Source organism: Callorhinchus milii, unplaced genomic scaffold (assembly GCF_018977255.1).
Source record: "Callorhinchus milii isolate IMCB2004 unplaced genomic scaffold, IMCB_Cmil_1.0 Scaffold259, whole genome shotgun sequence".
Classification (NCBI taxonomy): domain Eukaryota; kingdom Metazoa; phylum Chordata; class Chondrichthyes; order Chimaeriformes; family Callorhinchidae; genus Callorhinchus; species Callorhinchus milii.
Window position 1 is genome coordinate 1 of NW_024705000.1, and position 68,311 is coordinate 68,311.

Below are 68,311 nucleotides of genomic sequence, written 5' to 3' on the forward strand. Positions count from 1 at the left end.
GGTATAACCATCGTTCCCTGTAGAAACAGAAACGTTAGCCCAGGAGGCGACTGGAAAAACTTTACCTTCCGACATGAGAGGCGCTATATCATTGTAATGTCATCCAAGAGCCACCTTTGGAATGGAGAACCCCATGATCTCTGTATCTCTGGACGTCTCGTGCGGCAATGAGTTTGGGACAATGTTTCCGAAGCGTTGGGTTTCGTGGATGACAGCGTTGGTGAACGCCATTGTCTCCTGGTCCTCCAGAGCCGGATTTCTCTCCGTCCCAATCACTCGGTCAATCTCTTCCTGGACCTTCTCTGCAGAGGAGAAGAAAATTGGCCAATGATTACACACTTGATCAATAGGGAAGTTGACAGTAGGGAGACACCCCATGTCCATCGCAATGGATTTATAAAGATTGTACAGCACAGGAACAGGCCATTTGGCCCAACTAGTCCGTGCAAAGACTGGTCGCCTTTCTCGTCAGATGTGGGTCTCAAAGCACTGCACGGGATTTACTGTTGAGTGTAGTGACTGTGTGCTTGTGTGTGTGTTTGGGGGATTCTGGAGTTCCATTCCACATCCACACGTGTTGTGTAATCGGGGGGCATGAGCCCCGACGTGTGTCCTTCGAGCAATGGGATCCCACCCGGTAACGCCACAGCCAGACGGGAATCCTTACCCTGGATATCGGGGAATAAGACCATGAAGAGCAGCCCCCAACGGAGGGTGGTGGAGGTGGTCTCGGTACCGGCTCCGAAGAGATCCAGGGATGTGCTGAACAGGCTGGTCTCAGTGAAGCTCGTATTGGGAGTCGCCTTCATCTGCAGGTGAACTCAAGACAGTCAGTGCCAGAAACAACTTTGTAAAGCAATCAGAATCACAATACAGTCAATTCCTGATAACTCGTCCCTCCCAGTGGAAAAGTGCTCAGTGTCGAGCTATCAGGAGAAGCGAGGTATAGATTTATACAAGTTCAGCCATTATTTTAATATATAAATAAATGCATCCGGCATTTTGGCATCACAATGACTTAAGTGGTAGTGATGACCAGTTATACCAGGGTCGGGTTATCAGGGGTTTACTGTAGAAATAATATTAATCCTTGTACCTGACACAAAAGTGCCTTTTGCTTCAGGAAGACGTCTCAAAGCGCTTCACAGGATTTTACTGTAAAGTGTAGTGACTGTGTGTTTCTGTCGGTGAAACAACTGGTTGGAGTATTAGATTGTTGGGAAGCAGAGTATAAAGGATTTACTGAACACACCAGTGTTGAGGATTGAGAATCATTACAACAACAAGAACATCAACAACAACAACATCTATCAAATTTTCCAGTCAGTGTTACCTTCTCACACTCCACTAAGAAGGCGTCAATGAAGTCTCTTGGTTCGTTGGGATCCCAAACTTCCTTGTGCTCAGCGACTATTTCCTGGAGAAACTCAACCAACTTCATACGGTTCTGAAAGATTCTGCGATGGGGCCCAGGGAGGCCGTCAATAAAGGGGAACATGTTCACCAACTGCAACAGATGGAAAGACAGGCAGATAGGCAGACAGACAGACAGACAGACAAACAGCGAGCCAGACATAAACAAACTGAGATGAATCGGGTGGTTGGTGAGTCAGGGAGGCAAAATAATAAGCCTTGCATTTGGTGTAGCACCTTATCACGTGGGAAGGACGTCTCAAAGCTCTTCGCAGGATATATTGTGAAGTGCAGGGACTGTGTATTTTGTGGGTGAAACGCAGCAGCACAACTGCACACAGCAATGTCCCACAACCACCCACGGAGTGACTGACTGATTTTATTTGGGGCATTATTGGCCAGGACACTGAGAAAGAGAGAAAAACTCCCTTCGCTTTTTCAATAGTGCCATCAGATCTTTAACATCCACCAGAACAGGTAGACAGAGCCGCGGTTTAATGTCTCTCATTGAAAGGATGACATTGCAGCATCATTCGTTCCGAAGAGGAGGCGAGGCAGAGAACAAGTGGTGACTGACTTTTTATTTCCGTGGCATTGACGGCCAGGAATACCAGGAGAGACAAACTTGTAGGGATTTAACTTCGTATACTATTGTTGTCCAATCGACTCTGCCTTACCTTAGCCCAAAATCCAGCCTCCAGCAACATGCTCTCATCAATTATCTCTAGTAAATGAAGGAGTTTTGTATCCTGGTAGTCAAAACGATCCCCAAAGATGAGGGAGCAGATGATATTGGAGGTAGCGTTGTTTATTCTGAAATGTGGGTCAAAAGGGTGACCTAATAGAGGGAAATGGACAGCAATCAGCTATCACACCATCACAATTATAATATAGGAACATGGGAACAGGAGGAGGCCAATCAGCCCCCTCCAGCCTGTTCTGCCATTCTATTAGATCATGGATTTAACTATGATTTGTACCTCAACTCCATATAATAATAATAATAATCCTTGCATTTGATATAGCGCTTTTCACGTCTTCTAGACGTTGCAAAGCGCTTCATAGAAGATACTGTAAAGTGAATTGATATAGGAACATGGGAATAGGAGGAGGTCATTCAGCCCCTCGAGCCTGTTCCGCCATTCTTTCAGATCATGGCTGATCTGTACCTCAACTCCATTTACCCATCTTTGCTCCACATAATCATAATAATAATTGTGTATGATATAGCGCCTTATCACTTATTCGAGACATCGCCCGAGCCGAACTCCGGAATTGGCTCCCGAGTTACATCCACCCGTAATTGGCAGCCAAGCCGCAGCCCCCGCCCTCCCCACCTTATGAATCGATTTTGCATCCCAATCCAGAGCCCTTTTGGGAAGGGCACCACGCCTTCTCTCACGACAGGGAACGAGGAGGTGAATTCCCTGGTAATTTACTCACCAATCTCGGCTTCCAATTCGTTGTTTAAAAAGCTCGCCTCCTCCACGATTCGCAACTCCAGAGATTTCTTCCCCAGCCCAAAGTTCTTCAGCGTGGAGAGAGCAAACCTCCTGTGATCTTGCCACCACTGGCCGTACTTTGCAAAGACAATGCCTGCAAACAGCGTTGGGGAGGAACAGATTGGTTTTAATAATAATAATAATCATGATAATTGTTGCATGTGATATAGCGTCTTATCACGTCATTGAGACGTCCCAATTGGACACAGCAGTGTTTAGTGTGGGGGGGTGGGGGTGCAAAGCCTCTTGCCATGTGATAGTTACCTTGCCCAAAGCCACTAAAGTATCTTTGGTAGATGGGAACGGTTGGTCGGTCGGACGTGTCTTTTGATTTCTTCACCAGACCGTCCTTGATGGCCTCGTAGCCGTTGAGCACCACCACATCTGTCCACCCAAACTGCAGGCTGAATGTGTTGCCGTATTTTCCACGGAGCTTTGAATGAACAACAACAACAAACCAGGTTTACACAGCGGCTTTCACAGAGGGACGTGATTAATAATACTATTAATATTACTGTTGAAAGCAAATAATTAAGCTGGAACTGTGAGCAACCTTATATCTCCCACATCTGTTACCAGAGTACACTGACCTCTGTTGTAATATTGTTCTGTCCAAAGGTTACAATGGATGACCAGTTATTGACATGGGCGCTTCTCTCACACACTCTCCACAGTAAATAACACAGAATTAAAAGGACGGAGAATCAGATTGAACGGAATGAAAAGAACAGCCAGAAATCCTAAAAATGTGGAGTCAATGATTAGATCAATGATGAGAGCACTTGCCTCGCAAACAAGAGACCTGGGTTTGATTCCTGGCTGGGCAACACCTTGGGTTTCGCCCACAAAATATACAGTCAGTTCACTTACAGTATATTCTGTAAAACCCTTTGAGACGTCGAGAAGACGTGAAAAGCAGTGTATCAAATGCAAGGATTATAAATTAACCCAACACAGAGACAAAGAGACACTTAACCACAGAAAGGCCCAGCTCTTTACCTTTTCAAACGATGTGTAGGGGTTGTTGTTGCTGACATGAAAAACACTCCCGATGAAGGGCAGCGTCCAGGGGCCCGGGGGATAGTTGATGCACTTTTGTCTCCTCTTCATGAAGTCAAAGACCAGAGCAAAGACTGTGCAGAACACGGCCAGTAAAGTGACTCTGTCAAACCCTGGGCTCAGGAACTGAAGGACAGTCAGGAACTCCATGTTTCCCAGTGAGACTGGCTGTCTGACCAGTCTGACAAGTCTGACTAACAACGCCCCCACCAGCCCAGCTCCACCGACGGCAGAGAACAAAACTCATGGCAGGCGGGACTTCCTAAGATTAGGCATCTTGTTCGATGCTCAACTGTCCTTTCCCCCGCATATCCGTGCCATGACACACTCTGCCTTCCTCCACCTCCGCAACATTGCCCGACACCGTCACAGCCTCACCCCCCAGGACGCTGAAACCCTCATACACGCCTTCAATTCCAACAATCTCTCTCTGGGGTTACCATGTGTAGGTGGGATGCATGGAATTCTCGGCTTGGTTTGGAGACTCTTAACAACAACAAGATTACATTTGTATAGCGCCTTTCACGTTAGGAGGACGTCCCAAGGCACTGGACAGTGTACAGCATTTTAGACCCGAGGTGGGGTCAGGGGAGGGAGAAGGGAGGGGAGGGGGAGAGGGGGTGGCCGATGGCATGGTTGAAGTGGAGGGTCTTGAGGCGAGACTTGATGGAGGATAAGGAGGGGGTGAGGCAGAGTGATGCGGGGATGGAGTAACCATGGTGTGTGTCTCCAAACGCCGTTCGCCACTGAGTGGCACTGAATTAAAAACAAGGAGCGATGTTTACTACAGTTTAAACAAAATAGTTTATACTTTTATTTCCAGATGTGTGAAATTCGTTTTTTTCAGCCCATTTTATTACACGGACTTTGCTCTGTTTGCAGCGATTTATAGCAAAGGTCGATTCATAAATGATTCTGCAACGTCACCTGAAATGACTCTTTCATCCTCCACAGTGACCAGGATTGGGTATTGTCAGCGTTACAGACGGGGTTTAACCATAAAGCAGATGAAATCACTCATTCACCACCAAATACACAGTTCAGGACGCTTTACTGTAAAATCCCGTGAAGTGCTTTGAGACGTCCTCCCGACGTCAAACATAAGTGTTGTCATTATTTACCTGACGACGTTAATCACTACGTCAGCCAGTCCTTCCGAATTCAACACACAACTACGTTAATCACAGGTCAGTGACAGGCTCTATCCTGTGTGACAGTCCAGGCTGTTAATAATGCAGAACACAGCGATGAACAGCGAGTTTATCTGAGTCGAACACAGAGCTGGAATGGCATTGGGCTGCGGGTGATCCCACATTTGGTGCGGGTGTAGCTGGGTTTGGGCTCGTTCTCCGGCAGGAAGAATGTGAATCGCTGGAGCAAGGAAGTGAAGAACAGGAAGAGTTCCATCTTCGCCAACTGCTCCCCCAGGCACACGCGAGGCCCTGCGGGGGGGAATAACACAGACAACAAATTATTATATATTATATATATTAAATGATATTATAAATTATAATAATCCTTGCATTCGATATAGTGCTTGATCATGTCTTCGAGACGTCTCAAAGCACTTCACAGAATATATTGTAAAGTGTAGTGACTGAGTATTTTATGAGTGTAAACACTCCTGTGAATTGCACACAGCAGTGTCCCCCGAACAGTCATGGTGTAGTTTGAGTGAACCACAACCTTCTGACTCAAGAGGTGAGATCGCTACCAACTGAGCCGGGCTGGCATCTGAGCCGCCCAACACCTTGGGACATCCTCCCGATGTGAGAGGCGCATGTTGTTGTTATTATCAAAGCAACATAAAGCCGCCATGTTGTAGCGCTCACTCTCGTGCGCTGTGTTACCTGCAGAGAAGGGGATGAAGGCTTCCGGCTTCACAAACCGCCCACTGTCGTTAAGGAAATGACCCGGATTAAACTCGTGCGGCTTCGCCCAAAATTTGGGATCGTAGAGGGCGGAGGAGAGGTTTGGTATAACCATCGTTCCCTGTGGAAACAGAAACGTTAGCCCAGGAGGCGACTGGAAAAACTTTACCTTCCGACATGAGAGGCGCTATATCATTGTAATGTCATCCAAGAGCCACCTTTGGAATGGAGAACCCCATGATCTCTGTATCTCTGGACGTCTCGTGCGGCACTGAGTTTGGGACAATGCTTCCGAAGCGTTGGGTTTCGTGGATGACAGCGTTGGTGAACGCCATTGTCTCCTGGTCCCCCAGAGCCGGCTTCCTCTCCGTCCCGATCACTCGGTCAATCTCTTCCTGGACCTTCTCTGCAGAGGGGAAGAAAATTGGCCACTGATTACACATTTCACCAAAACAGTCCGTTTATATTCCCCACAGTCTCCACCCGCTCCTCACCCTCTTCCACACCCTTCTACTCTCTTCTTCCTCATGTGTATCTGTACTATTTGCTTCACATTCTCACTACCCTGAAGAAGTTCCTCCTAAATTCTCTTTTAGATCCCCAATGTGGTTGTCTTATATTCAGGTCCCTCTTGGTTACAGAACGCTCCAGAAAACGGGAACGGCCCACTTGATAATTCCAACCCGAGCAAAGTCTTTTACCTTTTTAAACTCCTGATTCTAATCCTTGTTTTGCCCACAAAATACACAGTCACTCCACTTTCCAGTGTATCCTGTGAAGCGCTTTGAGATGCCTGGACGACGTGATAAGACGCTGTATCAAATGCAAGGATTATTATTATTATACCCCCCGGGAACACCACAGCCACAGAAGGGAACCTTACTCTGGATATCAGGGAATAAGACCATGAAGAGCAGCCCCCAGTGGAGGGTGGTGGAGGTGGTCTCGGTACCAGCCACAAACAGATCCAGGGACGTGTAGACCAGACTCTTCTCAGTGAAGCTCGTATTGGGAGAAGCCTTCATCTGCAGGTGAACTCAAGACAATCAGTGTGAGAAACACATTGGGAAGTGGTAGATTGTTGGGAAGCAGAGTATAAAGGATTCACTTAGCGCACCAGTGTTGGCGATTCAGAATCATTACAACCACAACACCTATCAAATCTTCCGGTCAGTGTTACCTTCTCACACTCCACTAAGAAGGCATCAATGAAGTCTCTTGGTTCGTTGGGATCCCAAACTTCCTTGTGCTCAGCAATTATTTCCTGGAGAAACTCAACCACCTGCTTTTGGTTCTCAAAGATTCTGCGATGGGGCCCAGGGAGGCCGTGAATAAAGGGGAACATGTTCACCAACTGCAACAGACGGACAGACAGATAGACAGACAGGTGAAACCAACTGAGATGAATGGGGTGGTTGGTGAGTCAATGAGTGCTGGAAGCACTGGTCAAGGCTAATTGCATTTGGTATAGAGTCTTATCACTTTGGAAAGATGTCTCAAAGCTCTGCACAGGATACACTGTAAATTGCAGTGACTATATATTTTGTGGGTGAAACACGGCAGCACAATTGCGCACAGTAATGTCCCACAACCAGCCATGGAGTGGGTGACTAATTTTATTTGGGGGATTGTTGGCCAGGACACTGAGAGAGAGAAACTCCCTTCCATTTTTGAATTGTGCCGTGGGATCTTCAACATCCACCTGAACAGCAGACGGGACCTCGGCTTAACATCTCAGATAAATGACGACACCTCTGACAATGCAGCTCTCCCACAGCGCTGTATGGAGTGGCAGCTTAGACCATGTGATTCCAAATCCCGACGTGGGGCTTGAACCCACAACCTTCTGAGTCAGAGGTGAGAGTGCTACCACTGAGCCAGCCTGACACATGGATACCAATCCAATATTGACACAATATTTAACAGTTTAACTTTGTTCACTACAACAACTTATATTTACAGAGCACCATTCACGTGGGGTAGCGTCTCGGAGCGCTGTACAGTGGTATAGTTTCACTCCGAGCCCAGGGCGGTGGTGGTGGGTGGGGGGGAGTGATCACGGGCGCAGTTGGTAAGAAAGTCTTTAGGTTTGTTCTGAAGAGGAGGCGAGGCGGAGGACTCACTTGACTCTGCCTTACCTTAGCCCAAAATCCAGCTTCCAGAACCATAGACTCCTCAATTATCTCTAGTAGTTGAAGGAATTTTTTATCCTGGTAGTCGAAACGATCCCCAAACATGAGGGAGCAGATGACATTGGAGGCAGCGTTGTTTATTCTCAAATGTGGATCAAAAGGGTGACCTAATAGAGGGAAACGGACAGCAGTGAAAAGTGCAATACAAATGTAATCTTGTTGCTGTTGTTGTTCACACAATATACTGTAAAGTAAACTGACTGTATACATTGTCTGCAAAACTTGGCAGCCAATTGCGCTCAGCAGTGTCCCGTAAACAGTCATGGATTGAGCAACTAAAAGTCCAAAGTTACAGGGTAACAAGGAGGTGAATTCCCTGGTAATTTACTCACCAATCTCGGCTTCCAATTCGTTGTTTAAAAAGCTCGCCTCCTCCACGATTCGCAACTCCAGAGATTTCTTCCCCAGCCCAAAGTTCTTCAGCGTGGAGAGAGCAAACCTCCTGTGATCTCGCCACCACTGGCCGTACTTTGCTAAGACAATGCCTGTAAACAGCGTTGGGGAGGAACAGATTGGTTTTAATAATAATAATAATGATAATTGTTGCATATGATATAGTGTCTTATCACGTCATTGAGACGTCCCAGTTGGGCACAGCAGTGTTTAGTGTGGGGGGGTGGGGGTGGCAAAGCCTCTTGCCATGTGATAGTTACCTTGCCCAAAGGCACACAGGTATTTTTGGAAGACAGGAATGTTCGGTCGGTCGGACGTGTCTTCCGATTTCTTCACCAGACCGTCCTTGATGGTCTCATAGCCGTTGAGCACCACCACATCTGTCCACCCAAACTGCAGGCTGAATGTGTTGCCGTATTTTCCACGGAGCTTTGAATGAACAACAACAACAAACCAGATTTCCCCAGCGGCTTTCACAGAGGGACGTGATTAATAATACTATTAATATTGCTTTTGAAAGCAAATAATTAAGCTGGAAGAGTGAATAACCTTATTTCTCCCAGATTTGTTACCAGAGTACACTGACCTCTGTTGTAATATTGTTCTGTCCAAAGGTTACAATGGATGACCAGTTATTGACATGGGCGCTTCTCTCACACACTCTCCATAGTAAATAACACAGAGTTAAAAGGACGGAGAATGAGTCTGAACGTAATGAAAGGAACAGCCAGAAAGCTTATAAATTTGGAGTCAATGATTAGATCAATGATGAGAGCACTTGCCTCGCAAACAAGAGACCTGGGTTTGATTCCTGGCTGGGCAACACCTTGGGTAAATTTCCTTACTCCACAGGTCTAATAATAATCCCCTCAAGGAAATGAATAAATAAAGTAACAAATTGGTCACTCAATCCACAACTGTTTGTGGGACGCTGCTGTGCGCAATTGGCTGCCGGGTTTCGCCCACAAAATATACAGTCAATTCACTTACAGTGTATTCTGTAAAGCCCTTTGAGACGTCGAGAAGACGTGAAAAGCAGTGTATCAAATGCAAGGATTATAAATTAACCCAACACAGAGACAAAGAGACACTTAACCACAGAAAGGCCCAGCTCTTTACCTTTTCAAACGATGTGTAGGGGTTGTCGTTGCTGACATGAAAAACACTCCCGATGAAGGGCAGCGTCCAGGGGCCCGGGGGATAGTTGATGCACTTTTGTCTCCTCTTCATGAAGTCAAAGACCAGAGCAAAGACTGTGCAGAACACGGCCAGTAAAGTGACTCTGTCAAAGCCTGGGATCAGGAACTGAAGGACAGTCAGGAACTCCATGTTTCCCAGCGAGACTGGCTGTCTGACCATCTGACCAGTCTGACAAGTCTGACCAACAACGCCCCCACCAGCCCAGCTCCACCGACGGCAGAGAACAAAACTCGTGGTAGGCGGGTCTTCCTAAGATTAGCTCAGGATTCATGTCCTCACACACTACCTGTCAGACACCAAGTCCTGGATGAGCGCCAACTTTCTACTGTTGAATGTCAGTAAAGCTGAGGCTCTCCTGATTTGCTTGTCCCAGTGTCTCCGCACCTCATGCACTGGCAGTATCAGCATCCAAGCATACACGCACCAACTCGCCAACCAGTCACGAACCTAGGCATCTTGTTCGACGCTCAACTGTCCTTTCTCCCGCATATCCACGACCCTCTCTGCCTTCCTCCACCTCTGCAACATTGCCCGACACCGCCACAGCCTCACCCTCCAGGACGCTGAAACCCTCATACATGCCTTCATTACAACCAAACTCGACGATGCCAATGCCCTGCTCGTCGGTCTTCCCAACTCTTCCCTCCACAAGCTGTAGATCATCCCGAACTCTGCAGGTCGTGTCCTCTCCCACACCAGGCTCCGTGACCCAATTCACCCCCAGCCTCACCCGGCTCCACTGGCTTCCCATCCCTAAGAGAATTGAGTTCAAAATTCTCGTCCCCACCTTCAAGGCCCTCCATGTCCTTGCCCCTTCCTACCTCTCTGACCTGCTAATCCCTTATGAACCTGTCTGATCCCTCAGCTCAGCAGGCTCTGGCCTGCTCCGTGTCTCTGTCTGGCCCCACCCCACCATCGGCGGTCAGGCCTTCAGCCTCCCTGCCCCCACCCTCTGGAATTCCATTCCACATTCCCTTCACCTCGCTCCCTCCCTTGCTTCCTTCCTTCAAGCCACACCTCAAGACTCTCCTCTTGGACTGTCCCTTTTGGCCATCCTACTACCCTCCCTGCCCTCCCTCATTCCAACCACCCCTTCCCTTCCTCTCATGTCCTCACTTCCTCACTGTTCAGCGCCTTGGGACGTCCTCCCGTCATGTAAGGCGCTTATACAAATGTATTGTATCATTGTGGTGGCTGACAATTCCCTGCGATTAAAACTGAAATCGTTTCCTTTGACCGCAGCTTGCGGGAAGGGTGGGGTGGGGTTGAGGTGGGGAGGACAACACAAGCAAATTGGCCGCCGCCGCGTTTTTCTACAAAACGCACAGTAAAAATCCTGTGATGCGCTTTGAGATGTCCTGCCGCGCCTTGGCTCCTTGTCAGACTCTGCCACCGTGAAGCGCTCTGGGACGCTATTCCTCTTAAAGGGCGCTATCTAAATGCAAGTTGTTGTCATCCCGGGGGTCTGATTGGACGCCTAGTTCTCTCTGGCATGAGGAAAACATGGTGGGTCTCTCCGGGGAGAGGAGAGAGAGAATCTGCATTGAATTCCAACAATCTCTCTCTGGGGTTACCATGTGTAGGTGGGATGCATGGAATTCTCGGCTTGGTTTGGAGACTCTTAACAACAACAAGACAACATTTGTATAGCGCCTTTCACGTTAGGAGGACATCCCAAGGCACTGGACAGTGTACAGCATTTCAGACCTGAGGTGGGGTCAGGGGAGGGAGAAGGGAGGGGAGGGGGAGAGGGGGTGGCCGATGGCATAGTCGAAGAGGAGGGTCTTGAGGCGAAACTTGATGGAGGATAAGGAGGGGGTGAGGCAGAGTGATGCGGGGATGGAGTAACCATGATGTGTGTCTCCAAACGCCGTTCGCCACTGAGTGGCACTGAATTAAAAACAAGGAGCGATGTTTACTACAGTTTAAACAAAATAGTTAATACTTTTATTTCCAGATGTGTGAAATTCGTTATTTCAGCCCATTTTATTACACGGACTTTGCTCTGTTTGCAGCGATTTATAGCAAAGGTCGATTCATAAATGATTCTGCAACGTCACCTGAAATGACTCTTTCATCCTCCACAGTGACCAGGATTGGGTATTGTCAGCGTTACAGACGGGGTTTAACCATAAAGCAGATGAAATCACTCATTCACCACCAAATACACAGTTCAGGACGCTTTACTGTAAAATCCCGTGAAGTGCTTTGAGACGTCCTCCCGACGTCAAACATAAGTGTTGTCATTATTTACCCGACGATGTTAATCACTACGTCAGCCAGTCCTTCCGAATTCAACACACAACTACGTTAATCACAGGTCAGTGACGGGCTCTATCCTGTGTGACAGTCCGGGCTGTTAATAATGCAGAACACAGCGATGAACAGGAGCTCCGAGTTTATCTGAGTCGAACACAGAGCTGGAATGGCATTGGGCTGCGGGTGATCCCACATTTGGTGCGGGTGTAGCTGGGTTTGGGCTCGTTCTCCGGCAGGAAGAATATGAATCGCTGGAGCAAGGAAGTGAAGAACAGGAAGAGTTCCATCTTCGCCATCTGCTCCCCCAGGCACACACGAGGCCCTGTGGGGCGGGGGATTAACAGACAATCAATAAGTAACCTTTACCATTGCACGGCACCTTTCACATTAGGAAGATGTCTCAAAGCGCTTGTCAGAATATATTGTATGGTGTAGTGACTGTGTTATTTTATGAGTGAAACGTGGCAGTGAATTGTACACAGCAGTGTCCCCCAAACAGTCGTGGTGTAGTTGGAGTGAACCCACAACCTTCTGACACAGAGTCGAGAGCGCTACCGACTGAGCCGGGCTGACACCTTATTATCAAAGCAACATAAAGCCGCCATGTTGTAGCGCTCGCTCTCGTGCGCTGTGTTACCTGCAGAGAAGGGGATGAAGGCTTCCGGCTTCACAAGCCGCCCACTGTCGTCAAGGAAATGACCCGGATTAAACTCGTGCGGCTTCGCCCAAAATTTGGGATCGTAGAGGGCGGAGGAGAGGTTTGGTATAACCATCGTTCCCTGTGGAAACAGAAACGTTAGCCCAGGAGGCGACTGGAAAAACTTTACCTTCCGACATGAGAGGCGCTATATCATTGTAATGTCACCCAGAGCCACCTTTGGAATGGAGAACCCCATGATCTCTGTATCTCTGGACGTCTCGTGCGGCACTGAGTTTGGGACAATGCTTCCGAAGCGTTGGGTTTCGTGGATGACAGCGTTGGTGAACGCCATTGTCCCCTGGTCCCCCAGAGCCGGCTTCCTCTCCGTCCCGATCACTCGGTCAATCTCTTCCTGGACCTTCTCTGCAGAGGGGAAGAAAATTGGCCACTGATTACACATTTCACCAAAACAGTCCGTTTATATTCCCCACAGTCTCCACCCGCTCCTCACCCTCTTCCACACCCTTCTACTCTCTTCTTCCTCATGTGTATCTGTACTATTTGCTTCACATTCTCACTATCCTGAAGAAGTTCCTCCTAAATTCTCTTTTAGATCCCCAATGTGGTTGTCTTATATTCAGGTCCCTCTTGGTTACAGAACGCTCCAGAAAACGGGAACGGCCCACTTGATAATTCCAACCCGAGCAAAGTCATTTACCTTTTTAAACTACTGATTCTAATCCTTGTTTTGCCCACAAAATGCACAGTCACTCCACTTTCCAGTGTATCCTGTGAAGCTCTTTGAGATGCCTGGACGACGTGATAAGACGCTGTATCAAATGCAAGGATTATTATTATTATACCCCCCGGGAACACCACAGCCACAGAAGGGAACCTTACTCTGGATATCAGGGAATAAGACCATGAAGAGCAGCCCCCAGTGGAGGGTGGTGGAGGTGGTCTCGGTACCAGCCACAAACAGATCCAGGGACGTGTAGACCAGACTCTTCTCAGTGAAGCTCGTATTGGGAGAAGCCTTCATCTGCAGGTGAACTCAAGACAATCAGTGTGAGAAACACATTGGGAAGTGGTAGATTGTTGGGAAGCAGAGTATAAAGGATTCACTTAGCGCACCAGTGTTGGCGATTCAGAATCATTACAACCACAACACCTATCAAATCTTCCGGTCAGTGTTACCTTCTCACACTCCACTAAGAAGGCGTCAATGAAGTCTCTTGGTTCGTTGGGATCCCAAACTTCCTTGTGCTCAGCAATTATTTCCTGGAGAAACTCAGCCACCTTCTTTTGGATCTCAGGGATTCTGCGATGAGGCCCAGGGAGGCCGTGAATAAAGGGGAACATGTTCACCAACTGCAACAGACGGACAGACGGACAGACAGATAGACAGACAGGTGAAACCAACTGAGATGAATGGGGTGGTTGGTGAGTCAATGAGTGCTGGAAGCACTGATCAAGGCTAATTGCATTTGGTATAGAGTCTTATCACTTTGGAAAGATGTCTCAAAGCTCTGCACAGGATACACTGTAAATTGCAGTGACTATATATTTTGTGGGTGAAACACGGCAGCACAATTGCGCACAGTAATGTCCCACAACCAGCCATGGAGTGGGTGACTAATTTTATTTGGGGGATTGTTGGCCAGGACACTGAGAGAGAGAAACTCCCTTCCATTTTTGAATCGTGCCGAGGGATCTTCAACATCCACCTGAACAGCAGACGGGACCTCGGCTTAACATCTCAGATAAAGGACGACACCTCTGACAATGCAGCTCTCCCGCAGCGCTGTATGGAGTGGCAGCTTAGACCATGTGATTCCAAATCCCGACGTGGGGCTTGAACCCACAACCTTCTGAGTCAGAGGTGAGAGTGCTACCACTGAGCCAGCCTGACACATGGATACCAATCCAATATTGACACAATATTTAACAGTTTAACTTTGTTCACTACAACAACTTATATTTACAGAGCACCATTCACGTGGGGTAGCGTCTCGGAGCGCTGTACAGTGGTATAGTTTTACTCCGAGCCCAGGGCGGTGGTGGTGGGTGGGGGGGAGTGATCACGGGCGCAGTTGGTAAGAAAGTCTTTAGGTTTGTTCTGAAGAGGAGGCGAGGCGGAGGACTCACTTGACTCTGCCTTACCTTAGCCCAAAATCCAGCTTCCAGAACCATAGACTCCTCAATTATCTCTAGTAGTTGAAGGAATTTTTTATCCTGGTAATCAAAACGATCCCCAAACATGAGGGAGCAGATGACATTGGAGGCAGCGTTGTTTATTCTCAAATGTGGATCAAAAGGGTGACCTAATAGAGGGAAACGGACAGCAGTGAAAAGTGCAATACAAATGTAATCTTGTTGCTGTTGTTGTTCACACAATATACTGTAAAGTAAACTGACTGTATACATTGTCTGCAAAACTTGGCAGTCAATTGCGCTCAGCAGTGTCCCGTAAACAGTCATGGATTGAGCAACTAAAAGTCCAAAGTTACAGGGTAACGAGGAGGTGAATTCCCTGGTAATTTACTCACCAATCTCGGCTTCCAATTCGTTGTTTAAAAAGCTCGCCTCCTCCACGATTCGCAACTCCAGAGATTTCTTCCCCAGCCCAAAGTTCTTCAGCGTGGAGAGAGCAAACCTCCTGTGATCTCGCCACCACTGGCCGTACTTTGCTAAGACAATGCCTGTAAACAGCGTTGGGGAGGAACAGATTGGTTTTAATAATAATAATAATGATAATTGTTGCATATGATATAGTGTCTTATCACGTCATTGAGACGTCCCAGTTGGGCACAGCAGTGTTTAGTGTGGGGGGGTGGGGGTGGCAAAGCCTCTTGCCATGTGATAGTTACCTTGCCCAAAGGCACACAGGTATTTTTGGAAGACAGGAATGTTCGGTCGGTCGGACGTGTCTTCCGATTTCTTCACCAGACCGTCCTTGATGGTCTCATAGCCGTTGAGCACCACCACATCTGTCCACCCAAACTGCAGGCTGAATGTGTTGCCGTATTTTCCACGGAGCTTTGAATGAACAACAACAAAAACCAGATTTCCCCAGCGGCTTTCACAGAGGGACGTGATTAATAATACTATTAATATTGCTTTTGAAAGCAAATAATTAAGCTGGAAGAGTGAATAACCTTATTTCTCCCAGATTTGTTACCAGAGTACACTGACCTCTGTTGTAATATTGTTCTGTCCAAAGGTTACAATGGATGACCAGTTATTGACATGGGCGCTTCTCTCACACACTCTCCATAGTAAATAACACAGAGTTAAAAGGACGGAGAATGAGTCTGAACGTAATGAAAGGAACAGCCAGAAAGCTTATAAATTTGGAGTCAATGATTAGATCAATGATGAGAGCACTTGCCTCGCAAACAAGAGACCTGGGTTTGATTCCTGGCTGGGCAACACCTTGGGTAAATTTCCTTACTCCACAGGTCTAATAATAATCCCTCAAGGAAATGAATAAATAAAGTAACAAATTGGTCACTCAATCCACAACTGTTTGTGGGACGCTGCTGTGCGCAATTGGCTGCCGGGTTTCGCCCACAAAATATACAGTCAATTCACTTACAGTGTATTCTGTAAAGCCCTTTGAGACGTCGAGAAGACGTGAAAAGCAGTGTATCAAATGCAAGGATTATAAATTAACCCAACACAGAGACAAAGAGACACTTAACCACAGAAAGGCCCAGCTCTTTACCTTTTCAAACGATGTGTAGGGGTTGTCGTTGCTGACATGAAAAACACTCCCGATGAAGGGCAGCGTCCAGGGGCCCGGGGGATAGTTGATGCACTTTTGTCTCCTCTTCATGAAGTCAAAGACCAGAGCAAAGACTGTGCAGAACACGGCCAGTAAAGTGACTCTGTCAAAGCCTGGGATCAGGAACTGAAGGACAGTCAGGAACTCCATGTTTCCCAGCGAGACTGGCTGTCTGACCATCTGACCAGTCTGACAAGTCTGACCAACAACGCCCCCACCAGCCCAGCTCCACCGACGGCAGAGAACAAAACTCGTGGTAGGCGGGTCTTCCTAAGATTAGCTCAGGATTCATGTCCTCACACACTACCTGTCAGACACCAAGTCCTGGATGAGCGCCAACTTTCTACTGTTGAATGTCAGTAAAGCTGAGGCTCTCCTGATTTGCTTGTCCCAGTGTCTCCGCACCTCATGCACTGGCAGTATCAGCATCCAAGCATACACGCACCAACTCGCCAACCAGTCACGAACCTAGGCATCTTGTTCGACGCTCAACTGTCCTTTCTCCCGCATATCCACGACCCTCTCTGCCTTCCTCCACCTCTGCAACATTGCCCGACACCGCCACAGCCTCACCCTCCAGGACGCTGAAACCCTCATACATGCCTTCATTACAACCAAACTCGACGATGCCAATGCCCTGCTCGTCGGTCTTCCCAACTCTTCCCTCCACAAGCTGTAGATCATCCCGAACTCTGCAGGTCGTGTCCTCTCCCACACCAGGCTCCGTGACCCAATCACCCCCAGCCTCACCCGGCTCCACTGGCTTCCCATCCCTAAGAGAATTGAGTTCAAAATTCTCGTCCCCACCTTCAAGGCCCTCCATGTCCTTGCCCCTTCCTACCTCTCTGACCTGCTAATCCCTTATGAACCTGTCTGATCCCTCAGCTCAGCAGGCTCTGGCCTGCTCCGTGTCTCTGTCTGGCCCCACCCCACCATCGGCGGTCAGGCCTTCAGCCTCCCTGCCCCCACCCTCTGGAATTCCATTCCACATTCCCTTCACCTCGCTCCCTCCCTTGCTTCCTTCCTTCAAGCCACACCTCAAGACTCTCCTCTTGGACTGTCCCTTTGGCCATCCTACTACCCTCCCTGCCCTCCCTCATTCCAACCACCCCTTCCCTTCCTCTCATGTCCTAATCCCTCACTGTTCAGCGCCTTGGGACGTCCTCCCGTCATGTAAGGCGCTTATACAAATGTATTGTATCATTGTGGTGGCTGACAATTCCCTGCGATTAAAACTGAAATCGTTTCCTTTGACCGCAGCTTGCGGGAAGGGTGGGGTGGGGTTGAGGTGGGGAGGACAACACAAGCAAATTGGCCGCCGCCGCGTTTTTCTACAAAACGCACAGTAAAAATCCTGTGATGCGCTTTGAGATGTCCTGCCGCGCCTTGGCTCCTTGTCAGACTCTGCCACCGTGAAGCGCTCTGGGACGCTATTCCTCTTAAAGGGCGCTATCTAAATGCAAGTTGTTGTCATCCCGGGGGTCTGATTGGACGCCTAGTTCTCTCTGGCATGAGGAAAACATGGTGGGTCTCTCCGGGGAGAGAGAGAGAGAATCTGCATTGAATTCCAACAATCTCTCTCTGGGGTTACCATGTGTAGGTGGGATGCATGGAATTCTCGGCTTGGTTTGGAGACTCTTAACAACAACAAGACTACATTTGTATAGCGCCTTTCACGTTAGGAGGACATCCCAAGGCACTGGACAGTGTACAGCATTTCAGACCTGAGGTGGGGTCAGGGGAGGGAGAAGGGAGGGGAGGGGGAGAGGGGGTGGCCGATGGCATAGTCGAAGAGGAGGGTCTTGAGGCGAAACTTGATGGAGGATAAGGAGGGGGTGAGGCAGAGTGATGCGGGGATGGAGTAACCATGATGTGTGTCTCCAAACGCCGTTCGCCACTGAGTGGCACTGAATTAAAAACAAGGAGCGATGTTTACTACAGTTTAAACAAAATAGTTAATACTTTTATTTCCAGATGTGTGAAATTCGTTATTTCAGCCCATTTTATTACACGGACTTTGCTCTGTTTGCAGCGATTTATAGCAAAGGTCGATTCATAAATGATTCTGCAACGTCACCTGAAATGACTCTTTCATCCTCCACAGTGACCAGGATTGGGTATTGTCAGCGTTACAGACGGGGTTTAACCATAAAGCAGATGAAATCACTCATTCACCACCAAATACACAGTTCAGGACGCTTTACTGTAAAATCCCGTGAAGTGCTTTGAGACGTCCTCCCGACGTCAAACATAAGTGTTGTCATTATTTACCCGACGATGTTAATCACTACGTCAGCCAGTCCTTCCGAATTCAACACACAACTACGTTAATCACAGGTCAGTGACAGGCTCTATCCTGTGTGACAGTCCGGGCTGTTAATAATGCAGAACACAGCGATGAACAGGAGCTCCGAGTTTATCTGAGTCGAACACAGAGCTGGAATGGCATTGGGCTGCGGGTGATCCCACATTTGGTGCGGGTGTAGCTGGGTTTGGGCTCGTTCTCCGGCAGGAAGAATATGAATCGCTGGAGCAAGGAAGTGAAGAACAGGAAGAGTTCCATCTTCGCCATCTGCTCCCCCAGGCACACACGAGGCCCTGTGGGGCGGGGGATTAACAGACAATCAATAAGTAACCTTTACCATTGCACGGCACCTTTCACATTAGGAAGATGTCTCAAAGTACTTCACAGAATATATTGTATGGTGTAGTGACGGAGTATATTATGAGTGAAACGTGGCAATGAATTGCACACAGCAGTGTCCCCTAAACAATCGTGGTGGTTGGAATGAACCCACAACCTTCTGACTCAGAGTCGAGAGCGCTACCGACTGAGCCTTATTATCAAAGCAACATAAAGCCGCCATGTTGTAGCGCTCGCTCTCACGCGCTGTGTTACCTGCAGAGAAGGGGATGAAGGCTTCCGGCTTCACAAGCCGCCCACTGTCGTCAAGGAAATGACCCGGATTAAACTCGTGCGGCTTCGCCCAAAATTTGGGATCGTAGAGGGCGGAGGAGAGGTTTGGTATAACCATCGTTCCCTGTAGAAACAGAAACGTTAGCCCAGGAGGCGACTGGAAAAACTTTACCTTCCGACATGAGAGGCGCTATATCATTGTAATGTCATCCAGAGCCACCTTTGGAATGGAGAACCCCATGATCTCTGTATCTCTGGACGTCTCGTGCGGCACTGAGTTTGGGACAATGCTTCCGAAGCGTTGGGTTTCGTGGATGACAGCGTTGGTGAACGCCATTGTCTCCTGGTCCCCCAGAGCCGGCTTCCTCTCCGTCCCGATCACTCGGTCAATCTCTTCCTGGACCTTCTCTGCAGAGGGGAAGAAAATTGGCCACTGATTACACATTTCACCAAAACAGTCCGTTTATATTCCCCACAGTCTCCACCCGCTCCTCACCCTCTTCCACACCCTTCTACTCTCTTCTTCCTCATGTGTATCTGTACTATTTGCTTCACATTCTCACTACCCTGAAGAAGTTCCTCCTAAATTCTCTTTTAGATCCCCAATGTGGTTGTCTTATATTCAGGTCCCTCTTGGTTACAGAACGCTCCAGAAAACGGGAACGGCCCACTTGATAATTCCAACCCGAGCAAAGTCATTTACCTTTTTAAACTACTGATTCTAATCCTTGTTTTGCCCACAAAATGCACAGTCACTCCACTTTCCAGTGTATCCTGTGAAGCGCTTTGAGATGCCTGGACGACGTGATAAGACGCTGTATCAAATGCAAGGATTATTATTATTATACCCCCCGGAACACCACAGCCACAGAAGGGAACCTTACTCTGGATATCAGGGAATAAGACCATGAAGAGCAGCCCCCAGTGGAGGGTGGTGGAGGTGGTCTCGGTACCAGCCACAAACAGATCCAGGGACGTGTAGACCAGACTCTTCTCAGTGAAGCTCGTATTGGGAGAAGCCTTCATCTGCAGGTGAACTCAAGACAATCAGTGTGAGAAACACATTGGGAAGTGGTAGATTGTTGGGAAGCAGAGTATAAAGGATTCACTTAGCGCACCAGTGTTGGCGATTCAGAATCATTACAACCACAACACCTATCAAATCTTCCGGTCAGTGTTACCTTCTCACACTCCACTAAGAAGGCGTCAATGAAGTCTCTTGGTTCGTTGGGATCCCAAACTTCCTTGTGCTCAGCAATTATTTCCTGGAGAAACTCAGCCACCTTCTTTTGGATCTCAGGGATTCTGCGATGAGGCCCAGGGAGGCCGTAAATAAAGGGGAACATGTTCACCAACTGCAACAGACGGACAGACGGACAGACAGATAGACAGACAGGTGAAACCAACTGAGATGAATGGGGTGGTTGGTGAGTCAATGAGTGCTGGAAGCACTGGTCAAGGCTAATTGCATTTGGTATAGAGTCTTATCACTTTGGAAAGATGTCTCAAAGCTCTGCACAGGATACACTGTAAATTGCAGTGACTATATATTTTGTGGGTGAAACACGGCAGCACAATTGCGCACAGTAATGTCCCACAACCAGCCATGGAGTGGGTGACTAATTTTATTTGGGGGATTGTTGGCCAGGACACTGAGAGAGAGAAACTCCCTTCCATTTTTGAATCGTGCCGTGGGATCTTCAACATCCACCTGAACAGCAGACGGGACCTCGGCTTAACATCTCAGATAAAGGACGACACCTCTGACAATGCAGCTCTCCCGCAGCGCTGTATGGAGTGGCAGCTTAGACCATGTGATTCCAAATCCCGACGTGGGGCTTGAACCCACAACCTTCTGAGTCAGAGGTGAGAGTGCTACCACTGAGCCAGCCTGACACATGGATACCAATCCAATATTGACACAATATTTTAACAGCTTAACTTTTGGTTCACTACAACAACTTATATTTACAGAGCACCATTCACGTGGGGTAGCGTCTCGGAGCGCTGTACAGTGGTATAGTTTTACTCCGAGCCCAGGGCGGTGGTGGTGGGTGGGGGGGGAGTGATCATGGGCGCAGTTGGTAAGAAAGTCTTTAGGTTTGTTCTGAAGAGGAGGCGAGGCGGAGGACTCACTTGACTCTGCCTTACCTTAGCCCAAAATCCATCGCTCAGAACCATAGACTCCTCAATTATCTCTAGTAGTTGAAGGAATTTTTTATCCTGGTAGTCGAAACGATCCCCAAACATGAGGGAGCAGATGACATTGGAGGCAGCGTTGTTTATTCTCAAATGTGGATCAAAAGGGTGACCTAATAGAGGGAAACGGACAGCAGTGAAAAGTGCAATACAAATGTAATCTTGTTGCTGTTGTTGTTCACACAATATACTGTAAAGTAAACTGACTGTATACTTTGTCTGCAAAACTTGGCAGTCAATTGCGCTCAGCAGTGTCCCGTAAACAGTCATGGATTGAGCAACTAAAAGTCCAAAGTTACAGGGTAACGAGGAGGTGAATTCCCTGGTAATTTACTCACCAATCTCGGCTTCCAATTCGTTGTTTAAAAAGCTCGCCTCCTCCACGATTCGCAACTCCAGAGATTTCTTCCCCAGCCCAAAGTTCTTCAGCGTGGAGAGAGCAAACCTCCTGTGATCTCGCCACCACTGGCCGTACTTTGCTAAGACAATGCCTGTAAACAGCGTTGGGGAGGAACAGATTGGTTTTAATAATAATAATAATCATGATAATTGTTGCATGTGATATAGCGTCTTATCACGTCATTGAGACGTCCCAGTTGGGCACAGCAGTGTTTAGTGTGGGGGGGTGGGGGTGGCAAAGCCTCTTGCCATGTGATAGTTACCTTGCCCAAAGGCACACAGGTATTTTTGGTGGATGGGAATGTACGGTCGGTCGGACGTGTCTTCCGATTTCTTCACCAGACCATCCTTGATGGTCTCGTAGCCGTTGAGCACCACCACATCTGTCCACCCAAACTGCAGGCTGAATGTGTTGCCGTATTTTCCACGGAGCTTTGAATGAACAACAAACCAGGTTTACACAGCGGCTTTCACAGAGGGACGTGATGAATAATACTATTAATATTACTGTTGAAAGCAAATAATTAAGCTTGAACTGTGAGCAACCTTATATCTCCCACATCTGTTACCAGAGTACACTGACCTCTGTTGTAATATTGTTCTGTCCAAAGGTTACAATGGATGACCAGTTATTGACATGGGCGCTTCTCTCACACACTCTCCACAGTAAATAACACAGAATTAAAAGGACGGAGAATCAGATTGAACGGAATGAAAAGAACAGCCAGAAATCCTAAAAATGTGGAGTCAATGATTAGATCAATGATGAGAGCACTTGCCTCGCAAACAAGAGACCTGGGTTTGATTCCTGGCTGGGCAACACCTTGGGTAAATTTCCTTACTCCACAGGTCTGATAATAATCCCTCAAGGAAATGAATAAATAAAGTAACAAATTGGTCACTCAATCCTCAACTGTTTGTGGGACGCTGCTGTGCGCAATTGGCTGCCGGGTTTCGCCCACAAAATATACAGTCAATTCACTTACAGTATATTCTGTAAAACCCTTTGAGACGTCGAGAAGACGTGAAAAGCAGTGTATCAAATGCAAGGATTAAAAATTAACCCAACACAGAGACAAAGAGACACTTAACCACAGAAAGGCCCAGCTCTTTACCTTTTCAAACGATGTGTAGGGGTTGTTGTTGCTGACATGAAAAACACTCCCGATGAAGGGCAGCGTCCAGGGGCCCGGGGGATAGTTGATGCACTTTTGTCTCCTCTTCAAGAAGTCAAAGACCAGAGCAAAGACTGTGCAGAACACGGCCAGTAAAGTGACTCTGTCAAAGCCTGGGATCAGGAACTGAAGGACAGTCAGGAACTCCATGTTTCCCAGTGAGACTGGCTGTCTGACCAGTCTGACAAGTCTGACTAACAACGCCCCCACCAGCCCAGCTCCACCGACGGCAGAGAACAAAACTCATGGCAGGCGGGACTTCCTAAGATTAGGCATCTTGTTCGATGCTCAACTGTCCTTTCCCCCGCATATCCGTGCCACAACCCTCTCTGCCTTCCTCCACCTCCGCAACATTGCCCGACACCGCCACAGCCTCACCCACCAGGACGCTGAAAACCTCATACACGCCTTCAATTCCAACAATCTCTCTCTGGGGTTACCATGTGTAGGTGGGATGCATGGAATTCTCGGCTTGGTTTGGAGACTCTTAACAACAACAAGACTACATTTGTATAGCGCCTTTCACGTTAGGAGGACGTCCCAAGGCACTGGACAGTGTACAGCATTTCAGACCTGAGGTGGGGTCAGGGGAGGGAGAAGGGAGGGGAGGGGGAGAGGGGGTGGCCGATGGCATAGTCGAAGAGGAGGGTCTTGAGGCGAGACTTGATGGAGGATAAGGAGGGGGTGAGGCAGAGTGATGCGGGGATGGAGTAACCATGGTGTGTGTCTCCAAACGCCGTTCGCCACTGAGTGGCACTGAATTAAAAACAAGGAGCGATGTTTACTACAGTTTAAACAAAATAGTTTATACTTTTATTTCCAGATGTGTGAAATTCGTTTTTTTCAGCCCATTTTATTACACGGACTTTGCTCTGTTTGCAGCGATTTATAGCAAAGGTCGATTCATAAATGATTCTGCAACTCCCGACGTCAAACATAAGTGTTGTCATTATTTACCTGACGATGTTAATCACTACGTCAGCCAGTCCTTCCGAATTCAACACACAACTACGTTAATCACAGGTCAGTGACAGGCTCTATCCTGTGTGACAGTCCAGGCTGTTAATAATGCAGAACACAGCGATGAACAGGAGCTCCGAGTTTATCTGAGTCGAACACAGAGCTGGAATGGCATTGGGCTGCGGGTGATCCCATATTTGGTGCGGGTGTAGCTGGGTTTGGGCTCGTTCTCCGGCAGGAAGAATGTGAATCGTTGGAGCAAGGAAGTGAAGAACAGGAAGAGTTCCATCTTCGCCAACTGCTCCCCCAGGCACACGCGAGGCCCTGCGGGGGGGAATAACACAGACAACAAATTATAACATATTATATATATTAAATTATATTATAAATTATAATAATCCTTGCATTCGATATAGTGCTTGATCATGTCTTCGAGATGTCTCACAGCACTTCACAGAATATATTGTAAAGTGTAGTGACTGAGTATTTTATGAGTGTAAACACTCCTGTGAATTGCACACAGCAGTGTCCCCCGAACAGTCATGGTGTAGTTTGAGTGAACCACAACCTTCTGACTCAAGAGGTGAGATCGCTACCAACTGAGCCGGGCTGGCATCTGAGCCGCCCAACACCTTGGGACATCCTCCCGATGTGAGAGGTGCATGTTGTTGTTATTATCAAAGCAACATAAAGCCGCCATGTTGTAGCTCCCGCTCTCGCTCTCGTGCGCTGTGTTACCTGCAGAGAAGGGGATGAAGGCTTCCGGCTTCACAAACCGCCCACTGTCGTTAAGGAAATGACCCGGATTAAACTCGTGCGGCTTCGCCCAAAATTTGGGATCGTAGAGGGCGGAGGAGAGGTTTGGTATAACCATCGTTCCCTGTGGAAACAGAAACGTTAGCCCAGGAGGTGACTGGAAAAACTTTACCTTCCGACATGAGAGGCGCTATATCATTGTAATGTCACCCAGAGCCACCTTTGGAATGGAGAACCCCATGATCTCTGTATCTCTGGACGTCTCATGTGGCAATGAGTTTGGGACAATGCTTCCGAAGCGTTGGGTTTCGTGGATGACAGCGTTGGTGAATGCCATCGTCTTCTGGTTCCCCAGAGCCGGCTTCCTCTCCGTCCCGATCACTTGGTCAATCTCTTCCTGGACCTTCTCTGCAGTGGGGAAGAAAATTGGCCACTGATTACACACTTTGTAGTTGACAGTAGGGAAACACCCCATGTCCATCGCATGGATTTAGAAAGACTGGAAACAGCACGGGAACAGAAAATAGAAAGAAATCCTTGCATTTCATACAGCGCTGGATCAGGTCATTGACATGTCTCAAAGTGCTTCACAGGATATACTGTAAAGTGGAGTGACTGGTGTATTATGTGGACGAAACGCGTCAGCCGATCGCCTTTCTCGACTCCCATACGTAGGGGACCCCCCCCACCTAGTAACGCCACAGCCAGATGGGAATCCTTACCCTGGATATCGGGGAATAAGACCATGAAGAGCAGCCCCCAACGGAGGGTGGTGGAGGTGGTCTCGGTACCGGCTCCGAAGAGATCCAGGGTTGTGCTGTACAGGCTGGTCTCAGTGAAGCTCGTATTGGGAGTCGCCTTCATCTGCAGGTGAACTCAAGACAGTCAGTGCCAGAAACAACATTGTAAAGCAATCAGAATCACAATACAGTCAATTCCTGATAACTCACACAATATACAATCAGTTCACTTTACAGTATATTAAAGTCTGGTACACTGTATGTTTTCGTAGGCGAAACAACTGGTGTGGGTGTATGTTTGGACTACAACGACAACAGCAACAACAAAATTACATTTGTAAATCGCCTTTCACGTCAGGAGGACATCCCAATTATATTTCACGTTGGGAGGACAGGCTAATACTCTCAAGTATTAGATTGTTGGGAAGCAGAGTGTAAAGGATTTACTTAACACAAAAGTGTTAGGGATTGAGAATCATTAGAACAACAACATCATCATCATCTAACAAATCTTCCGGTCAGTGTTACCTTCTCACACTCCACTAAGAAGGCGTCAATGAAGTCTCTTGGCTCGTTGGGATCCCAAACTTCCTTGTGCTCAGCGACTATTTCCTGGATAAACTCAACCATCTTCTTTTGGTTCTCAAAGATTCTGCGATGGGGCCCAGGGAGGCCGTCAATAAAGGGGAACATGTTCACCAACTGCAACAGACGGACAGACAGTCAGTCAATCAGTCAGACAGACAGACAAACAGATAGACGACAGACAGACAAACAGACCAACTGGTGAAACCAACTCTATATTAGGTGGTTGGTGAGTCAGTGAGTGCCTGGAGGGCAGCGGTTTAAGAGTTTTAACCGTAGAGAGGTTAGCATATTAGAGATTTAACCTCTTATACTATTGTTGTCCAATCGACTCTGCCTTACCTTAGCCCAAAATCCAGCCTCCAGCACCACGCTCTCATCAATTAACTCTAGTAGATGAAGGAATTTTTTATCCTGGTAGTCGAAACGATCCCCAAAAATGAGGGAGCAGATGATATTGGAAGCAGCGTTGTTTATTCTGAAATGTGGGTCAAAAGGGTGACCTAATATAGGGAAATGGACAGCAATCAGCTATCACACCATCACAATTATAATATAGGAACATGGGAACAGGAGGAGGCCATTCAGCCCCCTCCAACCTGTTCTGCCATTCTATTAGATCATGGCTGATTTGTACCTCAACTCCATATAATAATAATAATAATCCTTGCATTTGATGCAGCGCCTTATCAAGTCTTTGAGACGTCTCAAAGCGCTTCACAGGATATACTGTAAAGAGAACTGACTGGGTATTTTGTGGGCGAGATGTGGCAGTTAATTGCGCACAGCAGTGGGATTATGACCCCCGGAAAGCGATCCACCAATCAACTAACAACCGGGTTCCTACTTACTGCAAGGTGAACAGTAGGTGTGTGGACTAAGGAAACTTGCCTCTCCCAGAAATCGAACCCGGGTCCTCTCGCTTGCGAGGCGAGCGTACTAACCACTATGCTATGGGACACTAATGTGTAGGATGAAGAGGACCCTTTCAGCCCATCTGATCTCCCCCATTCCCCCACCCCCATCACAGCGTCCTGGCCCCAGCTTCCTGGCATCCCCTCTCCCAGCTGTTAATTATCCTCCGAGATAAACACACACACCACGGCTGTACTTTCCATTTGTAAACTCTGACCCATTGCCTCTTGTTTTGCTGACTCAACGACGCCTAAAGTTACGAACCGTTCCAAGTTATGAACACTTTGACCCCTTTTTGTATAGTTTGGACGGTATATCGATCACATGTTGCTGATTGTCTGCTTTAAGGGTCTGAATCACTCTGTGTAACTCCACATCTAAGAGGGAAAGAGAGTCGCGTTCTCAGACTAAGTCTCTGTGATGTCTAACATTTGCCTGAAAACAGCGGCGGACTGGCGATACGGTAAGTGGGGAAATCTCCCAAACCCCATAATTCGCCCCCCCCCCAACCCCATATTTCGCTCCCGAGCGATTGGCTACCAAGCACCACCCACCCCCATGCCCCCCGCCCCCGACACCACCATGAAGCGGAGCCCCTATTTTACATCCCAATCCCGAATCCTTTCAGTCGGTCGCTGTCAGAAAGTTACAGGGTAACGAGGAGGTGAATTCCCTGGTAATTTCTCACCAATCTCGGCTTCGAATTCATCGTTTAAAAAGCTCGCCTCCTCCACGATTCGGGCCTCCAGAGAGTTCTTCCCCAACCCAAAGTTCTTCAGCGTGGAGAGAGCAAACCTCCTTTGATCCCGCCACCACTTGCCGAACCTTGCAAAGAGAATGCCTGCAAACAGCGTTGGGAGGGGGACAGGTTGGCAAACTTCTGACTCAAAGAAAAGAGGGTTCTAACGGCTTCCATCGCAAGACACGGTTTATATCTATCTAAATGCTGTGCAACTGCAAACTGCTGTTGCTGCACACGGGAAGAAGGTCGGAGTTGGGAGAAATCCCTGTGTGGTTAAAAGGGACGTTGATTAAATCACGCACATAATAATAATAATCCTTGCATTTGATACATCGCCTTATCGTGTCAAAGTGCTTCAGAGAATTATATTGTGAAGTGGACTGACTGGGTATATTTTGTGGGCAAAATACAGCAGCCAATTGCGCACAGTGGTGTCCTACTAACAGTCGTGGATTGAGTGACCAAATTATTCATATTATTTATTTTTCAAGGGATTATTATCCCCTGGAAAGTGATCCACCAATCGACCGAGGCGAGCGCGAAAACCACTGCACGACAGGACTCCTGTAGGGTGAAGAGGGGGTGTTGTCGTTCGGAGAAGTGAGCGGGGAAGCATGCGATAGTTACCTTCCCCAAACAGCTTCCCATATTTTTCATAGATGGGAAGGATCGGTCGATCGGACGTATCTTCCGATTTCTTCACCAGACCCTCCTTGATGGTCTCGTAGCCGTTCAGCACCACCACATCCGTCCACCCGAACTGCAGACTGAATATGTTGCCGTATTGACTGCAGAGCTTTGGATGAACAACAACAACGAATTACATTTACAACGCATTAGGGGTAGGAGGGCGGCCGAAGGCACGTTCACAGAGGAAGGACGTGAGATGGACCTTGAAGGAGGTGAGAGAGGGGGTGAGGTGGAAGGATTTGGGGATGTAGTTCCAGTGGATGGGGGAGGAACAGCTGAAGACCCGACTGACAATGGTGGGCCGGGCAGGACGGGGGACATGGGAGTAGGTCAGTACCCGCCGAGCGGAGAGGTTGATCTGGTGGTAAGAGGTTGCAGAGGTAGGGTTGTACACCAGATCATTGATGAGATCTCCTGCCAGTTTGGCTTGGGTGTTTAGCACTCTCTCTCTCTCTTTCTTTAGTGTTTAATTTTTTAGGCGGTTGGAGGTTCAAGTCACTACACTTTCCAGTAAAATCCTGCAAAGAGCTTTGAGATGTCCACCTGACGGAAAACACGATGTTCTAAATGTAAGGATTGTTATTATTATTATTAAAAGCAAATAGCCTGAAAGTTAAGCTGGAAGAGTGAATGAGCCTCTAAATTCCCACATTTATTTTCACCAGAATACACGGACCTCCACTGTAATATCATTCTGTCCAAAAGTTACAATGAAAGATCAGTTCTAGACGTGGGTGTGTCCCCATGTCACTAAAAAGACAGAGAGTGAAATTGAATGCAATGAAAGAAAGCAGCAGGAACCACAGAAATCAACCCAACTCTGGACAATAATAGAGACAAAGAGACCCTTTAACCATAGAGCTCTCAGTGACGCCCAGCTCTTTACCTTTTCAAACGATGTGGAAGGATTGTCGTTGCTGACGTGAAAAACACTCCCGATGAAAGGCAGCGTCCAGGGTCCCGGGGGATAGTTGATGCACTTTTGTCTCCTCTTCATGAAGTCAAAGACCAGAGCAAAGACTGTGCAGAACACGGCCAGTAAAGTGACTCTGTCAAAGCCTGGGATCAGGAACTGAGGGACAGTCAGGAACGCCATGTTTCCCAGCGAGACTGGCTGTGTCTGTCTGACTGCCAGAGTGCAGAGAACAAAACTCAAGGCAGGCGGGACTTCCTAAGATTAGATCAGGACTGGAGCAGTGTCTGGAAACTAGTTTGTAATGTTTATCTTTGCTGTACACACTTTAGTCATGTACAAATAAATGTGGTTACGTAACCCACAACTGTTTGTGGGATCCTGCCCCGTGACCACAAAATACACAGTCAATCCACTTTACAGCATATTCTGTGTTGCACTTTGAGACGTCACAATGAGTTGATAAGGTGCTGTGTCAAATGCAAGGATCGTTATTATTATAACTGCAATCCTCTTCCCAACAACAATTTGCATTTGCACGGTCTTAAACCACATCCAGCAATGTCAGCCTGAGGCTGAGCTGTTGGCACTCTCACCCCTGAGTCATAAGGTTGGGGTTCAAGCCCCTATATTGGGGGTCTGTGAGCTCACGGTCCGATGCTGTCTGCTGAGCTGGTGGTGGGGGGGGGGGGGGGCAGTGTTTGTGTGTATGTGGGGGGGGGGAGGAAGGAAATATTTGCACCACGTCCCCAATTTTAATAAGGTTAAATTCCAATCGTGCTTAATCAGCTGCTTGTTATTTCAATCATATTTTACTGCTGTACGTCATAGGAGTGCAGAGGTATTGCACTGCTCCACCATCACCAGCAGATGGTAACCAAACACTTCCTATCGCTCACAGGACACTGCAGGACCCGATGCAGCGAGCGAGCGCCTCATCAGGTCATCAACACGTCTCAAAGCGCTTCACAGGGCGTAGTGTGAAGTGTAAACGCTGTGAGTTTTGTGGGCGAAACGCGGCAGCGAATTGCACTCGACGGGGTCCGACAATGCAGCACAAACCTCACCCCCCCACCGCCACCCAATCCCCAGCACTTGCATGGGAGCGTCATCTCAAGACTATGTGATTCCAAGTCCCGAGGTGTGTGTGTGTGTGTTTTGAGGGTGTGGGTGGGGGGGGGGGGATCAGGCTTAATCCCATACGTTATTCGGTCCACACTGCCGCAAACAAACCAGATGTTGGCGTCCACTCAAGTCAAAGGGGAACCCAAAACATCTGCAAGAGTAAAGGGAAAGGAAGAAAAGAATGCACTTACAAACAGGAAAGGAGACTAAGCCACTCTTTAATTTTGCTTACAACTAACAAGTGTACAAAAAAAGTCTCTTATGGTTTCACAGAAAATGAGAGGGGGTGGGGGGGTGGGGGGGAGGAGAGGGGAGGAGGGGAGGGGGTCGTCTTTTCCCCCCAACACCCCCTATCCCCCATTCCTCTGCCCGTCTCTGCACAAAATTGCAACATCATATCAGGAAAGCCTGGGTCATGTTTTATTCTTCTCCCCCCCCGCCTCCCCCCCAACCACCAACACCCCCCCACCCCCCACCACTCTTTCCCCACCTCCCCACCGCTATTTCTTCAATACTCCTCCTGTTCATGTTCGTCCGGTCGCTGCTCGCTCGTGCTGTCGGGTTGAGCGAAGGTGTCGCCCACGCTGTACAGCACCTTCTCCACCTGCTGGATGACCGTGTGGCTGTCCGCCTGGTTCTCCTGGCAGATCACCTCGATGCCCCTCAACTTCCCAAAGTAAAAGTCTCTCTCCTTCTCCAGCTCCTCCAGCGCCACTTTCAGCGTCTTCACCTCTTCGGCCAGCTCGGCGGCTTGTGTGTCCCCGTTGCCCGCCATGCCTGGCCGCTCCCGGTTCCCGCCTCCCCCCCGCGTGACCCCCATCTTAGCGGGCGTCGGAGCCATAGCTTTGGAGACCACAACGCCCTTCGACCTGGACAGGTGGGTCCCGGACGAAGTGGACTTGAGCAGGGTCTTCCTGTCCGGTACGGCTAGACCGCCAACTCCCCGGCTCCCGTCGGTGCTGAGGGTCTTCTTGGGCTTGTTGAAGACGGTTGTGTCCTGGTGATTGAGGTGGTGCAGACCGGTGGGCGTTGGAGGAGGCCCCGTGTCCTGGCCTTGACGAGCCAGCAGCGGCTCATACTCCCTCCCGTTGTAGTTGGCGTCAAAGAACCTCTTGAACCACTGCACAAACTCAAAGTTGTCCTGGAACTTGCCCTTGACCAGCTTGTCCACCGGGATGATCTTCTCCACCCCCGTCTTCTTGAAGGCCAACTGCAGCAGCTTGAAGTTGTGGATGAACTCGTGCTCCAGCTTGGCTTGGAACTTGACCTTCTTGAGACCAATGCAACCAGGGAACATCATATCCATCAGCTGACAGTAGGCAGCGCCCGAGCAAAGCTGCTCCGTCCTGGTGTAAGCCACCCGCAGGGCGTCATTGACCCAAGCCAACATCTCGTGGCGGCTCAGGTTGTCATTGGTCGCCGAGGGGCAGTGAACGTTAACCGCCATCACCTTGGGCCTTGTCTTTGGTTTCCTCTAAGCCCCAGGCTGGTTGGTCCCTACTCCGCTTATTTATGTACAGATTATAAATATATATATTTATACAGTAAATACTAAAAAAAAATTCCCCTCTTGTTATTAAACTTGTCGGCCGCCTGTCTTTCCTTCCCCTGTCCCTCTCCCCCTCTCCCCCACCCCTTTCACCCCGGGCTGTTTAAACTGTAATAGCCATGATGTAGCCGTGAGGTCACAATAAGCCCCCCAGAGAGATGTGCTCACTCACTCGCGCCCTAACCGGTTGTTTTTTATACATACGTATAATATATATATATATATATAGGTATTGGTTCAAATCGAAACAACCTTAAACTGGGTTCCAACACACACGGAATCCGTACCGTGCTTGTTTTAAGGAATTTTCTTCCAAGGAGAAATCTGTTCAGGGGGACGCAGAGCCTGTCACGGGGATGGGCTTCCGCATCTGTCAGACACCCGGCTGATCGGGGGGATGGGTTTCCGTGCGTGTCAGACACCCAACTGATCACAGTGATGGGTTTCCGTGCGTGTCAGACACCCGGCTGATCAAGGTGATGGGTTTCCGTGTGTGCCAGACACCCGGCTGATCAAGGTGATGGGTTTCCGTGTGTGCCAGACACCCGGCTGATCAAGGTGATGGGTTTCCGTGCGTGCCAGACACCCGGCTGATCAAGGTGATGGGTTTCCGTGCGTGTCAGACACCCGGCTGATCAAGGTGATGGGTTTCCGTGCGTGTCAGACACCCGGCTGATCAAGGTGATGGGTTTCCGTGTGTGCCAGACACCCGGCTGATCAAGGTGATGGGTTTCCGTGTGTGTCAGACACCCCGCAAAAACAGTATGAAAGCGGGGTTTGGCAGGTGTTGGGGTTTGTAACTTTGCCAGATAAACGCCTGCGGGTCAACGAAACCTCAGCCAATCGAGTAAATCGACACTAAGATTTCACATAATGGCATTCCACACAGTCGGGGCGTTGCAATAACTGGAACCTTTCCAGTACACAGGTCAGAGGCCTGCTCTCTCTCTCTCTCTCCACATTTATGCGTATTAGCGAGGATAACTGAGCCGAGGGCACATCATTGGACTGCACACAGTGGGCTCGAGCAGAGATTCCAGAATTAATGAAGGAACGCAAGACTTTCACTGAAACCTTGGGCAATTGGACAGGCTCGAGCTGCGGTTTCGTGTCTCACCGTATGTGTCAGCCTGTGGCTCAGTCGGTAGTGCTCTCTCTCACCTCGGAGTCAGAAGGTTGTGGGTTCAATCTCCACACACATACACAAATCTTGTCTCCATGCATCTTCAGCCTTTAAATACCTATATGTACAGCCTGTTTTATATATGTGTGTATATATACATGCAATAATATTACTATTATTATACTGACCCTTGGTTTCTCTTTGTGTGTGTTGAGATTGTCACTCACCCAGCAACACAAAGACTCTATTTGCCCTTGAGAATTCCCCCAATTCCTCTGCTCAGCGGCTCAAGTTAACATTGACACCCGAGAAGAAAAATGCTTCTGAACGGGGAATGGCGCACTCACTCACTCACGATAGTACTCTGTGCTGTGTTACTGACCTGTGCAGTTTAGTTACTCGCTCGTTGTTCAGAAGTGACTTCTCCGGGAGGTTAGTTGAAAGGAATTGGAGAGGGGTGGGGGGGTGATCCCACAGTCAAAGAGGAAAGTCTTTAGGGGCAATTGAAATACTAATATTACTACTAATAATCCTTGCAGTTGTTATAGGTTTCTGCGTCTGGAGGACGCCTCAAATCACTTCCCAGGATTTACCATCACATGGAGTGACTTTATCTGGGGGGGCAAACGCAGTTGCCCAATGACACACAGCAACATCCTGCAAACAGCCTCGAAACAAGTGACCAATTTCATTTGGGGTGTTCGGGGGGCGGGGGCGACTGTTGGGACAGGATGTTGAGAGAGCAAAACTCTCCTCTTTTCGAATAGCGCCACGGGATCTTGTAACGTTCACCTGAACAGGCACAGACCGGACCTCGAGTGGGAAAGAACGAGTGGGTGGGTGGGGTGGGGGGAGCAAGGCGGGGGGAATGAGGCAGTGAGCTTCCATCGGTACAGGGCGTAGTGACCTAAGGCTCAGCTCCCGATGTGGAATGGTCAGCCGGGACTTACTTCCCTCTTGCAATAGTGCTTCGAGAGCAGAAAAAGATGCAGTAAGGGTTAAAGCTTTCCCTTTGAAAACAACGAGGGTTGGGCTGAGCAGATACTGTAGCAAACAGGTTGCTTTCTTAGCCAGAATTAGCTGTGTTGCACTCTCCCTTGGGCTCTGTACAACTGACTTACTAACTGGCAGATTTCCTCTGTTATCGTGGAGCCCAGCTGCCGAGTGATAAACAGCACGCCTCACATTATACGGTCCTCACAACACTCTAGCGCACACGCATTTGCGTTAACCACAAAAAACTCGCACACTGCACTGCAACGACGACAGCAATTTGCAGTTATCCTTCGGATGAGACGTTAAACCGAGCTCTCCGTCTGCCTGTTCACGTGGCCGGTCAAAGTTAAAAGATCCTGAGGCGCTAATCGAAAAGAGAAGAGTTTCTCTCCGGTATCCTGGCCAACAATCTCCCAAATCAAATCGTTCATTTACTCCGTGGCTGTTTGTGGGATGTTGAGGTGCGCAAACTGGCTGCTGTGTTTCACCCACAAAATACACAAGTCAATCCACTTTACACTATATCTTGTGAAGCGCTCTGAGACGTCCTTCCGACAAATGCAAGGATGATTATTATGTGGGGTAAATATGGTCAGGTTGGGGGGGGGGGGGGGGGAGGGGGAGAGGAAGGAGCGACATCTCTCGGGTAGGAAACAGAGAGAATTTCAGGGCAATGTGCCGGGAGCTCTAAAGTCCAGATAAACGAGGGTAAATTGGGTGCTCAGCTTTTAACGTCTGAATACGAACAATAAGGAGCTTTGACAATAGCTGAGAGAGTCAGAGAAGGTTACAGTGCGGAGAGAGAACGCCAAACTAACCACTTCCACAGCTGTTAATATATCAGCGTTGCTCACCCCCCGGCCGACAAGCTCCCCCACCCCAACACAGTTGTTATTACAAGAACGGCTGAGATTTATCGCACGGACGTTAAAGGAAAACAATAGGAGAGAGTTTTTAAAACAGAAAGCGACATAAATCATCCCCGCACTTCAGGTAATGGGAGTCACGAAGTAAGGGTGGTCCAGGGGGAAATATTAAAGTCCAAAGATTTTTTGCGCTGTTCATCTCTTCAAAATCTGCTATTGAATAACCTGAGGTTTGATCCCTCCATCTCCCTCTCTCTGGTTTATGCTCCTCTAAGGCAGGCTATTGGTATGAGTGCCAGATCTTTAACATCCAGCTGAAAAGGCAGACGAGGACCTCGGTTAAACATCTCACCTAAAAGGTCGGCACCTCCAACAATGCAGCCCCGTCTCCCCCAGCCCCAAACTTTGAGCTTAGGATAAGTAACATATAACCTTCAGGAGAAGGAGTGAGGGGCGAGGGGGAAGTGAGAGAGGAGAAAGCGAAAAAAGTGTGCAACAGAGGGAAAGACAAAGCTTCCGAACTTTTCCACTTCCTTGAATTTGCACACCTGTCTCCGCAAAAGCAGAAGTGAAATGCAAGAATGATTTAGGGGTCGGTGTGTCTGTATCAAAAACCTGTTGCCCCGTCAGCATGGACCGTGCTTACCTTCTTCTTAATTCCTGCCTCGTAACATGTGTACTTATGGTTTTGGCGAATATATTTAGCCCTTCACTTACCCAGGTGCATTGATCCACCCTGGTTGCTGCCGCCACTTAATAGTAATAATACTAATCCTCGCATTTGATGTAGCACCTCATCACGTCTCAGAACGCTTCACAGGATATACTGTCAAGTGAATTGATTGTGTATTTTGTGGATGAAATATGGAACCGAGACAGCGCATCCTAGAGCATAAACCACCTGTAATTCAACGCAGATTTGCACTTAACTAGCGATCCTGGCCAAGGGATGGGAAGTATAGGTAGGTGGCTGGTGCAGCGGGGGGCTGACACTGATTAAGAGTACCCAGACCAGACGAAGAGATTCACATTTGACAGGTGGAGTTTTGTCTGACCAACGCTCTCCAAAATGAGATGAAGTGCAAAGCGAACCCTGATGGGCATTGCTCCTGGGCAACCATTCTCTGTATTAAACTAACACCTGAAAGCGAGCGAGAGAGAGAGAGCGCGAAAAAGAAAGAGAGAACGAGTGTCAAGCTAACCATCATGGATAATTAACTGGGCGAAAAATCAAGAGGGTCCGGGCTCGACTGTGTGCCAGTTAAAGTGTCTGGTGTTTGTAGTTACCAGGTAACCGGATTCTCCTGACGGTGGGTGACTCAAGTCAAGTCCTCTGAGTCAATGCCACCAAACCAAAGTCAAAACACAAACAAGGGGTGTCCTGACCACAAGTCATAGCGTTGCCCAACAGAAGAGCTGCTCCTAAGCCTTACCCCAGTAGGTGTGCAGGACATTATATCACGCTCGCATTACACAGGGTGAATCACAAGTCCTTACTCACAAGAGGTTTTAATAATTATGCTTTTTTAAAAAAAAGACAGCATTGGTAGAGAGCGAGCGGCTATGACAGCAGACGTCTTTCATCATCGCGTTTGTGAAAGGTTTGGTCACCGAGTCCCTCCCAACCCCAGTACTGTTGGACGTGTCACCACTAGCAGTATACACGATGAATCAAAAGTCCTTACTCAAGAGGTCTATGTGAGACATTCAAACTGCATGCCAAGTACACGTTTACACACACCAAAGGGAGCCACCCTTAGTTCCCTCCTTTGCTCCGTTTGGGCAAAACTGTTAACAACCGCGGTACAGAATCACGAGAGTTACTCTCAACCTCGACTTTTCATACAATACAGAGTAGCTGCTGCCGCTTTCATATCTGACTTTGTGATTTCTAAACACAGGGGGTAGATTTTTTATGGGGTGGGGGGAGGGGGAAAGGTAGGCTTATGTCATGATCCTGTACAAGTCAAGTACTGAAGGGTATTGTGCACTAGGCAGTGCGTTTACACAACTTGCATTTACACAGCACCCTCAGCATAGGATGTCGGAGAGCACTTCGTAGTGATGGGGATCAGACCCCGAGTGAGGGAGAAGTGGAGGGGGGGGGGGGGGGGGGGTGGAGATGTGACTGTATAGGCGTGGTGGAAGGGGTAAGTAGGATTTAAAGACGGAGAGAGCGTGGGACGGGTGAGATAGAGACGTAGTGGTTGATCAGCAGTGGGAAGAAGAGGTCATACAGAACATCCAAAACAAAGGCTGTGGATGCTGTATCCATTCAAATTTTGAAGACTGAGTTGGTTAAATATTTATCAGATCGGGGTATCAAGAGATATAAGGCAAGGGCGGGGAATTGGAGTTGAGGTTCAGATCAGCCATGATCTTATAGAATGGTGGAACAGGTTGAATAGCCTACTCCTGTTCCTATGTTAAGCAGTAAGGAGAACACCATTCTGCACCTTTGCAATCTTGGTGAATGATAGTCAGCAATGGTTTGACTGCTCTGTTTCCCAACGCCATGGCATTTCCGTTCAACACTATCCGCCCAGCCCACGCTCATTACCAACATTTCCACAGATTTCATGTTGGAAAACAATTAGTCACTCGACAAAAATGTGATGCACAGCGAGTGAGATTTCTATGTTGAACTCTTTTGAACCAAACAACTCTGCAAAATATATTCGTTACGGTGCTAACTCCCCACCCCACAGTAAGGTTGCACGTGTAAACAGAGCTAGAATGTCAAACATTCCACTAGAAACATTAGACCACAACATGCCAAAACAAGTCTATCAATCGGCAGCAATGTCAAAAAATTGTTTCCCTCCACTGCAAAACCTTCCTCCTTGACCACACTTTCGACCATCTTTGCCCACAAATTGTAGCCAATTCACTTTTCAGTATATTCTGTGAAGCGCTTTGAGACGTCTCAACGACGTGATAAGGCGCTGTATCAAATGAAGACTTATTATTACCTTTCCCCTCTCCCCAGCTCAGGTGCAAATCCTAAGATTTTCCAGCACCCGGTGACGTCCTCCTGAATGAAAAATGATGTATAAATGTAATTTTTTATTGTATTATTTTACAGATCTGCTTATTCTCCCCACCCTTTCCCACATACACAAAAATATCACAAGGAAATCCACTCCGTGAAGTGGTACACAAACAGACCCAGTAAAACAGGAGGATCGTGAAACTCATTTCCATTTCAAACCTGAGGAAATCAAAAGGCGGAAGAGTGATTATTGCTGTTCATCCACCCAGACAATAGAAATAATAAACATACCTTAAGCAATAAGCCATTTTCCAATGTTAAACTTCTTCAAAGGCTTCCCATTCCTATTGACACCAACTGTTCACAAAGTCCTGGCGACAGATTATTATCTGCCATGAAAATGATGATGTGCGCACACTCACACACACACAAATACACACACACAATTATCATTCTACCACAAATACAATCAACCCCCTTTACAGTATATACTGTGAAGCGCTTTGAGATGTTGCAAAGACGCGATAAGGCTCTATATCAAATGCAAGGATTATTATTTTTAGTAGTTGTATTATGTTTTGGTTGTTGGTCAGTGCACTTTGTAAAATAAAACAAATGGGGGCGGGGGGAAGGTAATCGGACTTTGTGAACACCCTGTACAAACCACTACAGATCAACGTGGACTTTCTGCACTTTTGTGCTTGTTCGAGCCAAAGCCGCCAGGCTTTGTATACCCATTACCCATTGGAGAGTTCTGCCCGCCTCTCAAAGGCATCGCCAGGCTTGTGTGCAAGGCATCCAGTGGTGAAGAGGGGCATCAGTGGTGCAGAGCTGGTCCCTCCGCAGCTTGCTGTCTGGTGTAACCAGCAGGGATGCCATAGTAGGAATGTTGGTGTCTATGAGGATGAATCTGGGGCTGCTCGCATCGCTCAGCGTGTTGGTGATCACCACACTGTCCGTAGGAGTATCCAAGACCTTGGCCTGGTCTCTGTTGATGCTGTGTTCCATACCAATGTCCCAGCTCATTCACAGCCCCTGGGATAGTGGCTGGGCAGTAATAGGTTTGTGTAGGATAGGATCCTGGTGAAGGTTTGATCCTAAAAACACAGAGGGGAGGAAAAAATGATCCCAATGTTGAATTGTGCCCCCTCCACCCCAACGTGCCGGACAACACCCTGAGGTTCGAGAGCGTTTAGATGTTGATTAAAAGCAAAACAGAACAAATCACAGCCTCCGATCGATCCCCAGCAACAACAACAAAAAAAACTGCGATGAGAATTTCCCACTTACAGCACGAAATTCCCGATCGGACACAGATCTCTTGCATTCCAACCACGCCGAACAGACCATCTGCTCTGGGTTTCAAGTATGGGTGGATGCGCTCGGATTCTTGGCAAACCTGCCCTCAGTAATACAGCAATACAACGTGTAAAGAAAGCTGCAATGCGCCGTTAAGAAGTGGGATAGATACACTGGACTTTTTTTTAGAAAAAAATTGATGTTCCCCACAGCTACCACTCTCTGGTACTCAAGAGTCTCTGCGACTCGCCCCTTTCCCACACCCGTCAAGGTCGGTCTCAACTCATAAACCTCTCTCTTTGACCGTGTCTTTGGTCATCTTTCCCCCCACACTCCCCTTGACTCTCGCCCCACCCAGGGCGGGTGCCAAGCCAGCGCTGTCAAGATCCTCTGGATGATGTCCTCTAGACATGAAAGGCACTGTGTAAATGTAAATGCATTGTACCAAGAGAGATCACTGACTATTTGTATAACAGTGCACAGAGCCCAAATGAATCGCCTCACACACATATACCCCAGCTTAGATGTTTCATCTTCAGAAAACAGATAGTTTTAAAGTGTTCCCATGCTCATTTCTCTTCTTTCTCCTCTTCCCACCCCCAATCCCCATCCACAGAAATGCACAAACTTTGACCATCAGAGTATTGCTGTGTTACTGATCGAACTGGAGAGTAGAGCACAGGGAACATGCATGAGGTTTTGCAGGTTATTCTCGTTTACACCGGGGTGGGGGAAGAGATACCTTGGCATGTCTTCAAAGCTGTAATCTCAGGGGGCAGATTCTGAAAGGAATCATTGCCTCTTTGGGATGGGGGTGGGGGGTGGTTGGAATTCATCTGAAGAGCACTATAAGACCACACTATAATCACTCCCAGATCTGCATTATCCTGTGTTAAATAGGCCCGCGGGGCATTTTTCATTCAAACATCTGCCGAGAGCGATTTTAAAGCTAAACGAGCTCTGTTCCTACACTGACGTGATCCCATGTATCCTGAGAGTGCGTCTGACAGGCACTTATCTCACCAGAAGACGTTCCATTATCGTGACATGTCACAGAGAGCGCGGTGTACCGACCAAATCTTGCCTTTATTGACTGATCACCCGGTAACAGTTTATAACCACTTCTTTATTAGTTTCTTTTTCCCCCAATGAAATATTAAGCTGGGCTGGACACAGTAATTAAAAGCAGAACAATTGCCCACTGCTTTAATAAAGGAGAACGCCGCAAGATTTATTGCAATTCCAGGTCGCGGCTGGGGAAAAGCAGAGAGAGAGAAAAATCCAATTAAGACATGATTTTTGCTACGAAGTCCATGTGCATTCGGTCAAGCAGAAAATAAATTCTAGATTCCTGACTGGCAGGAGTGATTGTCACTGGTGTTTTATAAATGGATTCTCATTCGGGTCTTGAGAATGTTATATTAAACCCAAGAAGGGGAGGGACGGGGGGGGATAAAGCCTAAACCATCCTGGGTCAATGCTACAAATCGTTTATCTTAATGAAAAACAAAGGAACTGGACGGAAGGGAAACTGCATCATGTTAGCTGTCTCCCTTTCATCAGCTCACTCCCGAATGCTCACACACATCATTTGTGGGGACGTCACTGTGTCCAAATTGGCCACAACATTCACCTTCAAGCATATAGTCACTACACTGCACAGTGAGTGAATCCCGTGAAACACGTTGAGACGTCTGACGTGAGAGGAGCTATACCAAAATGCAAGGATTGTTATTATTGCCCACTTTGTCCTCTGCATTCAGTTTGCACTGTGCTCTGACCAATTTTATAGTTGAACCCAGCCGATTCACAGAGCGAATGACCAGTTTTATAATCTGGGGAGATAGTCAGGCAGGACACCAGGAGAAACTCGCTTCTCTTTTCAAACAGGGCCGCGGGATCTTTGACGTTCCACCGGAACAGGCACACACCTCGGTCTAACGTCTCATCTGAAGGACGGAAAGCGAGACGGTTTGAATTCTCTGACAATTGGGAGGAAAATGAACTGATCCGCTCAATCTTTAAGTGATTGTAATTTATACACAGCCAATATTCTCATTCCAGAGCCAAATTGATAGCCAATCCCATTAATCACAGTTCGAATGTTTTACATTAACTCTTTTGCAGCTGCAGGATACATAGGAATCCGAGGTATCATCTTTCTACAGCAATTATTAGAAACATCTTGCAATGCTTCGCTTGCACTGCAAGCCCCTTTCTCACCCTGAGAAACACGGGACTTTTATGTTCGTGTGAAGCCTGAACATGAGACATTTGGAAAACATTTGCCAAGCAAAAACATTTGTAAATTCTTCTGGTCGTTATTGACATTTCAGCTTTTTAATGTTTATCATTGAAAAGCTAAGATTTTTATAATGTTAAGATGGTCTGTTTCTACTTAGCATTTGACTTGCATGGTTGCATTCGATATCGCAATTACGCCCTAGGCCAAGAACAATACACATATCCAAAGAGGAGTAGACATAGACAAAACCACAAGGAGGACACTGTAATAAAAGGGATTTAGCCCAGGAGAACAAAACGATGGAAACAAAACCAAAATGGGCTTCAACGGATGTGGAAACGACATCTGCCCATCGGAGGGAAATGTAAAAACAGCAAGAACTCAACCAGTGGCTTAATCAAGAATAAGATAAAAAGCCAGTTATTTAAGTCTAAGAAGGAATGAAACTCATACAGTGGGGAGCTTGCCTGGTCCGCCAGAGACTCCATAAACACCTTCTGTGCTGACATAATTCAGTGATACAACACTCAGTCGCAGACTGAGATGAAATGAGTAAGACTGAAATGAGTAAAGGAAGAACGGAAATGACGCAAACGTATTCAGTAAGAGACTCAAAAAGACCTGGAAAACAGACAGTGTCAGAGACCAGATTATTTCCCATTTGATTCCTCCTCTGATTGCCCCTCCAAAGAGAGTAACTTATCCTCCAGTAGGAGCGTTCCCATGGGAGAAACACTGGGATAAGTGAACGCCAGCCAGAGTTCCATTCCACGCATCATTTTTAACACTTATCTATGCCACTTGCGCTGTCATAAGTGTGAACCAGAACACACAATGGGTTGGGGTGGGGAGAAAGGGAACATTACACTGCAATGTTAGGAAGAATGAGTCACCTAATGGCCTGCTAGTGACAGCATTAGCTCCCGAGCTAGTTTCTCCCACAACCCCATAAGCTTGGCCACTAAACAGCAACAACAATAATCTTTTCAATGTAATGCATTGCCTATAATGGACATCACCCTTTGGATATTTTAGAATTTAACAACTTTCCCATTATTATCCCAATTGCTCCCTTGGAAGTTTTGCCCAATTCTTCTGTTCTTTTTTTTTTAAAAAAAAATGCAGCCTCAATAATTAGCGAGGAAACGCTCTCAATTACCTCTCAGATGGCCAATTTCATATTTCTCCCTCGGGATTAATAGCGACGATTCTGGGTCTGAGAAAAATGTAACCGTTCCAGGAATCAGCTATTTTTAGCTCCAGCGCCTGTGATTTAGACTATTATTTCAGCCGTTCAGCAAACAAAATAAATTAATTTACAGCATTTGTAGCACTTTTGACCCCAGTCCTCAATCCTAGAATTGTTAGCTCATTGCTAAAACGCTCAGCAACTAGCTAGAATTATTTTAAATTCTGGAATCTGCCACATGTGTTAAGTGTATATGTTGAATGTGTACACAAAAAACGTAATTACCGTTGAACTGTGTTTTGGGTCTGTGATAACCTGGAGTTCGCATTTCACCCTTACTGATCAGTGTTAGGCCCACAAGGTCCAGATGTCAATTACATATGTTCAACAATTCTAAATAAGATGCTTTCACGTCTTTAAGAACAGCATCAATTCAGGCTTATAGAGAATTTCCACAGTTCTATTTATTTATATTTCTTTATCACTTTACAGTATATTCTATGAAGCGCTTTCAGATGTCTCAACGATGTGATAAGGCGTTATATCACATGCAAGATTATTATTATTTCCTCCATCCAGGATTCACAATACTTTTCCAAATCCATTCTAAAATTACTGAATTAAGAGGATCGATGGTTTGTCAGAGGTAAATTCGGGGGATAATACGGTATACTGAACAAAGGAGAGTGAGCCTTTATAATTGAAGGTTTGATTTCGAACACGCCCTCTACATTGCTACCAAATAACTCTCCCACTGTATAAAAATGCTGTGTCTAAATCCTATTAGCATCTTTCAATTTTACATAGATTGTTTGATTATTGGGTGGCTCCTGGCTACTCCCCAAGGCCTCTATCCCTCACTGGAACGGTTTCACTGACTAAAAACAGGTACTGCGGCTTCTAGTTCAGGAAATTAAATGAGTGAACCAGACGACCAAAAAAGGGAAATTAGAATGTTGGATCCAGAAAGAGTGATGTCATTGAAATTACCGCATAGAAAGAAGCCATTTGGCCCATCTTCCCTATTGTGGTGCTCCTTTAAAGGAGCTGCGCATTTCAATTAAATGAAGGTTGGGACATTTCGCCCTTTGAAATGCCAAGCTGTTCCCGAATCAGCCTATGAAAGGGGCACGTACCTCTACCTGATTTTCCCAGTTGAGAAGCAACAGGAAGGTGGGGTTAAACAATGAGTCAAAGGTGCTGTTCATATTCCTTAACCTGATGGATTGGCCCAAAGTATGGCAGGAACTAGGGTCTCATATAGACCCAAATGGATCCATAGGCCATTGTTATCACACTGGACTCTTCAAGCCATCAAACAGACCAAATCTAGTATACACGTTTACAGTGTTGCTGCAAGTTTTTTTTTGGGGGGTGGGGTAGAAACCAGTGGAGGGTTTTGAAATTTGGTAATTAGTTGTCTATTCACAACTATTGTCGCGTTTTAATAGATGTGGTGTCAACCCCAAAACATCTCACCTACAAAACACAGTCACTACACTTTAACAGTATATCCTTTGAAGCGTTTTGCGAGGTCTTTCCGAGGTGAAAGGCACCAAATCAACTTATTATTATTAAGAAATGAGGAGTGGCACAGACCTTGGGGAAATACAGGGTAGGAACTAACAGAACCGCAGTCAGGAATGCAGATTAATAACTGTTATAACATATAACGTTTAATGAAAGGGTCGATGTCAGTGTTGATCCCAACTGGAAGGGCATCAAATGTATAGTTTTTGTTCCATATGTTTGCCATTTAAGAGACCATCACCCTATTCCATCTGTGGGAAACCTTTCCCAATAGCAGTGCCAATGCCTTGCTTGGTGTAAAGTGTTCTGAATTACGTGTAGTTGCAGCAGCAGAACACACCCAACAGCAATATGTATGCAAAAGTCCTAAGATGTCTTTGCTTGAAGTACTCAGAACTAAACTCTGAATTATGGAGTTTGTGTGTGTGGGAGATGAGAAGTGTTTAGCTCACCTGTTAGTGCAAATGAATAACTTGTACCCTACAACTGTACACTTGCACACTCATAAGGGGTACAGGGGGAAAAAGAAAAAGGTATCACCACAGTGCTCAAGAAAATAAGGGTTGCCAAGTATCACTCTATGATCGCTTGAACCTTTCCTACACTGTTACTGTGAAGCGCTTTGAGATGTCTCGATGACGTGATAAGGTGCTATATCAAATGCTAAGGATTATTAGCCGTTGCATAAAAAAGGAAATAATAAAAAAAATTAAGAAATAAGACTATTGTAATGTAGGGTCAATATCACACGTGTTGGCTAAAATAGCTCCAGTGGTGGGAGCGCTCGCCCAACAGACATAGTGGGGCACAAGGCCTCCTTCTGTGCTGAAATCTCCAATGTTTCTCCCTTGGTTGGTTGCAGGGCATCATTGGCAAGGCATGGAGAAAGCAACCACTTGCATTTAGTTAGTAGATTTAGGTGGGAGTTTCGCCCTCAAAACAGTCATTACATTTTACAGTGTACCCTGTGAAGCGCTTTGAGACATCTCGAAGACATGATAGGGCGCTATATGAAATGCAAGAATTACCATTGTTATAGAATACAATAGCTTCTCCCCTGCGAATGTGGTACAACTGGAGCAGGGCAAGGTCGGGGGTGGGAGAGGGCAGAGGAGGGGGTTTAGAGAGACAAAAAGCCTAAAAAATAACAAACTCTTAGGATTGTCTTCAACTCTTTAATTGTCCTACTTACAGATGCTGCAGTACAGAGATGGCTCCCATCATCTCACCTTTTGTGGTTGACTGAAAACATTTGCCCTGCCGTAAACTGTCCTGTATTCATGTGGCAGCTAATTATAAAACGGGTCCAATTCATGCAACTAAAGTACATCAATAATGACAAATCCTCTCCCTGACCATGTGAAATAGTCATTCCCACATGCGAAACCACCTGAAAACGAAATACTACTGTTAGGCAAGATCTCAAAACAAGCTTTAAGAGTCAGGAACCTACTACGGTTTTGCTGCTCGGTGCAACGTCAAAGAGACTCGTAAAAAAAATAGACATAGAAACCACTGACTAGAAAGCAGTTACAATTGTGTTGCCTGTTACCACTTGGGTTGGGTTCTATATTCTGAAATATTGCTGAATTAAGATCAAACAGCCGGCATTTGGAAATAAAACTGTAACACTGATTTGATCCGCTGCATTGCATTGCTACAGCTCAATGCCTCAGATTTTCAAAGTAACATTCAGGAATTTAACCCATTTAAGCCAACGAACACAGCTTATAGTGTTTAGTGTTCAGAAACAACCACCTTTAGAATTTTTTTCCTGATGAGCTCTCAGGAGCCTTAGGCACATCACTGTGCTCAGTTGGTGGTAACACTTTGATCGGTTGTTAATTCAGCTACGACACACAATGGGGTTCAGCAAAACCCTGTGACATCGACAATGGAAACAAAAAAATATATAAATGAACAGAAGAGGCGCTCAGGAATTGACAAGGAGACTCCTTATGGAATGTCTTCCAAGCAGTTATTATTATGAGCCAGAACTTCAAGGGAAGTTAAAGCTTCAAACTATATAAAATCTTGCAAGTTGATCAATGTGTGTACCTGCTGCTGCCGTGTGACCCATTATATAGCATGGCCACAGAGTGTAGGTCCTGCCAAAAATTGCCTGATATATAGACCTTGATCGTACGCCAGCTTTTGTTTACAACACAATGGCATTGCTCTGTATTTCACTGTGCATGAGGTTAAGCTGAACCTCCCGCACTGCCCTGGGCTCCCCTCCCTCCCCCTAGGCTCGCATTATGAAGAATAGCCATCGGAAGATGTATTGAAGAGCTGCCACCACTCGGAACCATTAACAGAACATGAATCAGTGTTTTCAAGAGATTTGGACAGAAATAATACAGCGGTGCATTTTCTTCTGGAAGTGGGGTGGAAGGAAGGTAACCCATTTTCTTTTAGGTAAAACATTGTATTTTTAAAAGATAGGGTGCTTACCTATCGGTCAGCTCGAGATTTCTCTCCTCCCACAAGGCTGGATAGTAGGTTGTTCCTGAAATTTCCTTCAACTGGGTAAATGGGTAATGCCCTTCGAGAGAGGCAGCAGTCGACTCAGACATATCCAGAAAACGAAAATACCTTCTCCCTAAAGCATCTAGCAAACACTGTTAAGGACAAATACATATGCCAAGCCAGACATACTGTACTCAGATTCCCTGATAAAGGGATAATATATCTTACATAAATGGCAGTCCCATCTGATGATCAATTACAGCACCAAGTACCCCCACATTATGGACAGCACGAGCAAAGTCTTATTACACCCACCTAAGTTTCACAATAATAATACTTGCATTTGATATAGGTCTTTGTAACAATGCTAAGATGTCTCAAAGAACTTCATGGAATATATTGTAAAGTGTTTTTTTTGAGGGATTATTACCCCTGGAAAGTGATCCGCCAATCAATTAACAACCAAGTTCCTGCTTCCTGCAAGTAAACAGAAGTGTGTGGAGTGAGGTAACTTGACTAAGGTTTCGCCCTGTCTGGGAATCGACCCTGGGTCCTCTCACTTGTGAGGCGAGTTCTCTGACCACTACACAACGGGATGATAGGTAGCTCGACTTAGCTCGAAGGGCACTACATAAATGCAAGTTGTTGTTGTATAACTATAGCTTTCACAGGCCAGAAACCATAGCATAAGTTGGCACAATATAACAGGTTTCTAGAAAAAGATCCCTAGGCTTATGTATTATGATTTACAGCTGTGCATTACAGAAACCACTTAAGAATGAAAGGATACAAAAGAATCCTACTCCAAGTCCACAGATATTGCCCAGAATGTATGATTCAGGGATAAAAAGGGCGACAAACAGCAAAACCAAAGGCAGGTGGACAGTTTTAACATTCGTTATGAACACGATGGTTTTCATCGGGGAGAGTGGGACTATCATTCCCACAATGGAAGATACTAATATAGTGAATCCCTGAATTTCTCTTATGTTCTTCATTCCGACCATTAATGTACCCAGGGAAATGTAGAGTATTGCGGTGAGCAGTGTAAAGACGAAAATCAGGTACCAATACTTCACTGTTCCAACGCTCTTTTCCAAACCACGACTGAAATGCCAGAATAGAAGAATGTTGCACACCAGCGCACTCATAGTTTTATGGATGAACACATATGAATATATGCGGTACACTGCGGAAACAAAAATACATGAATAGCTACAGGAAGAAGGTCTCATTTATACAAGGTACAACAGCACTGGTTGCTTCAAGGGAGGGGGATGGGAACCGGCGCATGGGGGGCGGGAGCAGGTGAGTTTGTTGTGAGGGGGTTGGGTGGAGAGTATGTGTGAGGGTGGGGGGGTTTATGAAGGGGATGAAGATGTGTGGTGGGCGGGGGTCAGGTTGAGAGTATGTGAGGGAGGAGGGGATGGGTGACGGTGTAAAGTGGATCTTGGTGAGGAGATGTAAGAGGATGGGGGTTTATGAGGGTATATGGGGGGGTTCGAATTGAGAGTGGGTGGGGGGGCAGTAATATGAGGGGGGGGTGAGGGGTGTGAGAGGCGGGTGTGGTGTGGGTGTCTGGGGGAGGGGGACAGGTTGAGTGTGTGTGGGGGGGTGGTGTGGGGGGGGGGGGGGGGGGGGGGGGGGGGGGGGGGGGGGGGGGGGGGGGGGGGGGGGGGGGGGGGGGGGGGGGGGGGGGGGGGGGTGTGGGGGGGGGTGTTTGGGGGTGTATGGGGGGTGGGGGTGTTTGGGGTGTATGGGTGGGGGTGGGGGGGGGGGGGGGGGGGGGGGGGGGGGGGGGGGGGGGGGGGGGGGGGGGGGGGGGGGGGGGGGGGGGGGGGTGGGGGGGTATGGGTGGGGGTGTTTGGGGTGTATGGGTGGGGGTTTGGGTGGGGCTGTTTGGGGTGTATGGGGGTGGGGTGTTTGGGAGTGTATGGGGGGGGTGTGGGTGGGGGGTGGGGGTTGGGGGGGGGGGGGGGTGGTGGGGGGGTGGGGGGGTAATGAGAGAGAGTGAGGGGTCGGGGTCGGCCTCCTACCCTGGTAGCGGCTCATGGTGGCGGGGGCCAGCGTGAAGGCCGCCGTGCCCAGGAGGCCGAGGGAGCAGGTGAGCCAGTAGGTGAAGACGGCCAGGATGATGACACAGGCCGTGCCGCACGGCACCTCGGGCAGGCTGGACCTGACCAGGTTGGCCAGGGTCGGGGTGGGGGGCCGCACGAAGTGGGGGCCGGGCGCCGCTTCCATCCCCAGCTCCGTTGGGCCCTGGGGCGCGAGAGTGGGGTGGGGGGGGGGGAAGCCTGGCCCTGCGAGGCCTCGCGGGGGCCGGAAGCCCCGGCAGCGCGTGACGCCAGATCCGCCCCGGGCCCGGCGGCGCGCCGTCACCATGGCAACAGCAGGCCTCGGGCCTAGTCCCACAGGGCTGCAGCTCACACCGCCCCCTCCCTCCCCTCATCATAATCAATCAATCAATCAATCAATCAATCAATCAATCAATCAATCAATCAGGGTAATAAAGATTGCATTTGAACGTACAACACCTCAAAAGGTCTTCGACGGGTGATGGCCGTCGGTCAAGTGTAGTGACTGTGCTCCGGCCAGCGAGCGCTTAAGACGTTAACCCCCCCTCCCCCCCCCCCTAACCTGATGAACGTCACGGGTTGTTGAGACGCAGAAAGGGTCAAGCCGGCACGTTTCGGCCGTCAGTTCTTGTCCGACTTTCCAAGGGTGTGTGTGTGCGCGTGTGTGCTTTTTTTTTAAGAAGAGATGGTTCTTTTTGATCAAGCGATTTGTTTTCCGGATGGTTACGGGGGAGGGCGGGTGCCGGTCGAAAGCAATTCACGCCATGTCCGTCACCCCTTTTAACAATGGTTGCGGTCAACCGGGTGTCTGACAGGCGCGGAAACCCCATCAACGGGCTTAAGAGCATCCAAGACCAGAGTTCCCCATATGTATGCCAACCGACCCGTGGAAACTTCCCTATGTTTGGAATGGAATACACACTCTCCTCCTTGATGAATGGGAATAAAATGTCACTCCACTTAACAGTGAATATCTATGCATTGCTTTGAGCGATGAATGCAAATTCTTTGCTTGTGCGTTCCCTTAGAATACCGTTTCCGCTGTTATATACAAAATATACAGTCAATTCACTTTACCAGTGTACTCTGTGAAGCGCTTTGAGACCTCTCGAAGACATGATAAGGCGCTATATCAAATGCAAGAATTTTTACACAGCCATGAACTGTCTGCTAATGTATTTATTCATACCAGCCCATAAATAAATTGGACGCATTAGAGATTGTTGGATCCATTGTTGGATTAATTTTCTTGGTCAGTGGTCACTTGTGCACGCAATTTATTTATTGGGTTGGCACAAATTTTCTATTTCACTCTTCCACATACAGCTCCTGTCATTGCTCCAAAGTCTGGGTGTTTTAACAAATTGTCACATCAGTTCACATTTTGCCACAGTGATTCATTGCTCTGGCACTTAAAATATGTTAAAATTGGCAAGAACTGATGCAAAAGTATCTCCAGTTACCACTGATGCCGTGAAGCCTATTCTGGTGCTGATAAAATGTATTTATAGGCTTGTTCATGTTTAAAGTCTTAAAAGGTCAAGATGCTAGTGACTTTCTGACTAGCTTTCTAATGTGACGTTTTCACAGGGAGTTAGCAAAATAGAAATATTAGGACCAAAAGGGGCTATGTGGTCCCATCATGCCTGCACCAGGCTAACTCCACTGTTGCCAGCTACTCTAATCCTATTTCGCTCCTCATTCCCCCATTCTATGTTATATGTTTAATCTCTCACCTTTGACCCATTTTATGATTCAACCAATAATCTTGAGTTAATACCCAGTTGTTGTCAGTGCCTCTACGTAAAGCAAGGTGTACCATTTGTCCTTTTTCAGGTGGGCGTTAAAAGGTACTGCGGCACTACTCTAAAAGAGAAAGGAGTTTCTCCCCGGTGTCCTGACCAACGATCTGTTTCTGGGTCACGGCGAGCGGCGCACAAACTAGCTGCCACATTTCGCCCACGAATCACACGGCGATTCCGCTTCCCGGCACATCCCGCGAAGATATTACAGTCCTGTGGCTCAGTGGTTAGAGCACTCGCTTTGCAAGTGAGAGACCTGAGTTCAATTCCAGGTAGAGGGCGAAACCTCGGGCAAGTTTCCTTACTCCACACAGAGCCTAATAATAATCCCTCCAAAACCAAAAAGAATAAATTGGTCATTTTCAATCCACGACTGTTTGTGGGACATCGCTGTGCGCAATCGGCTGCCGCGTTCACCCCCAAATATACAGTCAGTTCACTTGACAGTGTGTTCCGTGAAGCGCTTTGGGACGTCCTCCCGCCGTGAAAAGCGCTATATCAAATGCGAGGATTATTATTATCATTATTATAGAAGCGCCTCGAGACGTCTCGACGACGCGACCAGGCGCCGCGTCACACGCGCACGGAACGACTGCTGCAACACACTGGGCATTCGGTGCCAAGCGCTCCGCCGTGAAGGCAAGTGGCGGCTGCTGCTGTTGTTGTTGTTGTTGTTATTGGTTGTGTTGTGAACAACTTCCTCCCTCTCAACGAAGGGGGGGGGGGGGGGGGTGAGCTCTGCGCATGCTCAGTCGCTCCCTCCCGCGCACAGGTGGGAACCGCGTCACGTGGTGTCAGCCAGAACCGGTTCCAGCCAGCCCCGGAACTGGGTCAGACCAGCCGCTACCACTTTCTGAAAAGGGGGGGGGGGGGGGGAAGGAGTACTGCAAAAGTCAACCCACATTTTCCTCTCTGAAAAAAAAAAGCACAGACGTCTTCCCCCCTGATCGTAAACCAAAAAAAAAAGAAGCAACCGTCTCTGCCCTTAAAAGTCATTTGCTTTAATTTTATCCTCCCCCCCCCACCTTTTCCTACCTTCTCTTCCCCCCCCCCCACCACCAGGAGCGAGTTGGTACAAGCCAGACCGCCATTTACCGTTGAGCCCAGCGAGTGCGATCGAGGTCTCAGTGTGTATGTGTGAGGCAACGCGGGCGCAGCATGTCCGGTAAGACTCGAGTCCAGTCGCCTGGACGATAACAAAAACAAAGCGACCGGCCGCACTCTCCCCCTCTCTCGCCCGCCTGGGCCTGGTCCGCGGGCGGGAAGACGAAGCCGGTGGTGGGAGAGGGGGAGAGGGGGTGGTGCTTATTAAAGACGGGAGCATCGTGGCTCAGGTTAGGCCCGAAGCCCGTCACTCAGCAACAACCCTCCCACCCCTTGTCTTTCTCACAAAACACACACACACACACCCACCCCAGCGGCCTGAGGGGCAGCTTTACCCGCTCCTTAACTCGCTTTGAGGTAAACTCCGCAGGAAGAGGCCGCGAGTGACGCTTCTCTCCGGCGCCGGGCCTTCGCCGTCGCCTTTTTTTCTCTCCGCCCCCCCCCCCCCCCCCAAAAAAAAAATATGGAGGCGTTCTTGAAGCTCGCCGCCCGGCACGGTTTTTACCCTGTGGGTGGTGGGTGGAGGCGGGGGGGGGGTTTCGGGAGGGGATTCAGTCGTGCTGTTAAATAACGTGAGGGGGGGAGGGAGGGGTGGAGGCGAGGCCTGTGGCATGACTGCTGGCCTCCTGACCGGGCTCCCGAGGCAGCTTGAGGGAGAAAGGCGGGTGACGCAGTTCCAAATGCTGGGCTGGGCGCCATTTTGAGGGAAGAGCCTTGAGGAGAGCGACCCCCTCGTCTTCCCTCCCTCCCTCCCTCCACCACCAAATAAAATGGAACGGATTCATCAACCCATCTGCTCTCTCTCTCCCCCGAGGCTCGTGCCGGTGCTTCAATACCAAGCCGCCTGCTTTTGTAACCAGAAGGAGACGGCGCCCTCTTTTCCCCCTGTAACCTTGATAGCACAAATACAAACTGATCTCTCCTCTTGTGAGGACCGAATTACTCAAGTGGTCCAGTGCAAGAGTTTTTTTTTTCTCTCTCCCCCCCCCCCTCTCCCAACGTGCTGACCAAATTTGGAGCACGAGTGAGTGAATACAGTGGCCTTAAAGGATGCTTAGGCATATTTTAACAAACCCACCCCATTTTTCTGCGAGGATGCCCAAGTTCTTTTGGTCGGGTTATTCGTTCGCATCCTCAAACATTTAATCTGACTTTTTTTTTAATAAAAAAAAGCATTGGTTAGGGGACATGTGTTAAATAGTGCATCATACACGGATATCAAGCCCGTAGTTAATTTGAAACGTTGCTCTTATACAGCACAATAAAGACTGAAGCAAGGAGACGTGCCTATTTCTTTAAAAAGATTCACTTGCATTGATTTAGGGGTGCAGATTAGAGATTAGGATTTCATTTTGAAATGTTCACGTTGGTGTCAAAATTTTATTTTGATACATTCTGCTTTCATATTCTGCTTACTATGCTTGAACTCTTAATTTAGTGCAACATTTTAAAGGCATTCAGTTTATTTGCTCAAAGATAGTTCTGGATTCCTGAAGGTAGCCTTCGAGTTATTTTTTTCACTTGTTTTTTCTAAGGTATTTTAACTGAGCTTTGTGGGAATGTTAACTAGCTGTTGTCAAAATAGAATTGCCACATGTTGCTTTCTCTCACAAGACTGGTACACTGCTAATCTTTGTATTTGTGAAAATCATTAGACTGAACTGGATTGAGAGGTTTTACTGATTGCAAACCCATCACTGATGTTTTACTTTTTTAATACTAGTATTTTGGAAATTACAGTCAGCCTGGAGCTCAAGCACAAAGGTATGTGTGCATGTTAGTGGATTAAGGATTGTTTTGTTCTCAAAGACTGACTTCTGTATACTGTACTTTAAAACTTGACAATCGGTGCCATAAAGGTCCATGTAACACAATACAAATGCATACTTAAAACTTTGATCCTCTGTAAGGTTTCAGCCTTTAAGTCATTGCTCAAATGGTCATAGGTGTTTTATGCCATTCTGTGCTTGTTTCCCTATTTGGGAAATGGATTGAAGTGGTAAATTATTGGTAAGATGCATACAGTGCCAAGTAGAAAGGATTTTCGATCGGTTTCTAAAATGTTAATAGTTCAAGTTATCCTGCATTGAAAGGCTAAAAAATGTACAAGACTGAAGGAAGACTCCCAAGATGAAAATAGCTTTAAACAATGGAATTGAGAAGATTAACTGTAATTTTAGTGTGGATTGCCATTGCATAAATAAGCTAACTTTTTTAGTGTTGCAGGGAAAAACCTAAAAATGGGTGCATAGCTTCAAATGAAATTGTCAGCTATGCAGCTCTTAAGTTACCACTGAGTGGGAGTCAATTTTATTTAGAATTGAATGCCAATGTGAATTCTTGGTTTTATATAATAGCATTGGTAAATTTGAGGCCTTAAAAATGTTGCCTTAAAAAAACCTTGGAGATATGTTGTTGTGTGGTGCTTTCCTAATCTTGTGACAATGTTCAACTCATTAATGCCCGGTTTCTTTTTCTGCCGAAGGTTTAATAAATGTTATTCTCCACACATTAGTATTGCACAGGTGTCAGCCGGGCATAGTTGGTAGCACTCACTTCTGTTTCAGAAGGTTGTAGGTTCGAGCCCCAAGTGGGACTTTGAGATTCAATCTTGGCTGACATTCACTTCAATATTGAGTGAGAGATGCATTGTTGGAGGCACAGTCCTTTGGATGACATGTTAAACAGAGGTCTCGTTCAGGTGGATGCTAAATATCCCATGTCACTATTGGAAAAAGAGGAGTTTCTCCTGGTGTCATAGCAAACAATCCTCCAGATAAAATTGGACATTTACCTCATGACTGCTTGAATGGGCATTGCTGTATTCAAATTGATATAGAAAATGGGCAGGGTATTCTGCCCAGAATGTCTTGTATAGCTTTCTGCAGAATCTGAAGCTTGTCATCTTTTTGGATCCTATTATTTACCTTTCTTCCCCCTCACCTTTCTTGCAGCTATGGAGCATATGCTTCTCAGTCGGGCCAAAGTTATGGACATGCTGCACAGGTGTGTGATTCTAGGTGAATTAGGTTGAACACTACATGGAGATGATGACTGGCCATGTTGTGATCAGCCTTGCCAAAAAAAGGCCAGTGAACTTTTTCTATAGTGCTATATTTGTATCTTTGATGTAAGTATTGACTTGTGGAAAGAACAGGCTGCTTTATCCACCGGTTATCAATGCTAGTCAAAACAATGTGATGTTAATGTTAACAGTTAACCAATTGAAAAAGGGTGGCTAATTTTGAAGTGGGATGTATCTCATGTGATTGTGCTCAAGGAACTACCCCCCCCCCACTCCCTGCAAAGGTAATCTTTTGCAGAGCTAATCTTGGTTCTCATTAAACTGGCCCATAAAATGTTATGATACAAATTTGCTTTCTGCAAAGACTTTCTGCTGATATATCCGATATTGTGACCTTGGGAAGCCCAGCCTGATCTTATCATGGATGGACAATACAGGATTTAGGCTAGTGCTGAAAAATAACTTTAAAAGAATCCATCCCTCAAGCATGTGATTATGCCTTATTCAACAATTGTGTTTAATCTCATTCAGGTTTAAAATGTGCTATTTTTTTCCCACCTGCTAAGGTAAGTCCTTTGTAGTGCCATGCTTCTCACCGAATCAATAGAATTCTCGTTTTATTTGTTTCTCAGTCTTCATATTCATCTTATGCATGTGCACATGTATTCTGCAGGTTGAGTTACATACACGGTTTAACATTTACGGCTGCTGCTGTTTTGGTTGAGAATTCCATAAGATAACCTCATTGTACACCATTGTAAGAGAGTAACTCCCACACTCTGAAAGTAGCTGCTTGGGAGGATCGGTGAATGGCACCTGGTGCCTCTCAGCTGCTTTGCAACAACAGCGATTTATTCTATGTCCGTCCCATCACTGGTGCAGCATGTTGATGCTTCTCTCAGTATGCTACGCCACCTAAATGTGACAGAATCTATAAGATGAGCAGCAACTAGTTGTTGGGTGTATTAATTATTCTTGTATGTTGTACACCCATTGTGGCGTTAATTTAATTTCAACTTCAGATGCTTAGTTGCTGAAGTCACCCTTGTCTAGCCAGCATTCTGAAGTGGTCCAGATTGTTACTTTCCTGTATGAACTAACTTTGCTGCTTTACCTGTCCATTTCCTTTTGCCACTGGTATTTCAGCAGTGGATTAATATTTAATAATGCAACCTTGTCTTCCCCTTATGAAAGCATTGCATATTACAATCTTATATTTTGAGTTTCCTATAAAATAGATTGTTTGTTTAAAAAAATCCAGCACAAGAGTTCCCAGTTGGACTATGGTCGGGTTCCCAACTTATTTCATCTGGAACACGTGAAGCAGAATAGCAATTATTGCGAATGTGTCCTGCCTGCTTAGGCAGGTTACTCACGTGCTTAAAGCTTAGTTTGGAGTGATGTTTGAATTGCAGAATATCCCAGGTTTTTTTTGGTTATTCATTTATTTTCAAACTCATTTTTAAGTGCTTCCACACTTTTGCCCTGTCTCTTAATATCCTGCAGTCCTCCCTCCCCACTGTTAACTCAAGATTGTTTTGTGTCCTCTGTCCTACTTTTGGCAGGTGAAATTTCAGCCACTTTGTCCCACTCGAGGAAAACTGCCTTTGTGCCTTCAGTCACTCATTCCTATCCCTTCCACTATTAGGCTCCCACTCTGTCTGTGAAAGATGCTGTTTTATAAGTGGAAGCTTTACTTTTGTTCATATTCCGATACCGGATTTTTAACCAATCTTGGTTGTGATTTCTTGTATGTAAAGCTTAATGTGGTCTGACTTCAGAATATTCATTGCAACCGTATGTTGTACCCCTGCAATATTTAGAAGGGCCTGTTAATGAGGGAACTATATTGGGCCCTGGTCCAATGAAACCGTATCCATAAACCAAGAATTCTTCCCATTTGGGGTAACTGACTAATTGAAATATACATATTGTGAGATTATTGTGATTGTTGTGTGAAACTGCAGTTGGCCCGTGGGTGTGCAACCTCTATGGCACAGGAAGTTGCAGCAGGGTAGTTTCAAAACATTCAAAACAATATTTCATCAGCAAAATAGTTATTTGGAATGGAAAAGGTGGGAGTTAAGTTGTCTTTGTTGCACCTAAAATATTTTTGTAACTTTTTTTCTCTTTCCTTCTAAGGGCTATGGTGGTTATGGGCAGTCTGATTCTTCTGGGTATGGGCACAGCCAAACTCAAAGTGGGTATGGTTCAGGTTATGGACAGTCGAAGCCAGGTATGTCATGTTTTTAATTCTGAGCTTTATCTTAATTCTGAAATATGGCTATATGTATTCTAATCGTATTTGTTCTGTTGTGCAGGAGTAAATTCTCAGTCGTCAACGCAAAGCTATGCGCAGCATGGTCAGGGTTATGGGTCTTCTAGCTATGGAAGTGATAGCTCCCAGAATACTTATGGACAACAATCAGGCTATGGAGGCTATGGACAGCAGTCAGATTCTTCTGCCAGGTGATAATGTCATAATCTAAGTGCAACCTTTTCTTTGCCTATAATAGACATTTTGCTAGATAAAAGCTGGTTTGTAAAATGTCATTTATGTGAAAGTGTGCTAATGTAAACGCAAGCTATCTTTGGAAGCTCTTAGCATAGATTGGTCTATCTGATATTGATATTCAATGTTATGGATTCTCTTTCCAGTGATTGAGTGAAATCCTAGTGAACAAAAGGATGACCATTAAGATGACGTGTGTTTTTGTTTCAGCTATAGCTCAAAACCCCCGACAGATTACGGTAGCCAGCAAGGACATTATGGTCATCAAACATCTTATCCTCCACCTCACGAGAGCTACGGTCAGCAGAGTGCAGGAGGTAATCTATTCATTTTTGAATTTAAATAAACATTGGTCACACTAAAGGGGAGAAAGAGTATTTAGTTTGTTTTTGTGTGACAATTTTTTTTCCCCTCCACCCACACTTGTTTGTCGCTCTGGATGTTTTCATAATAAATGTAGCCAGGCTATTTAACTGTAGGTGGGGCTTGCAGATGAACATAACTATACAACTTTTTCAGCAGACTTGCTGAATGTTAATCAGTAATCCCGCTGACTTTTTTAGCCCAGTAATGCAACATAAAACCCACTTGATGTAGCTTTCTGGGCTTTATGTCTCGGTACTACACTCGGTGACTCATTTAACCCCTCACCAACACAGCAGCCAGGCAATCCTATTCATTTTGAATTCAAAGTATTTCACAGATTAGTCCCAGAACTTTGTCATTTCGATCTCTTGTGGATAAAATTCTGAAGGTGAAAGCAAATCATATCAATAAATAGATTTATTTTTAAATCAATGAAATGCAGTGTTTTTAACTTTTTTATTTTCCTTCAGATGACTATGAGCAGGAGAGACCTGCTAGAAGTAAATATGGAGATGACAGCTGGAGCTATAACAGGCCGCCGGGTAATGGGGGTAGAAGCCGTGGAGGATTTAGCCATGGTGGCTATGACAGTGATTCTAGAGCGGGACGTGGTCGAATGGGGTAGGTGTTTTATCATTATCCTTGTTTAAAATACGAATCTGTGCAATGGAATCTATAACCTTAAGTTGATTTGTGTATGTTTAATGGCACAACCTGCCTTTTTTCAAAGGTGAGTTTAAAATAGCTCAACTAACATTTTCTATTTTAACTCAACTAGGGGGTGGGAATCTACTGAATTGACATTGTTGCTACATATCGTTTAAGAAGAGCTCCCAACTCTAAATTTCAGCTAATCAGTACTAATTAATTCTGCTTTTATTTGGAGAGAAATGTTTAAATACTCCTAATTTTACAGTATCCACTAACTTATTTAAGATGAATATTGTATCTGATGTTCACTGCTTATATTAATGGGTTGAGAGATTTTGGTCCAGGAAACATCACTTTTGACAACTGTGCTGTGCTCCTCAGACTGGAATTTCAATGCATTGGAAGTCAGACTGGGCTAGTTAATGTCTGGCCTGAAATTGGAGATTCTAACTGAGAGAATTGGTTAGTGAGCAGTATGCAAGGATAACCACTTTCTCTACCTGTGTAGAGCAGCTTGCTCCATGTTCCCCACCCAGTCTGCCCCACCATCGGTGGTCGAGCATCCAGCCACCCTGTGGAACTCCATCCCACATCCCTTCGCCTGGCTTCCTCCCCCTCTTGCCTTCTTCAAGGCACGACTTAAGACCCTCCTCTTCAACCATGCCTTCGGCCACCCTTCTACCCCTACCCTCCACCACCCCAAATTCATGACTGTTCAGTGCCTTGGAACGTCCTCCCAACGTGAAAGGTGCCATACAAATGTAATTTGTTGTTGTATATGCTTTTAAATGCAAATCTTGCATCGTTTCCAAAGCATCCTTATAAATCTGGTTCCTCAGACGAGGTCACCAAAACTGGATCGAAGAACATTGGGAATTATATTGGCACCAGCTTCTGAAATGTTTAAACTAGTGACATGTCAAGTATATGGTCCATGTATGTAAGTCTAAATGCTATGTAAAACAAAGATTGTCCTGGGTTCTTTTAAGAATAAGACATCTTCATAGTATTCGGATACAAACCAGTACATAGAAAGTGTTCCATTGAAACTGCAATCCTCTTTTCACTGTATAAGCAACTGGTGCGTAAATGGCAGACAAATCCAGATTTAGATCTTTTTGCATTCTCCCCACTGACGGATGGTCTTGTACTTGTGTACTGTACTTGGTGTCTATTTTTACTCTGTTGTGGTATTTACTGCCTGTGGCATTAAGTGGCAGGATACATCACAAACTGTTCCTAAAAGTATATAACAATCAATGAACTAACATTGCCTTTATTTAAGGGACCGATCAGTAGATTCCAGTAAAATATTTATGGCAGGAATGTGGAACTTGTTCTTTAGCCTTGTGTTGGTCCAATAATTTCTTGGGGATGCTTTGAGTAAGAACAGAGTGTTTAGTACTTCAATAATCAAATGGAAGGTGTGGGAGAAAGTTAGCCACTCAGGCAAGTGCCTATCTTTTGAACTACCTGGTAATGTGTGTTGCAATGTAAGTGTAAAACTGTAAATATAAGAATTGCTAGACAAAAGAGGTCCAAGGTCCATATAGTTCGCCTTCCACCATCCTGGCAGATGCATGCACAAGTCATGTCCCAAACTATATACTGTATTGCGAGATCTTATTTCCTAAAAGCAAAACTCTTAATTTGCTTTTGTAAGAGTCAACACTTTTTGGTTCCACTGTCTCCTGAGGGAGCCTGTTCCATACATACATTTACTACTTGCTTACTAACTTAAGTCATTGGAATTTAAATGAACAGAACTTATTTTTAAAAGTCTCCTTTTTTGTTCCCTCCCGGCTATACTTGTCTGTTATGAAACTAGACGGCTTCACAGAATGCTTCTATACATTTTATTGGTTGCTTCATTGAACACTATTCAGTATTTTAAAATGTTCTGTAACAAATTATCACATACTTTCTAGTCGTTTTCAATTCTGTTTGTGAAAGTTTGGGATGGTCAACAATCTGCTCCACATGTGCTCTAGGTTTGGATGAATTACTCTTTAGTTGAATAATTTTGGTAACTTTTTGGGCTCTTCTTTGTATTTCTGGCTTGTCATGGGGGTGTGCGAGACAGACCAGAGTTAATCAATAAGACCATTAAATAGAGCTTACAGGCCAGTCATTATGCTTGTAGGCGTGTCATATTGTGGTCTGACATCTCAAAGCTTGAAGTTAATGGAGGTACTTGGGTGACGTTGCTTCACCAGTTGTATGGGAATTTGGTTACAAGCAGTTGCAAATGGCACTATCTGAAAATGCTTCTTTCAATAAAAGGCCACTAACACTATTGGGATTGAATAATGGTGTGCCATGTAATAGAAATGTTTGTTACAGACGTGGTATACATACAAACAGCTTGGAAGTACTTCGGTAACCTTTTTATTCATTTCACAAGATTGCAGTATGTTCACAGTTCTTTTAACATTCTTGAGTGGAACAAGGAAAAGAGGTAAAAGTTCTATTTTGCAGTGCCATGTTTTCATAGCTGAATGCCACCCATTAAGTATCAGTATCTAAGAATGCATTCTGTTCCCTCTGTGTGAGATCTAGAACAACAACAAATGTGATTGTTCAAAATATTGTGCAATAATTTTAAACTGATTCTGGTTTGGGTAATGTAAAGTTGCAATAAATCAAATAGAGAAACTGCAATCTATTGGTTTGCATGGAGGATCTGAAGCCCTAACACCACATCAGTATATGCATTTATGGCAGTGGGGGAATTCCATCTGTTGCGGAAGTTGCCTGCTGCTCTTTTAAAATCTACTATAAGGAAATTATTTCCTTAATCTAGTACAGTTTACAATGCTGCCTATCAGTTACGTAGAGGTATATTCTGAGATTGGTGCATCAGTTGGGTGTGACACTAAACTTGTCTTGTTACAGTGAATGATGTATCTGTTTTAAGAAACCCTGATATGGATGTTTCGTAAAGCTTTTTCGAATGAATCTCTTTTGAATGCTCCATTGACCTTTACCATATTAAAGGCTAAATGAGAAGCGAAGTCTTTCGGTGCTTTCCTCTTGCATATTCTGGTCAGATGTCATAACTCTGGTCAGATGTCTTCTGGACTGGAGCTTCTCATCATGAATCTACAATGGGACCAACTCCGATAAGTGTCTCCACTGTAAACAAAGTGGACTGCCCCTGGTTATTTAGAAGGCACAGAAGCAACTTTCCCTCATTTGGAATTCTACATCCAGAAGGATGCCAATCATAGTACTTTGGAGCCATTTGCTAACTTGGTTGGCGTTGACTTTGGCTGCTTAGTGCCATTTTGAGGAAGGATGAGGAGTCATGAAAGCACTTTCAGATGACCTTGCCTTAAAAGCATTTTTATTGCTTGGGGTTGGGTAAAATGGAAACAACAAATGGTTGTGTTTTTTTTAGTAGAAAATGGGCAACACCAGCCTGTGGCTCTTTCTCCGTCTATTCTCAACTCCCATCTGTTCCATGTTATGGTTCTGAATGACGTACACTCGATTCCTATTTAAAAGCTTGTACGTTCACTGCACATACTACCAAATACAAACATAAGTCGGTTAGTTTGGAAACCTGAAATTATTGTGTTCAGCATGAAATTTGATATGCTGATTTAAACTTCTAAACCCCCCACCCAGATATTGAACAAAATTATTCAAGAAAATGGCTTCCAGTTACTGTAAGGAAACATTTATACTAGTTCAAAATACTACCATCTAGGAATGTACTCTCTTCCTTACTCATCCAAAAGATTAGAGGACCCATGTTATAGCTTCCACATTCATATTTGAGCCCAGGCTTGTGTGTATGCTGATTTGAAATAAGACTATTAAAGTTGAATGTTCTGTGTTAACTTGCTCTACATTTTGTGTGCTACAGGTTTCAGAGTGAATGAACTAATACACTTCTCGACCATCACTTAACTGAAGCTCAAATATTACACAAACCCATAGTGTTAAACTGCACAAACTCAAAACATTAAGAATGCACATTTGTAACTATCTATTCAACGAATCCCAAGAAAAAGCTGAATCATGAGCAAATCTAGAAACCCTCAGATGAAGGGAATGTTGACTTTAATAAACCAAATGGTAGACACATTTGCAACAGCACTAAGATATTTTTCCAAAGGGTTCTTCGGTGTGTCTTGTGTTTTGCGAAGGTGCTAAAATTTGGCATTCTTAAAATGGTATTTGTTTTAAGTAAAAAGGGAACTTGGAACAGCCTTTTTTCCCCATGAAGGCAAAACTATTTGGGTTTTAAACGACCGAGTTGTGCCACCAATAGCAAATAAGAATGTGTCTTGAGACGCAACATTGGATCAGGTCAAGATTTTTTTTTAAAAAAAGCCATTTTGGTTTCAACTTGTAACTGACATGAGGAAGGCATCATTTCTTCAATTTTTTCCTCTGCAGTGGTGGTGACCGTGGTGGCTTCAATAATTTTGGTGGTAAGTGGAGAGTATCGGAACTGTTTCAGTGAAAATTTGTATGAAAGTTGTGACTTAAAGCCACCATTTCCTCATAACTTCCAGTATGGGAGCGTTCAGCATAAACTACCATGACTGAGTGTATTCAACCTGGAACTACGCATGCAGTCTTATAAAGGTTGTGGGGTTTTCTGTACAGTTGCATCAACATAACTGAATTATTGGAACTTGAGAAGATGTGTTTACCCAAGTGGGAGGTGGGTGGGGCAAATCAACAAAAGTGCTGCCTTCGAAAGTGTAGAGCTTAAATTGCACAACATAGTAACAGAGAGGAGTTGCATTCCTGTGGTTTTTAATACAATTGATGGGATACGATCAGCATGATGCTATTGGACACCACCTTGATGAAACGAAGCAATGAATGTTGATATGCAGGTCAATTCTAAACTTAAGTAGAAAGGCTTTTAAATGTGTCTTGTGGTTAACGTTGTACACAAAGAAGATGGAGGATTAATCATGTTTGCATCTCTGAATGTTCTTGCATAGTGTAATTTTTGGTGTCTTAAATCTGAAGTCCAGTGAAATAGTAACTGGAGCTCTTACCTCCGCAGGCTCAAGAGACCATGGTCAAGGATCTAATCCAGGTAGGACAGCTTAAATATTCTTTTCCCTTCCCTTCACCCCCCACATTTTAAGTATAGTTTGTAGCAATATTCCAATAAACTTTCTACTGGAGGCTTGTCGGTCTGATTGATTTATCTCTTTCATGCGTTTTGTTACAAAGATGTTTGAGCATCAGTTTACCGAACAATGTCATGGTGATTCTAATGAATTCTGATTTAATAAAGATGCATTTCCAATCGGTACTTGTCAGACTACAACCATGGATCTGTAGCCAATGTCAAAATAAAGTATTCAGTTCATTTGTTCAGTCTTAGTATTAGCAATTTTCAGAACTTATTTGCAGTACACTTCTGGTGTCTTAACTGTGGAGAAAGCTAGTTTGGTTTCTCAGGGTTTTTTTTTCCCCTTCAAAATGTGTCAGCAGTTTTCTTTTTGCTAAATTTAGATCTTGGTACTATGAAGTTTTACCCAATGTTTCTAGAATAACAAAGTAGTGCCGTTGCTTGATGGTCATATCTTTCATGTTTTGTTGGTTTGGATTTGCTTCTGTTAGTCTACTTAAGGCTCCACAACAGACTGAAGATATAGCTATCCAGCTACATAATTCTTGTGCTGTTACGAAAAATAATTTAAGTATTTATTTCCTCAGTCTTCTGGCTTGTGCTCCAGTATCTCTGCCTTCCATCTTATGTTGATATGCTGATTGATTTTTTTTATTCCTCTTGAGTATCTGAAATTGCTAAGGAATTTCATTGTTTGGCTCTGTTAGAATGTTAATTTAAGTAAAAATGCGTTACAAACCTTTAACTTTAGAATCTTAAATTGCCGAAGTTTGGTCCTTGGAGACTTTCAGGTAGTTCAAAGTATCTAGTATCTTTAGGAACTGAACTATCAATGCTACGAAACTGTCATGTTGGCTTAATGCGTGTTTTACACCTGCAGGTTCGGAAGATAACTCCGATAACAACACCATTTTCGTCCAGGGTCTAGGCGAAGATGTGTCAACTGACCAAGTCGCTGACTTCTTCAAACAAATTGGAGTGATTAAGGTTCGTGCACACTTTCTACTTTTAACCCATGCGGGGCTGTAGGAGCATTTGCCAATAAATTTCTTACTGGGATTCTTCTGCTTACTAGATTAATAAGAAAACTGGAAATGCAATGATCAACCTCTACACTGACAAAGCTACTGGTAAACTGAAGGGTGAAGCCACGGTGTCCTTTGATGACCCACCATCAGCAAAAGCAGCGATTGATTGGTTTGACGGTACGTTATCCTGCTTAAATGCCTTTGCACAAAATGCCTACCGATTTTTTTTTTATTATTTTTGGAGTGGGTGTGGGGAGAAGAAACTTAACTGCATGAGAAGTGAGTAACCATTTGGCTGTTAGAGAAATTGAGGTGCAATGCTATTTGCAACAAGTAGCCCTGTCCTGAATGTGCTGATATTCAGTAGCATTGCTGTGACATTTTTTTGTAGAAAACCACCAATGGTGGAGTCCATATGTATGGGATTCATTGGCCTCAGGGGTCACTAACTTTAGCCATTTAAACTACCATGCATTCAAGCAGCTATCTAAATCGGGAAAAGGAAAGATGTCTGAAGGAATGGCACATTAAAGAACCTTCCCAGGTTGGTATTTGATTTTTTTTCAGTGTTTTGTAGATTTAAAACCCCGCCTCTTATCACAATAGACTTGCAAATAGAGACAACTACCTCCTTAGTAAAATGCTTCAAGATGATGCTGTGCGCCCCTTTGAAAGATGTTAATTCACAATGGAAAACTGGCAATTTTTTTTGTTCATTGGGGTGGGTAACCAAAAGTGTACAGGACAGAGCCACAAAATTCAAACATTTGTAGAGGCTTTTTGGACAGCAAATGGTTCTAAATTCAGTTTGCTCCCAAAGAAATGAACTTTTGTGTATGTTCGGCTTTTAGGAAAGGAATTCCATGGCAACACAATCAAGGTTTCCTTTGCAACAAGACGGTCAGAGTTTGTACGAGGTGGCAGAGGTGGAGGTGGACGCGGAGGTACACATTTGTTTGGGAGTGGGTGAAACTGAGAATATTTTGCAAAAGAGCGACGTGCAGTTTGACTTACAGTGGTTAATCCCTTAGGTGGTGGCCGAGGATTTGGTCGCTTTCAGGGTGGAGGCGCTCCGAGAGGTGATGACTGGAATTGCCCGAATCAGTAAGTGGTTTACAACAATCTGCATTTACACAGGGTCTGGGTGCCTTACTTTCCGAATTGATGTGGGTGCATTTGTCTGACTTCTGAGTTATGTAATGTGTGAATTTACAAGTTAGTTTTGAGATGTCTAGAAGATGTGATGAGGCACTATATCAAATGCAAGTATTATTAGCATTCGGTGAATCAGAAGTGGATGAAAATTCAAAGCCATTTTGTTTTCCCATCATCGAGCATGCAAGGTGATGAGACTCGCGGTTAAATTTTCGTTTGTTCTTCTTTCAGATCGTGCGGCAATGTGAACTTTGCTTGGAGAAATGAATGTAATCAGTGCAAGACGCCCCGAGCTGATGGTGGTGGTAAATATTGACACCAGGGTTCCTAGGGCTATTGCATTTCTCTACAGATTTTTTATTTTTGTCATCTTACTGATTTGTTGGGTTATTGGGAGGTGGGGAGTGGAGAGAGGGCTCGAAAGTGCACCGGAGTCAGACGTAGTGAAATTTCTGGTTAACGTGCTTGTGTATATTGTGCATAACCTGGTGCTCTGTCCCTGAGTGCAGTAATGTGTGGTGCATAATTGGTCTCGAGCTGCCTGCCTAATGCGTTGGGCTGATGACATTGCCTTGAGGATTCCAGGCAAAGCCTGGATTTCTCAAGGAATTCGTTAAACAGTCCAGTTCCCCGCTTTTCCTGTAGAACACCATGGTGGTGGCAGAGGTGGATTCCGAGGGCGTGGAGGATTCCGCGGAGGAAGAGGTGGAGACCGTGGATACGGTGGCTCCGGGAAAATGGGAGGAAGGTATGAACCCAAGTACAATGTTCCTATTAAATAATCCTTACTGTTAGTATCTTGTGTATCGTCCCCTCTGAAGTTGCTAACTTGTGCAGTTCATGAGTGCCATCTTGCCCCCAATGTGAGCCATGACACAGATAGATACAACAACTACTTGGATTTATATAGAGCTCTCCACGCCGGAAGGCGTCTCAGAGTGCTTAAAGCTACACCCACTATGGGAAGATCAACACTGAAGCTATTGTGTTCTACACTGAATCATAGTAGGGTTGTTGATTGAATAGTTGGATGAAAGAATCCTAGTTGTTCTCCGTGCCGCCGCCCCCCCCATACCAAATAGTCCTTCAAAAAAAATAATAAGTTGGTCAGTTCACTTTACAGAATATCCTGTGAAGCGCTTTGACACGTCTAGAAGACGTGATAAGGGGCTATATCAAATGCAAGGATTATTATAATAGCTGACATTAGCTAACTCACCACAGATTGGAGATTGAAATTGCGACCTTCTTGTTCTGTATGGATCAGTTCCACACGTTGAGCTGTGTTTACCAACTGAGAGGGAGCCCTTGAAATGTCATAAAGTTTGTGGCCATCTCTACAACAAGAAGATTACATTTGTATAGCACCTTTCACGTCGGGAGGACGTCCCAAGGCGCTGACTTACTGTACACTTTTAACGTATGACCTCAACATGTGGTGATTGATTGCATTGCTGTAGAACTCCATTATAATCACTCAACTTAGTGAAAGGACTGGGAAAACACAGCACTATTTTATCTAATCTGTTTTAGAACCAGATGTGGTAGCATTTCCTACAGGCAGTTGATAATCATTTGGATGGTCTTACATGTGCGGAAACTTTGACTTTCTTTCAGACCTGATTATAGATCAGATCGACGTGACCGGCCTTACTGAAAGCATCCTGGGAACAAGATTTTTTTGTTTTTTGTTTATTTTGCTTTAGTGGTGCTTTAACATTGATGCAATGTAATGTACTTTTTCACTATGTATTTGGAGACTAAGATTAAAATGAATTTTTAATAAATTGCCTGTACAGTGACTTGTCTTTGACTACTCTAGTTGGTGGTAGTTATCAGCACAGCTGGTTTGTTTCATGTGAATTATACACCTGTATTGCAGCTGTCTGGTTCATTGTCTTTGGGTATAGTTCCATTTTCTGTATAGGTTTCATCAAACTGTATAAAAAAAAATGTGACTGCAATAGATCTTTTCAGTTAAAAGTTCGGAGTTTTAATGATGGATACGAAACCTTGTTGCTATTTCTCTTCAAACGGTTTGAACTCTGCAATAAAGCTCTGTGTATCCTATGGTTTGGCTTCTGATGTCCTACAGCGATAAGTGTGTTGGCAAATGTGAGAAAGCCACTAGTCTGACATCTGATCTGAACTCTTAGCGTCCAAGATGACTCATATTGGCCACTGTTGACCAGCAACTTTTTTTTAAAAAACACTATCACTGGGTGTCAACTGAGAATCAAGAATTGGATACCTCTGTCTGATCCCCTTGGTTACTTGTTCATTGTGTAACTAACAATTGCAAAACGCTGCAGTTCCCTCATTGGTTCTCGCCTGCCTTAGTTTTGTGCTGGGAATGAAAGTAAGGGTTGGAGCAGGCAGGGGATAGCATGTCAGCAATTAGTCTATTAGTCACCATAACCAACGGCTAACCCATGCTCAGTGGGAAGTCCTTGCTATATTTGTGGGAAAGCAGGATGATGTGGTGCCCTTAGGATCAAACCTTGCATCCCAGTGTTAAATGCATTTATGCAACTTACAAAAGGATGTAGTCAAAAGAGTTTCTAATTGGCCTTGTGTTTATGTGTAGATATTGCCAGTTCAGTAATCTCAACTAATTGTACAGTGAAGTGAGTAGAAAGGGGCTTTGTTGAGCTATGAAATTATGGCCGTTGCAGTGATGTGCTTTGATCTCCTGCTGCGTGGAAATGTGAAGGGAAGGAGCTAAAGCAGCAGTGAGTGCGATGTCTTGCACCTCAGAATGTTGGCAGGGAGTACTGGGAGAAGATTATTCCATCT

The 68,311-nt window shown here is 45.9% G+C and overlaps 7 protein-coding genes across 7 annotated transcripts; 1 reads left to right on the forward strand and 6 right to left on the reverse strand.

The window, feature by feature from the left end:
• Window positions 1-54: 54 nt before the first annotated feature.
• LOC103180618 (cytochrome P450 2J6-like) lies at window positions 55-4,219 on the reverse strand. The gene is made up of 7 exons (XM_042346036.1): window positions 3,915-4,219; window positions 3,180-3,348; window positions 2,857-3,009; window positions 2,091-2,251; window positions 1,334-1,507; window positions 668-809; window positions 55-302 (listed from the first exon to the last, which is right to left on the reverse strand). Exons 1-7 carry the CDS (start codon window positions 4,122-4,124, stop codon window positions 100-102), a joined length of 1,212 nt encoding a protein of 403 aa, XP_042201970.1. The 5' UTR covers window positions 4,125-4,219; the 3' UTR covers window positions 55-99.
• A 540-nt stretch (window positions 4,220-4,759) lies between these two features.
• Window positions 4,760-23,248, reverse strand: LOC103174444. Its single transcript, XM_042346034.1, has 27 exons — window positions 22,947-23,248; window positions 22,095-22,263; window positions 21,771-21,923; window positions 21,385-21,545; window positions 20,415-20,588; window positions 20,118-20,259; window positions 19,454-19,641; window positions 19,216-19,357; window positions 18,748-18,914; window positions 16,257-16,442; window positions 15,400-15,568; window positions 15,079-15,231; window positions 14,693-14,853; window positions 13,727-13,900; window positions 13,430-13,571; window positions 12,765-12,952; window positions 12,527-12,668; window positions 12,045-12,211; window positions 9,550-9,879; window positions 8,691-8,859; window positions 8,370-8,522; window positions 7,984-8,144; window positions 7,026-7,199; window positions 6,729-6,870; window positions 6,064-6,251; window positions 5,825-5,966; window positions 4,760-5,416 (listed from the first exon to the last, which is right to left on the reverse strand). Exons 1-27 carry the CDS (start codon window positions 23,154-23,156, stop codon window positions 5,235-5,237), a joined length of 4,629 nt encoding a protein of 1,542 aa, XP_042201968.1. The 5' UTR covers window positions 23,157-23,248; the 3' UTR covers window positions 4,760-5,234.
• On the reverse strand, window positions 11,550-16,549 carry LOC103180620 (cytochrome P450 2D15-like). The gene is made up of 9 exons (XM_042346037.1): window positions 16,257-16,549; window positions 15,400-15,568; window positions 15,079-15,231; window positions 14,693-14,853; window positions 13,727-13,900; window positions 13,430-13,571; window positions 12,765-12,952; window positions 12,527-12,668; window positions 11,550-12,211 (listed from the first exon to the last, which is right to left on the reverse strand). The coding sequence occupies exons 1-9, from the start codon at window positions 16,494-16,496 to the stop codon at window positions 12,030-12,032; spliced, it is 1,551 nt and encodes a 516-aa protein (XP_042201971.1). The 5' UTR covers window positions 16,497-16,549; the 3' UTR covers window positions 11,550-12,029.
• A 543-nt stretch (window positions 23,249-23,791) lies between the features above and the next one.
• LOC103180613 (cytochrome P450 2D15-like) lies at window positions 23,792-29,715 on the reverse strand. The gene is made up of 9 exons (XM_042346038.1): window positions 29,281-29,715; window positions 28,332-28,500; window positions 27,651-27,803; window positions 26,390-26,550; window positions 25,991-26,164; window positions 25,445-25,586; window positions 24,943-25,130; window positions 24,705-24,846; window positions 23,792-24,290 (listed from the first exon to the last, which is right to left on the reverse strand). Exons 1-9 carry the CDS (start codon window positions 29,488-29,490, stop codon window positions 24,109-24,111), a joined length of 1,521 nt encoding a protein of 506 aa, XP_042201972.1. The 5' UTR covers window positions 29,491-29,715; the 3' UTR covers window positions 23,792-24,108.
• A 1,225-nt stretch (window positions 29,716-30,940) lies between these two features.
• Window positions 30,941-31,879, reverse strand: LOC103180701 (microtubule-associated protein RP/EB family member 1-like). Its single transcript, XM_042346039.1, has 2 exons — window positions 31,366-31,879; window positions 30,941-31,275 (listed from the first exon to the last, which is right to left on the reverse strand). The coding sequence occupies exons 1-2, from the start codon at window positions 31,877-31,879 to the stop codon at window positions 30,941-30,943; spliced, it is 849 nt and encodes a 282-aa protein (XP_042201973.1).
• Window positions 31,880-38,646: 6,767 nt separating this feature from the next.
• rhbdd2 (rhomboid domain containing 2) lies at window positions 38,647-48,953 on the reverse strand. The gene is made up of 4 exons (XM_042346040.1): window positions 48,727-48,953; window positions 47,481-47,879; window positions 46,676-46,832; window positions 38,647-39,055 (listed from the first exon to the last, which is right to left on the reverse strand). The coding sequence occupies exons 1-4, from the start codon at window positions 48,929-48,931 to the stop codon at window positions 38,776-38,778; spliced, it is 1,041 nt and encodes a 346-aa protein (XP_042201974.1). The 5' UTR covers window positions 48,932-48,953; the 3' UTR covers window positions 38,647-38,775.
• Window positions 48,954-51,653: 2,700 nt separating this feature from the next.
• taf15 (TAF15 RNA polymerase II, TATA box binding protein (TBP)-associated factor) lies at window positions 51,654-67,302 on the forward strand. The gene is made up of 16 exons (XM_007896566.2): window positions 51,654-51,732; window positions 53,396-53,435; window positions 54,626-54,677; window positions 56,839-56,932; window positions 57,018-57,165; window positions 57,419-57,525; window positions 58,045-58,195; window positions 62,633-62,667; window positions 63,258-63,290; window positions 64,213-64,319; window positions 64,408-64,537; window positions 65,212-65,304; window positions 65,392-65,464; window positions 65,747-65,820; window positions 66,161-66,263; window positions 67,133-67,302. The coding sequence occupies exons 1-16, from the start codon at window positions 51,726-51,728 to the stop codon at window positions 67,170-67,172; spliced, it is 1,287 nt and encodes a 428-aa protein (XP_007894757.1). The 5' UTR covers window positions 51,654-51,725; the 3' UTR covers window positions 67,173-67,302.
• The last annotated feature ends 1,009 nt before the right edge of the window (window positions 67,303-68,311 follow it).

What these genes read in the sequence shown, in the direction of transcription:
- LOC103180701 (XM_042346039.1), bottom strand. Translation starts at nt 31,879, where the DNA reads ATGGCGGTTAACGTTCACTGCCCCTCGGCGACCAATGACAACCTGAGC. An exon ending in CGGGAGCCGGGGAGTTGGCG is followed by an intron (nt 31,276 to 31,365) that starts GTCTAGCCGTAC and finishes TGGTCTCCAAAG; the next exon opens with CTATGGCTCCGACGCCCGCT.
- taf15 (XM_007896566.2), top strand. An exon ending in CAGTCAGATTCTTCTGCCAG is followed by an intron (nt 57,166 to 57,418) that starts GTGATAATGTCA and finishes TTTTTGTTTCAG; the next exon opens with CTATAGCTCAAAACCCCCGA. An exon ending in GCCCCGAGCTGATGGTGGTG is followed by an intron (nt 65,821 to 66,160) that starts GTAAATATTGAC and finishes CTTTTCCTGTAG; the next exon opens with AACACCATGGTGGTGGCAGA.
- LOC103180613 (XM_042346038.1), bottom strand. Translation starts at nt 29,490, where the DNA reads ATGGCGTTCCTGACTGTCCCTCAGTTCCTGATCCCAGGCTTTGACAGA. An exon ending in TGGGAAGCTGTTTGGGGAAG is followed by an intron (nt 27,804 to 28,331) that starts GTAACTATCGCA and finishes CGCTGTTTGCAG; the next exon opens with GCATTCTCTTTGCAAGGTTC. An exon ending in TGGGGTTCTCCATTCCAAAG is followed by an intron (nt 24,847 to 24,942) that starts GTGGCTCTGGGT and finishes CTGTTTCCACAG; the next exon opens with GGAACGATGGTTATACCAAA.
- LOC103180620 (XM_042346037.1), bottom strand. Translation starts at nt 16,496, where the DNA reads ATGGTCAGACAGCCAGTCTCGCTGGGAAACATGGAGTTCCTGACTGTC. An exon ending in CCTACACATCGTTTGAAAAG is followed by an intron (nt 15,569 to 16,256) that starts GTAAAGAGCTGG and finishes GTTCATTCAAAG; the next exon opens with CTCCGTGGAAAATACGGCAA. An exon ending in TCTTAGTGGAGTGTGAGAAG is followed by an intron (nt 13,572 to 13,726) that starts GTAACACTGACC and finishes GTTCACCTGCAG; the next exon opens with ATGAAGGCTTCTCCCAATAC.
- LOC103180618 (XM_042346036.1), bottom strand. Translation starts at nt 4,124, where the DNA reads ATGGAGTTCCTGACTGTCCTTCAGTTCCTGAGCCCAGGGTTTGACAGA. An exon ending in CCTACACATCGTTTGAAAAG is followed by an intron (nt 3,349 to 3,914) that starts GTAAAGAGCTGG and finishes GTTCATTCAAAG; the next exon opens with CTCCGTGGAAAATACGGCAA. An exon ending in TCTTAGTGGAGTGTGAGAAG is followed by an intron (nt 810 to 1,333) that starts GTAACACTGACT and finishes GTTCACCTGCAG; the next exon opens with ATGAAGGCGACTCCCAATAC.
- LOC103174444 (XM_042346034.1), bottom strand. Translation starts at nt 23,156, where the DNA reads ATGGAGTTCCTGACTGTCCTTCAGTTCCTGATCCCAGGCTTTGACAGA. An exon ending in CCTACACATCGTTTGAAAAG is followed by an intron (nt 22,264 to 22,946) that starts GTAAAGAGCTGG and finishes GTTCATTCAAAG; the next exon opens with CTCCGTGGAAAATACGGCAA. An exon ending in CAATGCCATTCCAGCTCTGT is followed by an intron (nt 16,443 to 18,747) that starts GTTCGACTCAGA and finishes ACTGTCCTTCAG; the next exon opens with TTCCTGATCCCAGGCTTTGA.
- rhbdd2 (XM_042346040.1), bottom strand. Translation starts at nt 48,931, where the DNA reads ATGGAAGCGGCGCCCGGCCCCCACTTCGTGCGGCCCCCCACCCCGACC. An exon ending in CACCATGAGCCGCTACCAGG is followed by an intron (nt 47,880 to 48,726) that starts GTAGGAGGCCGA and finishes TTGTTTCCGCAG; the next exon opens with TGTACCGCATATATTCATAT. An exon ending in AATCTCGAGCTGACCGATAG is followed by an intron (nt 39,056 to 46,675) that starts GTAAGCACCCTA and finishes CTGTGTTTTTAG; the next exon opens with GATCAAACCTTCACCAGGAT.